Source organism: Equus asinus, chromosome 3 (genome assembly GCF_041296235.1).
Source record: "Equus asinus isolate D_3611 breed Donkey chromosome 3, EquAss-T2T_v2, whole genome shotgun sequence".
Taxonomy (NCBI): Eukaryota; Metazoa; Chordata; class Mammalia; order Perissodactyla; family Equidae; genus Equus; species Equus asinus.
The window spans coordinates 139,194,579-139,266,667 of NC_091792.1; positions in this window are offsets into that span (position 1 = coordinate 139,194,579).

The following is a 72,089-nucleotide window of genomic DNA, read 5'->3' on the forward strand; positions in this document are numbered from 1 at the left end:
GTGTTTTATTCGGGAATTAAACAGTAGGGTTAAAAGAGAGAGAGAGAGAGAGAAATAAAGATGAGATATCATAATTGATGAAGAATGGGAGAATTAACAGAGAATAAATATCAAGACTTCAGATAGAGTACAAAGAGCTCTTAGCTAGGAATAATAATCAACTATAACAATAAGAACAACTAAAAGTTTTCTTGCATTTATCAAGTGCCAATGTGTTTTCTATCCCAGAGAAAAGGTTCTATAATTGTTAGCGATAATTATAATTAGAACATGTTAAGAACTCTTAGGTTAGTCTGTCATCTTACAGGCATCAAACCCCTGATTCATAACTGAGAGTACTTTTCACCCTACTGAATCTCAACTCTTGGGGTGAACACCACCACATCCCCATTGTTACTCATAATGAGACTTGAGACTTGATTCTTAAAGGCCATGCAACTCACGACCAGGCCACCTTGCGCATCACATCTTGTACAGTGATTACAGACAATAGCAATGTGTGTGGAAAGTTTTCCAAGGGACCAAGTGTATATTTATGTAACCAAGCAAGATTTAGGTTCAAATTTAGGTAGGGTTTACTTAATATCTACTATGTGCTAGGCTTTGTGATAAGTTTTTTCACAAATATTACCTTTACACTCCTCAAACAACAAATAAATCTCCATTCACCTGTATTAAGTTTGTGGATACCTAACATTAAAACCAAACAGAGTAAACATTTCAGGCAAGTGGAATATTTTGCAGTTCTTCAGTAATTCCCATCCATCACTATAAATTTAAAATCAGAAAGCTTTGAAAAGCTAGAAAGTCGTATATAGAATTTCCTTTTGGTCTGTCTTATAATTTAGTTCGGGGTTGGCAAACTTTCTGTAAAAGACTAAATCATAAACATTTTCAGCTTTGCAACGCAGATGATTTCTGTTGCAATTACATTACTCAACTCAGAAATGAGTAAAGAAAAAGGCCCAGCCATGTTCCACTAAAACATTGTTTACAAAAACAGGCAAAGGACAGACAGGATTTGGCTGATGGGCTGTAAGTTTGCTGATCCCTGTGTAGGTTATTGGATCTGAAATTTTAAACATGACTTTTAAGAATAGCAGACAATGAGTATATTTTATGGGTAATTTAATTAGCTTTTCAAGGGAAATTTTTACTGTTATGGATATTTGCCTAGGTCATGACCTAAGATCCTAATGTTAGCGTAGGTCACAACTCCAATGTCTGTGGATTATTTAGAATCCTTTAAAGACAGTTAGGTTTTCCAAAAATGTTGTTTGAAGTAAATTGACCCTTGGGAGAGATGAAGTAGTATAAAAAAACACCAAGCTACCTAATGATTACATTCATAGAGCAAAGGTTTTGGGATGAGCAAACTAGCGGAACCACTAGTCTAAGCAAGCTGCCTTTCTTACAGATAGAGCAAACTACATGTACTCAGGCTTCTTCCTTACATGGGAAATTGCCATGCTTAAAAAGTTTTATTGTTTCAACTAAGAAACATGGTTTAGGATAAAGAAGCTCTGGGTGTTTTGGTTTTCTTTCTTTTGTTTTGTTTTTTCAAGGAAGGACTTGCTGTGAGCTAACATCTGCTGCCAATCTTCCTCTTTTTTTTTTCCCTTCTCTCCAAAGCCCCAGTGCATGGTTGTATATCCTAGTTGTAAATTCTTCTAGTTCTTCTATGTGAGCTACCACCACAACATGGCAACTGACAGACGGGTGGCGTGGTTCCATGACCTGGAAGTCAACCCTGGCTGCCGAAGTGGTGAGAGCTTGGAACATTATCCACAGACTATCAGGGCTGGCCCCAAGCTCTGGTATTTTGTTTGTTAATCCTTTGCAGAAATTCAACTGGGTAAAGCCTGTCTCCCTGTCTACTGCTTTGTTTCTCTGTTTTCTGTTTGTTTTGTTTTGCTTGTCACTCAGTAATGGGATTCGAGTGAGGATATGTGTGGTATCTGATCGACGTAATAAACAGCGAGGTAAAGTTTGTGACTTTTTCTATTGCTGTATGTAAAATTTATGCAAAGTACACATCCTCCTAAAGTCTATAATTGTTAAAGAGGAAAAAAGCCAATGTGTATAGAAACTTAAATATTCTGTAAAACAAAATAAAATGAAATTTGGACCAAAAAGTCTTACTTTAAGTAATGCAGAAAAAAAGTGTTCTCCATTGTTGATTTCTATGCCCAGAACGGTTAGCACAGGATTAAAACAATGATAATAATCCCAGTAATGATTATGCTATTCACGCTTCTGCTAATATGGTTTTTACATCGCAGATGCTTGCTTGAGAGATGACTACCCCTCAAATGCTTAATAGCAGAGAAAGGCAGAACCCAAAGCCCTGTTAGCTCTATCAGTGATACTTTCACAGTTAAAAACTGTTTACTAGCAGTTGGATACATATGAAATCGCAGCCTTTCTCATTTTAACAAGAAATAAATCATTTCCATTCAAGCATATTTTCGATGATTTCTTAGAAAAGTAATGCCGGGGTGAAGAATTGCTCCTGAGACTATTAGCATTCACACAGGTATTAGCCAAGACTGCAGATGCTGAAGTGTCTTACACCCCTCTCACCTTTGAGGAAAACAGTTTAAAATATCTGTATTGAGCAATTTACCTGGAAAATGATTAAAGCATGCTTTTCACAAATATAATAGAGTGCTAGATTTGAGGGAAAGGCTTCCAAATGCTATTTCTCTTGAACTAAAATTTTGGATTAGTTCAACATTCTAGATATAATTTCTGTATTCGTAGAGACACACGCATAATTTATGGTGTAACGTCTTGCTGGGCAAATACATATAGCCACTTTATGTTGTCTCTGTTAGAATAAAAATGTAAAGGTAGGCAATGGTATCTCAAGTTAGTTGAAATTGCAAATTCTGGTGAAAGAAATCGGTGCCTGACTTCTTGTTTGGGTATTAAAATTTGTGAGAGGATCCCCAGAAAGCCTGTTCTCGCACTTCATACCATATTCCCACTATGTGGGATTTTTATTGATTTTTAGGGTTTTTCTTGTCATTGTACTTTTTTTTTTAATTTATCTTATTGGAGTCATATTGGCTTACAACATTGTATAAATATCACGTGTGTATCACTGTATTTCAATTCCTGTATAGACTGCATCATGTTCACCAACAGTCCAGCTTTATCTGTCACCATACATATGTGCACCTTTAAAAATGTCACATCCCAAGTGCAGCATTAGGCAGAGAGTGGCTTCCAGAAATGACATTTCAAAAGAGCCAGTATGTTAGCATTTGGTTCTGATTTTTTTTTTTTCTTTTTAAAGGAGGGCATCCAAAACATAACATTCCACAAAATATAATTGCAAAGCAGAAGATAGGGTAAAAACTTAATAGGGAAATCACCTCCCTTCTGCCAAAAGGAAGTTCTCCTTTCCCGGATACTCAGATAAGTGGACGCTGATGCCAGGCCAATTCCGTACTCAGCGCATGAGAAAGGGAAGAATGGCATATGCAGAAAAATGCCCCTAATGTTTACATGTTACATGACCACTGAAAAACAGAACTTAAAACTTCACTCTGCCTCATTACATTTCACTAGGTGTTATTGTGAAATATAAAAGGTATGATCCATATTAGAATATTTTGCACATAATATCTGTCTAATGTTACAGAGATTGGAAAATCTTTATGGCTCTCCATGCTCACCTGAAATTGCCAATAAGCATGCCTCAAATCTTCCATAGGTTAACACTTTGAAACAGAATGACCTCAGGCCATTGAGAATTTGGAGGGGAAAATTTATATATTATGTTCTCTCCCCTGACAGAAAAGTTATAATGCCAACAATCATAAAACTCCCAGAACCACTGCACCATCACCAGTGAACCATCACAAATAAAATCTAATTCATTTGAGCAGATGTAGGACACATGATGTAACATTACCTATTGTGAAACATCAAAATTTCCCCCAACTCTTTTCAACCAGGTGTAGGAATCAAGGCAGTATATTTCCAGGAAGCATTATCTTTTAATTTTTCATTAACTAATTTAATTCAAGCTTCTCAGCCAGAACAACTAAATTAATAATAATAAAGGCCTTCAGGCTAAATATATGGAAGATCACAAGGAGTCAACATTCCTATCAAGTTACAGGCACCAACATCAGCCACTTAGTACATGGCAGGGCTAAAAATGTTAATAGAATGATAAATATTTAAATTTAATATTTAAATTTAGCTTGTTGATGAAACTGCTGAAAACCTAAAGCAAATAAAACTTCTCTTATTGGAAATAGTAAGAAAAATATGAGACAATAGGAGAAAGATGCTAAAAGAAGTCTTATAGCAACGCTTAAACTTCAGAATTTTATAGGTTTTGTAGTACATTTAGGATGAATAAATTTAAAGTGTGTAGGGAAGAGGGGCCAAGGATAGACTGGAGCAATAGAAAGGAATACAAACAAAGATGCTACAAAGAATATTTGTGAAGATTTTGCAGAGAATGCATTGCAACATAATGCCCCATAGATACATTTGCAAGTGTAAAAGTCGAACTAACTAAAAGAAAAAATACTAATGGCTAACATTAAGTAGCAGGTCATACTGAATTCCCATTAACTGCTGCAATTAATGTTTTCTAACCATTTCCAAGTCTGCAGGGCTTTAGGTCTGTCTTTATTGTATTAACCTCCAAAACACAAAGTAAAACAATAACGACAATAATAACAGAAGATGAAAAGTCAACTTAAGATGATTTTTTTAGAATAATGGCATTTTTGTGTGTGTTCTCAAAAGTGGTGCCTTCAATTCAGATTGTACTTATTACCACTATAAACAATTATTATTTCAGTGATCCTACCATGCATGGAGTGGGGCTATAAGAAAGAGCTATAATACTAACTTATTGTTAAAGTCTTTTGTTATTTGTCTAGTCTTATTATGTTGTTATTATGTGTTATTACATGTTAAAGAAAGCAAATGATTCCTTAATAAATGAAACTTACAAGTAACAAGGTCTTGTTTTTGGTTTTGCTTTTATTCTAAATCTGTAAGTAATAAGCAAGGTTGACTAGAGTTTTAATTTCTCTCCTTTCACCTACTGGAGAAAGTGTTTAAGCAGAAACAGAGAGAAAGCAAAGAAATCAATTGAAACAGAATATCTTGATAATCATGAGGAAAAATGACCATATTGATCAATCCAGGTTTTTTTTAGAAAACTCTCTTTAATCAAGCCAAAATTATACTTTTGAATTATTTTATGAAATGTCTTTTAAAATATTTTAATTCATTTCTAAATTGAGAATTTTATAGCACAGCTACTCATATTACATTTCTAATGAAAATCCCAGGATGCTGTTTGTATAACCATGACCTAAATTTCGGTATACTCTTTAAATTTTTAATGAAGAACATACTTTTAGTGTCTGTCAGAATAGTTTCTGATTTCATTTAATATCAACTCAGAACATCTTGTAAAACAACAGGCACCATTCAAGAGTTTATTATTTGTAAAGCTGAAATTCAAACTAAATAGTATAGATTCAGAGTGATGTGTGAATGGAACAAGGAAGAGTAAGGAGCTTGTTGACTCTAACTCCTGACTCTGATGTATTTGAAATGGAGGAAAATAAACATATTCCACTTCAGTGGGCTTCAGGGTTAGCTGTGTATCTACCAGGACAAACACATTTTCATTTTTGTTTAGGAGGTACATACTGATCACTGGCCTGGGAATATACTGAGTAATGATACAGAATAAAGGGGAGATTGCTGATTACAATCCAGGATTCCATGGGTGTCTTAGTCTCTTCATACTGCTATAAAAAAAATAACATAACCTGGGTGCCTTATAAACAACAAATGTTTATTTCTCACAATTCTGGAGACTGGAAAGCCCAAGATCAAGGGGCTGGCAGATTCGGTATCCGCCCATAGATGGTGCCTTCTCTGTGTCCTCACACATGGAAGGGCAAGGGATGCTTTGGGGCTCTTTGATAAGGGTATCAATCCTATTTATGAGGGCTCTGCTCTAATGAACTAACCACCTCCCAAAGGCCCCACCTCCTAATACTGCCACACTGGGCAAAGGTTTCAACAGAGGAATTTTAAGGGGACACAAATATTCAATCCATAGCAATGGGCACACTGGAACTGTTTAAGTAGGAGAGGTGGGGTGGGATTTGAGTCTTTGAGGAGACATGTAAGCAATTATAGAAATTATAGAGTTATGAGATCAGAGATAATACTTGGAGAAAGCTTATATTTACGGCAGTGATTGAGTTAAACAAAAATGTGAGAAATGGTGAGTTTAATCCCAGCAATATCTTGGCAACATTGAGCTTGAGAGCCGAGAGCTATGATACCAACACCCTCCTGCTTTAGTTGAGGGGCAGTTTGGCAGAAGACCTGCATCTGGCCTTATATGGTATTCTAGCCACATTCAGAGAGGAAAAGAAAGATAATTAGACACAAGAAATTCAGTAAACAATAGCCAAAAGAAAGAAATAAGCATGATAATTAGTAGATTCATTACCTAATGTGGCTAAACCTTTACTTTTCTTTCTTCATGAAATAACGTATATAGCCTGTAAATAACACTGTTTCTCCAAATACTTATTTTTACATGCTTAAGGATTTTGGAGTCAACACATATCACATCTGGCTATGCTGCTCTGACTCATTTTTGTGTTGAACCTGAAAGTGGACAATCCTGAGTGGAGTGCACAGCAAAAGAATGTATATAGGCTGGGCCAGTACCCGGAATCATTAACTCTTCCACTAAGCACTTATAAGTTATTTGTTTGCATGAAGCTCAAAGCATCTTCTGCAGTTTGTTACGTCAAACAGAGCAGCCTGAGAATTAGAGCAGACAACCCTATGGTTTCATTCTCTTTTTAAGAAATAGCTCTTGATTAACTAGTGGACCCTGATGGAAATGGGACATCTGACCGTGGGAACCAGGCTGCCATCAATGGCTGTTAGTTCTTCCACTGACCCATTAGTTGAGTGTAATCAACAAGATTCCATCTTCAAGTGAGAGTATATTTGAGGAATGGACCCAAGCAAGTATCAAAGTCAAGTTGTATGTATATATCACGATCAGAGACCTCGTACTGTCATCTGGCCTACTCCTGCCAAAGTGTGACTTTCCCTCAATCCACCTTCATGATCTCATGGAGAGTTCCTTATCACCATTCAAATAAAGATTAGAAAAATGGTACAAGTCTTGGTAATAAATGGCACCACATGCAGTGCAAACAATAGCTTACCATTTGGCTAATGCATTATAGTCACATTCAGAGATATCCTAGAAAGAAAATAGAAATGTTAAAACCTCTCTTTAACTGAACATCAAGGAGTACATCTTGTTCTATTTTACATCACCAGGTAGAAAATGGGCATGTTAGAATCTATAGCAATTTGTCTGGGGATGTTCACTTTTATAAAAATCGTCAAGGGTTTTGTAGGAACCAGAATAAATTATTAGGGGGCAACCCCAGTGGCGCAGCAGTTAAGTTCACACGTTCCACTTTGGTGATCCAGGGTTTGCCAGTTCAGATCCCAGGTGTGGACCTATGCACTGCTTGTCAAGCCATACTGTGGCAGGTGTCCCACATATAAAGTAGAGGAAGATGGGCATGGATGTTAGCTCAGGGCCACTATTCTTCAGCATAAAAAGGATTGAAGGCAGATGTTAGCTCAGAGCTAATCTTCCTTAAAAAAAAAAGAATAAAGTATTGGTATTAAGGAGTTTGGGGAAAGATTTTATAGAAGGTCCTTCAGAATAGGCACAGGATGTGAAAATATGTATAGTTTGTAAATGCTCGCCATTAGCTCTAACCACTACAGATGTTCTTGCTTATCAAATGCAGCAGGTTAAACTGCTCTGACGATGTGAGTCAGCAAACCGAAGGTTTTCTCAATGGAATTAATAGCAAAAAAGACCATGATGGGGGGAGAGGCACGTGGGCTATGGGTGGGTTCAACAATAATCCTTTCCTTAACAAGGCTGCACTGACTATCCCGCTGCTGAAGTACAAAATTGTTGCTAAGTGTCATCGCTAGCAAACCATTTCACTTTCCAAGATGATTCCAAGGCTGTCTAATGGAGATGAGAGCAGTCCCCACTGAATACGGTATGCGAGCAGTGCCTGGCACATGGCATAAATATTACCTACTATGATCATCCTGACTAGAGATGCATATGCATTATATCAGACCTCCTCAGACATGGAAGAGTAGTAATTTACCCCTGATGGAAGAGATACTTAAGTTCATTCTGCTTAGCATGCATCAGTGAGCACCACCATCCATGGACTTAGAAAAAAACTTCACATTATTAGAGTGAAATAGGGTCTAGGCTATAAATCACGGATGAGTACATTACTGAACCCACTTAGTACTTCCTGCTACCTCCATATTGAATGAGAAAAGCTAATGGATGACCTAAGCATGCATTCAGGCAGGACTTCAAAAGTCACATATGCCATGAGAATACAGATTTTGATTGTAAAGTACATTCAAGAACACCTCAACAACTGAAATGATAGCTGGAGCAAAAGGGAATGTGAAATGGATAGTAGAGTAGGGACACTTTAATGTTAGCGTTGGATTATTGACTCGTGTAGAATGAGGAATGTAGCCTCCAACTAATTTCCATTTTTAATTCCTTTCTTACCCAACATAAACTGTGAAAGATGTTGGTGGTGTTTGTTAACTTTTAAGATTTTGGTTAAAGGTTGCCACATATAGAGGAAGAGTTCCTGGACATGGGTGCAGATATTGATGGGAACCTTGTGTGTCCCTCTTTTGGGAGAAGGTAAGTCTAGGTCCCATTACCCCAGAGTTAGTTGGGCCAGAGCATATTTTTGGAAATATAAAAGGAAGGATGATGTATGTGAATACTTAGACCTCAAAAGAGTGAAGTGCAGCATTCATTTGTATTTGATTTTGTCTTACTAGAACCTCGACTACATTTCTATTTTTAAGAATTCCAAATTATGTGAATTTGGAGAAAGAGAAGGCCCTGCCTTCTACTCTAAAAGCTAAAAGGGGCCAGAACTTTCTCTCCTCAGCTACTGTGTCTGGTGCGCTGGACTGTGGCCTTCTCTCACTCAGCCAGAGGCTCCCAACTGGCTTTGGATCTACTGTCAGTGAGAGAAAGTCTTAGAATATTTCACAGAGATGATTTGCAGCAGGGAGTCAGTGTGCCCTGAATGATGGATCGCTTAACGGCACACACGCAATGACAGAATCCCCTTTAGACTGTTCCTGTGGCATAAAGATGGGTACAATTTTGCCTGCCTTGCCTTGGTTTCTTCCCATTTCTGACCCTGGTTCTCCAGGCTTCTCTGTTGATTCTTTGAGTTACTTAATATCATTGTCAAAGTTTGCTTTCTGCTTAAGTTAAACAAAACTGACTTTGCTTGTTACTAATCCTTATTAATAAAGATATGACATGGAATATAATCTATCAAGAGTCTGGCACCTTGACACCTGTGAGCACATCACTTACACTATAAATGATAGTTCTTATTCCATTTTTTTAAATTTCCTATTGATGCTATGGAAATAGTATATTTCTCTGTTAATAACAACACATTCAGTTAAGGTAACACAGCTACTTTAACAAAAAAAAAAGCACAAAAAATAGATAATGGCTGATATATGATATCGTATTTGTAACTCATGTATAACCCAAAAAGGGGGTTTTTGATCTACAGTTCTTCCCTAATCAGTGACTGAGGGACACTGAATTGTTCCATGTCGTGGTTCTGCTAACTTCAACACATAGTTTTAATGGCACTGAACTTGTCTACCTAAGCTGCTGGAATAAGGAAGAACATGGGAATTTTCCATGGACCAGACCTGGAAGTAATGCATGTCACTTCTCCTAACATCCCATTTGCTGGACCTCAGTGACATAATCACACCATAATTCAGGGGAAGCTGGTAAATGCTATCTATCTGTTTGCCTAAAAGGAAGAAAAATGCATTTGGCAAAGAGCTGACACGTCTCTGTTGAAAATAATAATCATCCTTTTTATACCTTCTAGGAATCAGTAATATACTAAGCACTTTATTTACATAATCTAATATTAAACCATCACAACAACAAGAAGTTGACATTATTTTGTCCACTTTGTACACAATGCAATTCAGTTTTGAAAATCTAATTTGTCTAAGATTGTGTAGCTTTGCATCAAAAGAACCGGAAAATGTTCGTAAATGGTTCTTCCTGAAAAACTGATTCTTGTTACACTATGATACACTATGGTTTTATTTTCATCAAAACTTTTACATTTATTACATCAAACAGATTTTTAAAAAATGGTTGAATCAACATTATTGCTGAACCAATAGTCACATAGACAAAAACTCAAGTAATATGTTTCTTACTAAGCTTTATAGAAAACAATGATTTGGACCAGAAATACATAAACTGTCAGAATGTTTTCATGGATATACACTTCCTATGTTATGTTATTTTCAATCTTTGAGTTATTCCATAGTAGAAATCACTCAACACATGCCCCTTAATAATTTTAAATTTAGTTTGGGGGCTAAAGAATGATTGTTGAATATTTCATATTTCATGTATGACAAATTGAGAAAAGAGCATCAGGAAAATCCTGATAATTGAAGTCATGACATTTCATAAGGTAAAAGTATAGATATAAAGATATAATATATACTCTTTTCTAATCTCTCCAAAAGACTATTAGAAAGCATGACACCATTTGCTTGTGAAAACTCCTTTTCTTAAGAAATTATGTAATGGTGTGATCAAGTCAATTTCTCATAGCAAATAAGGTTATTTTTATCCTTTATTGGACAATTGTAACTTTTAATTTTCCTGCTGTTTTGACAAGGAAAGTTGAGCACATCTTTCACATCCATGAGTGAAAAATATGGTAAAATGAACAAGGAGCCCAGAATTTGATTCTTTTTCATAAAATGAAAATTGCTCATTTTGTGAAAGAAAAGAAAGTCTGCAGGGGTGCAGCCCAGTAAGGACACCTTAAACGGGTTTTTATTCAGAAACAGGGGCTGTTGAAAGAACACATTTTCTGAATGGCAATTGAAACTTACATGGAATAAATATAAACTTCTTTCTCTGAAAGGAATATCTGATAAAGGAATAAGTCTTATTATCTTTGAAGCAGAAAGTATAATATAATCCCAAAGTCTTCAATTTTAAATAATAGATTTTCAGCAGACTTCTTCAAACAATAGGTCAGAAAGTAATATAGTCCTCTTAAATAAAGATTTTATAAAAATCTTTTTATGAAAAGAGAATATTTTTTGAGAAGCAAAGTTTTCCACTCAGTTTCTTTCTATTCTAGTTTACCTTGCAAATTCTGAGATCTTGCAAGTTGGAAGGAATTCATATGCAAATATCATCGATCTTTGCAGCCAGACCTTAAAAAATGTGAATTATAAGGTATTCTTTTTCATCCATCTCTTTCTTTCGGTATGTAATTAATAGAGAAAATTGTAGATTTTAATTTTATTTACTATCTTCAAATCACTGTCATGCTTCTACAAGTTTATTTGCAGTAGGGCTATCCATGGTCTTCAAAGAAGGAAATAGAGGCAGAAAAGAGAAACTAAACCGGTAGGATCTAACAATCCACATTTTTTTATTACAATTATTTTCTGCTATGAAATAGGTCAGTTATTTTTCTTCTAGAACCAAAATTCTCCCTCATTAAGTGGAATTTTCTGGTTAATTTGAAGATATTTGTGTGGTAAGTCTTTCATCTACTTTTTTCTTTTGCTTTAGAGAAGGATGACACACCAGAGATAGTGTTAGATGCTGTTTCCCTAACCTGAGGCTACTATCAACACACACACACACACATACAAGTGAGCACACACACGGCGTGCACACACACACAACCCATCTCAAATACAGGAGGAAATGACATTTCTCCAACTGTGATCTATGAAAAGGGCTGGTTCCCTCATCTGTAAATAATCTTGTTACTACTTTGATTTGCTTTCTGACTATGGATAAAAATGGAAATTGTGTCTTTATATCTGTAACTGTAGCCTGGAAAAAAAAGGTGGGGCAAGTACCTCAGCATTTTGGTGATTGCACTGTGAGTTCCAACTATCTGTAATAGCTTCAGTTCTTTCTAAGGTAACTATGGAACTTGAAAATGTAACTATTCAAATAGATACAAATTGCAGAGGTGGAGAATGAGTTTTCACAACTCTCTGCTTTATATGGGGGATGAGGCAACTGCTTGAACAATGTCAGCTTTGTACTGTCCAATTTAAAAGCAAGAGGTATTACTCAAGACTTTGTTTAAAGCATGAACCTTGTGATGAAAAATATTCACTGCATGAAGGCCACTTTGCATCTGGCACACTTTCTGTGGCCTTTATCTGACTAGATATTGACAGAATATTTGAATGAGAAATGATATCTAGGACTTCATTAGTCAGTAACAAACGAGCTTTTGCAAAATGCCAATATATCATTAACACCTTAACAAAAATTAGTTTATTGAATTTATCAAGTCACCCACTAATTTCCACTTACAAAAATCCCCAAAGTTCAATAATTAGGTCGTTCCTGCTTCTTAGAAAATATAATGCTCAAGGTCAAGAGGCTCCTGGTAGGTTAGTGGATGGTGTTCACTCTACGCCTGCAGAGTCAGCTCCAAAGCGTCCGGCTGCAGTGGTTCCACTACACACAGGACGATGGCTCGTCCTCGGTCTCCACAGTCCCAGAGAAATGAGTCCCAGGAGCCTGTGCAAAGAGAAACGGCCAGTGTGGTATCTGTACTCTAGAGCTCACCAAGCAGAAGTTCAAGATTTGTTTTATATAAAAATTTTAAGCTCCTTGTGCAGCACCATGTTCGTGACGCCTCAAGTGATAAACTCCCCATGCAGCCTCCTCCAGCAAGAGGCAGACCTGGCAGGGTATTTGGTCATACTTACCCTGATCATTTTGCACCTTGTAGTCCCTTTGGCTCTAATGTATCAGTGGCAGAAAGGGGGAAAGTTAGCTCCATCACTATCAAGATAAGCTTATGAGCTCACACTGAGCAGAGTATGATCTAACATTTCTTATATACTAGTGAGAGAAGTTCTTTGGTTTTATGCATGCAGTTAAAAATTCTTGTTATCTTCAGATCTGTCTATCTAGCTCATCATTCAGGATCCATTTATGTAATAATAATAAAAAAAAATCACTCCAGAGGAGGCAGTGGAGATGACATGACAGAGAACTGCTATCAATATTTGTGCAGAAGTCTTTAGATGTCTTTTCATTTCTCTTGGATAAATACCAGGAGTGGAATGGCTGAGTCATAGGGTAGGTGTCTAATCAAATAAACTGTTCAATTTAGGCATTATCCCTTTGAACATTTTCTTATATCATTAAGTAATCTTTTACAGCACAATTATCATTGGCTTTGGGTATTAAATCTTGTGGTTATTCCATAATTTACTAAACTATTCCTCAGGGACTGGATATTTAGCTTATTGCCATATTTTAACCTACTAAAATATATGGGTAAAGGATATTTTCATTCATAAATCTTTATCTCTCTGATTACTTCTTTAAAATATACTACTATAAGTAGAGTTATTGGACTTGTTGGATCAGTAGAGTTATATTTTTAAAGACTTTTTTAGAGCAGCTTTAATTATGCAACAAAATTGAGAGAAAGGTACAGAGAAGTTCCATATATCCTCTGTCCCGTACTTGCAAAACCTCCCCCGTTGTCAACATCAGTCATCAGAATGGTACATTTTTTACCACAGATGATCCCACATTGACACATTATAATCACCCAAAGTCCATAGTTTACCTTAGGAGTTATATTTTTTAAATCTTCCTTATACAGTGTTGAATTGATTTTCTGAAAGCTTGCAAAAATATGTACTTTCAAAAAATGAAAGAAATATCTGAATTGACCTTTTACCAAAAAAATGTTTTGTCTACATTCAATGGGATTTCAAAATTCAAAGGAACCATGGGCGTCCTCTAACCCAGTCCTTTACCTAGTCCTTACATATCCTCTGTCATCCCTAAGAAGTGCTTTTCTGGGCCCTGCTTAGATACGGCAGTGTACGGCTCTTGTCTATCATTGGACTACTACACTAATTATTGAAAAGTGTTTCCTTCCATTGAGCACTGATCTGCCTCATTTTAGCATCTCCCACATTTTAGCAAGTTTCAAATACTTGGAAACCACAGTTCAGCTGAAGTTTTGGGCTAAATCTATATGTACTTCATTCAGAGTAGAAATGAAGACATAGAGATTTCCTCTGCTCCCAAAAATGTTCAGCTCTATCCGGCCTTCACTACTTCTCTGGCTGCATATCAGTCTTTACTTGAGTAGCAAGAATAGTTTCCTAATTAATAGTGAATGTAAAAGAACTAGTTCATTGTTAGCTACATTTCAAACCCTGAACAAATATAGAATGTTATTTTTTATTGTGATCATATATTACTCGTATGTATAGAATATGTATTTATGGTTTCTGTATCTAATTTTGAAAAAAATAAATGAGATAAGTTTAGTTGCTAATTCTTCTCTCTCTCTTTTTCTTTTTTTTTTTTTTGTGCGTTATTTTAACTGGTAATTTGCTCTGAAGCAGTGAAAAAAAAAATAACATTCCTAATGTGATACTTCATTTTATGTGTCAACTTGATTGGGCCATTGGGTGCCCAGATAGTCGGTCAGATATTATTTGGGCTATTTTTGTAAGGGTGTTTTTGGATGAGATTAACATTTAAATTGGTAGTAGAAGGAGGTAAGCAGATTACCCTCCCTAATGTGGGTGGGCCTCATCCAATCCATTGAAAGCCTGAATAGAACAAAAAGGCTGAACCTTCCCAGGGTGAGAGAGACCTTTTTCTGCCTGTCTGTCTTTGAACAAAGACTTTGGCTCCTTCCTGTCTTTGGACTCAAACTGAAACATCAGCTTCTTCCTGGGTCTAAATACTTCTGGTCCTCAGACTGGAACTAAACCATTGGCTCTCCTGAGTCTCCAGCTTCTCCACTCACTTTGCAGATCTTGGGAACTGCCAGACTCCTTAAACTTGTGAGCCAAATCCTGAAAATAAATCTGTTTATTATATCTTGTATCTGGAGAAGTCTGATTAATACACCTAGTCTATAGAATTCGACAGAATGAACTAAGCGCTGTATTCGGAAGTGTGGAAAACACAGACTTCGTTGACAGTGCCCCAGTTTACTTAGAATTAGTCAAGTCAGAAAGCTAGAGATTAAGTTCTTTGCTTCTTAATCAGCAACTGAAATTGGAGGAAGGCTCCAAAATAATTTCACAAAAATTCTAAAAGCAATCTAGCAATCTACCTGAGAAAATAATGTGAATACACCTAAGAAGAGAACTCTAAGTTCTTATTCCCAACCTTAGAAGTCATCCAGTTCTCCTTCTTGTTCATTCTGACTGAGAGCCTTAATACTAGTCGTAAGTCAGAGTAAGTGTAACTAGCTGAAAAGGCCTCTAGGACTGATATGAAATCCATAGTTTGAAGAGTAAGAAAAATCACTAGCTAGTGAGAAAAGGACTCATTTCTCTGCAATTACGTGCCTGAGGAAACCAACTGGAAATCTGAAGGATAAAATAGAGCTTCAGTCAACCTTGGTGTCACCGCCCTCACCCACTTTCTCCAAAGAAAAGTTTAGCTAACTTTACAGAAGGAAAATTGACAATTTCTCCAGGCTGACCTTTATGTTTTAGACAAGTTTCCTCTTGGTGGTGGGGTATTCCTCCAGAGTCTCAAGAGGTTGTTTTCAAGGAGATAATAGTTTATTTTGGAGAGGCACAGAGCTTTACTTTCTAACTTGTGCTGGATTAAATGTATTCAAATACGTTATCTCCTTTGAAATGTGTTTTTTTGAAATGCTTTGCAACCATCCTGCATTCATCTGTCCTCAAGTAGAAATTAAGTACACACTCTTTCTGTGCATTCAGAATATCTGTATATATCCTTTTTGTAAGTTCTTTGTATCATTGTTATTTCAAAGAATATATCGTAGTGGCTTCACTGAGATATGTTAAAAATGATTATTCAGTTATGTTATTTAACTAGATGGTATTTTATTGGAACTTTATAATGGAGTTTTAAATGAATTTCATAGTACTTTAAAATACTTTCCCACATTTGAGATAATCCCTGTTTAAAATAGAAAGCAGAGAACAAAAAAGACCTTATTTCAATGTTCCATTTCTTGCAAATAAATATGGGCTTGCTTTGTGCAGTTCCTAGGAAGTTCTTGGAACTATTCATTCATCATTAATTCAATACATTTCTAAATAATGGCTTCTATGTACAGGGCATTGTGCTCTATCACTAGATTTTATATTATATTATGCCTCTGCCTTAGAATACAGGGCCTATCTGGGTAACATGGTGTTATATATTTTGTCAATTTTGTTGATCAGAAGTCGTTGAATTTTGGTGCTTTCCAGCTTTACTTATCCCAACTCCTTCAACTCCCAAATTTTCAGGAACTCTTTCTAAAATCAATAATTCCTTCACGTGACTGTAGTACTGAAACTAACAAATAAAGTGGTTTTCTGTTATATTCATGTTAAAGTCCAAATTCCTTACCCTGACTAAAATTCACCTGAGGATCTCATCATTTCAGCCTCATCTCCCAAAAATGTGTATTGGGGAATATATATATATATATATATATTTGGGAATATATACCCCTGTTATTTAGTTTTTCCTTGCTTATGTAACTACCCATCCTTTAAATATGAGTTGGATGTTACTTCTTTGTAAAAATTATATTTCGTTTGTTGGACAATAAACTTAGACACTTACTCCTCAAATCATTAAAAGAGGGCTCACTGCATTATTTGTACCTTTTTATTTATTTTTAAATGCTATGTTATTTTGTGTTGTCCATTAAGTTCTTGAATATAGATATTTTTTCTTGGGGATATTTGTAAACTGATCAGAGCTGAGCATATAGTACCATTCAATGAAGGAAGGAAGGAAGGAAAGATGAATGAAGGAATGATGAAACGAGTTAGAGAAACTGAGACCTTGAAAAATTAAGTGATTTACTCAAAGTCAGATAGCAGCCAAAGCAGAATTGGGATCCAAGATTTCACATTCCTTGTGCAGTGCTCATATTTTTGCTTCCTACTACCTAGGTAATGATGGGTCACATTTCCTAGATTTATACAGAGTAGAAAAACCATAATATTCCTACCTTTGGGCCAGTAGCTTAAAAAGAAAGATAAAGATAAGATGGATAGTCAAAAAGGAAACGATTTTTACTCCCAGCAGTAATGTGACTGAGAGCCACACACCTGCTTTCGAGGCGATTCATGTCCACACTGCAGACTCTCTGTAGTGGAGGAGAAGGTGGCCTTATCCAGGAGGAAGAACTCCTGGGGATGGTAGATGCGAATAAAGACCTTTTCCATTGCCTGTCCGAGAAGGCAGTACCACTTTATTGCAGCCTGTGCTGTGAATCAGAGATGGGCCCCACTTCCCTCAGGGTATGGCAGTGTGAGAAGGTGTGACACCAGTTACTAAGGAAAAATACCCCACTAGACTTTTGGTGACCTTTTCTTATCACTGCACAGGCAATTGTATGCCCGTAGTTCCCAAGGCTTCAGCTCAAAACTGAAGTTCGTCTAAGCAGAGAACCAGACAAGAAAAAAGAAAGATTTTCTTCACTTTATCTTTCTCTGGGCTTAACCTTGTAACATTTGGCGAGAAAGGGATGAATTTGAACACAAATAACCAAAACAGGATTAATTTTACAAACTTATCCTAAGAAATCACTGGTCTATGGTTAGGATTTGAGAATATACACCTTTGTTGAATGAAATAATCTTTGTTAGAGAGGAAAATTGTGAAAGATCAGAAGCCGATGAACAAAGGCATGAAAATGTGATACAGAGTAGATACAGTCTGGTTCTAATAATGTTACTCAATATTTAAATTTCAAAGGAATGATCTTTTAGATTTTGATTAAAATTTGATTTGAATTTTACTTTAATTAGCCAAAGCCTCAAAGTTGAGAATTAATGAGGAAATTTCATTCTGGTCTCCATGACATAATCTTTTTTTGGTAAACTCAGTAATTTTATTGAGCAGATCAAGTCACATGATATTTACCCAATTCTGGGGGAAAAAGTCCAACATTAAATCACTTACACACAAGAAATCTATTGAACTTTTTATTTGTCTTGGGGGTATTCCAAAAAATTTAGGAAAAATCTTCTGATGTTATTATAATTACAAATCTTAGAGACAATACCTGTTTGCAGCTAGCAAAAAAATTTCAGTCGATAGATTAAGAAAAAGTTACTTAGCAGTAATTGAACACTTAGTTGCAGGCGTTATTCAAAGAAATTTCACGTATTATCTAAAAGTTGAAACAGCCTACAAAATAGATAGTATTATTATTTTTAGTTTTGGGGCTTAAAAACTGAGACTTAACAGAAGTTTTCTCAGGGCCACAGTCAGGGTGTGGCTTCCTTGTTGTCAGGCAGTGGGATGCCGGAACCTGGGCTCATTTCAAGCCATTATACCATGGTCTCTTTCATCGAATGTGGTCATTGAGGACATTTTAGATGTGCTACACATTTCTATAGAGATTAGCATCTTTGAAACCTTACACCTATATAAATAGCTTTCAGATAATTAAAAATTCTTGAATTAAGCTTTGCTTCCAACAGAAAACTTTGAACAGAGACATTCAAAAACAGAATTGTCTGGGACCGCCCCAGTGGTGTAGTGGTTAAGTTCTGCTTCTGTAGTAGTATGCTCTGCTTTGGCAGCTGTGGGGTTTGTGGGTTCAGATCCCAGGCACAGACATACACACCACTTGTCAGCCATGCTGTGGTGGCATCCCAGATACAAAATAGAAGATTGGTGCAGAAGTTAGCTCAAGGTCAATCTTCCTCATCAAAGTAAATAAATAAATAAAAGCCAGAATTGTCAAATGTTATACCATTCAACTTCATGCCAACCAATATGGAAGGAAGAGCATTCCCATTGATGAAAGCAGTGGGTATATTGTAGGTGGAAATTGTGTAATATTCACCTTTAAATTGTTTTGGGTTTTTTTTTGTAATAAGCTGTAAAGAAAACCCTTCTGCCACTCATCAAATATTTCGCAGAGGGTTTCTATGCACACAGTCCAGTCTTCCTCATGCTTTGTATATGTCTAATAGGGCAAATAAGATGCAGAATAGAGTCAACATTCTCGGAAGGTGAGACCAAGAGTGAGAAGGAGAATTCCGTAGAAGCAGAATACTAGTTTATAAGCTACAAAATGATATAGATTTTCCTCTTCCCTTCTTAAAATAATCTCATGCTAGGTTTCTGGGTCTATGAGGGATTGCAGAGGGAAGGGAAGTGTTAGCCGCAGGCAAGTGGACAACTTTGGGATATCTTGATCTCAGCATCACGTCCATAAGGGTGATGCTGGAGACCATGAGTCTTCTATGGCTCCCTGTATGGAATGGGTACCCAAAAGATTCCACCCTTCTTTTTTTAACACGATGGGGGAAACAAAAATCTAGCTATGTATCTATCCTTTTTTGTTGTTGTTTTTGCTTTTGTTGATGTTGAATGCTGGCCAACGCTCGTAGAGAGAAAGATTTATTTTTCTCAGTGAACACCAAATGTTCAATTCCGTGATCAGGAAAGTGCCTAAGCTGTCATCATTCTATAACATGGATTTGCCAAAATTGTCCAGCATCTCCTACGATTTACTTCAAATCCTTAGGCAAGAAACAATGCTGAAGAGTAAGTCAGCTGCAAATCCCACTACACAGCGTTTCAAGAATCATGTCTTCACTCGCTGAAGCAGTTTGCTTGGGTTATCTGTCAGAGTTTGGACACGGTGTCTGGAGGCACAGGAAAAGGCTTATAACAATTATGTGGGTAATCTTTGTCTTTTCCTATGAATCTTAATTACAGAATTACAGAAATTAGCCCATTAAATTAATTACCTAAAATTAGAATGAATATGTTATGCTTCTAAGTTTTATATATGTAACAACAACAACAGACTATCAAATGAGAAAAAGTCCTCACATATAAAGGAGTCTGTAGAGAAAAGAGTACCAAGCAAAGAGATAAAGGATCTGAAAATGCTGACCCTATGCAACTACGGGTCTGAGGGAAGGAAAACCTTTGACATAGCTACTGTTAGTTGGATATAAATTAAGAGAATTTTCTGGTGTATGATTCAAAGAAAACGCTGGAGAATTGTTTGCCTTCTGGCTGCAGCTGACATTGAAGAAAGGATGGACAAAGATTGATTTCACTGTGGTCAGGAGGTTTGCCCGCCTGGATGTATTACTACATGTAAGATTTACATCTTATTCTTTAAAAAAAAAAAAGAATGAGTGAGGAGATTTTCAAAGAAATCTATTCCAAACACTTCATTAGCATACAAAATGATTTGGTATCATCAAAGTCAAGATGAAAATTATGTAGGCATTAATTTCCATCCACACATGGCTATCAAGTGGGAAAATGAACTTTTATAAAGGTGACACATATATAAGCTTTCAGAGGCAATTGTGTAGGTAAATTTAAATTAACTTCAGTTTTATAATTTCAAATTTATTCATTGTGGTTTCTTCAGTTAAATAATAACTATAATAACAACATATATATTTACCATAAGGATTACAAAGGATTTTAGTAATTTTATTAACTATATTAAAACATGTTTTATGAGTTTTATCTGATAGCCAAATAAATTCTCTCTCTTAAAAAATATGTTCAGCCTAAAGACTGACAAGGTTTATAGCAAGGTCTTAATCACCTAGACTATTAGAGAAGTGTAAATAATTCTGTTAATCAGATATGTGCTTGGATAATTCTTTATATAGAGACAAAGACACGTTGAAACACATACACACAATTTATTTGATTTTTTTTTTTTTTGAGGAAGATTAGCCCTGAGCTAACTACTGCCAATACTCTTCTTTTTGCTGAGGAAGGCTGGCCCTGAACTAACATCCGTGCCCATCTTCCTCTACTTTATATGTGGGACGCCTACCACAGCACAGCGTGCCAAGCTGTGCCATTTCCCCTCCCGGGATCTGAACCAGTGAACCCCAGGTCGCCGAAGCAGAATGTGCACACTTAAATGCTGCACCACCCAGCCGGCCCCAATTTATTTGATTTTATACAGTTTTATGCAATCTAAAATGTTCCAAGTGAATATTGAGGTGGTTTCTGGAGGTGAAAAAATTCAGATTTTTCTGGGATACCTATATTTTTGGCCTAAAATGCATGTAAGGCTTTTGGCTCCATAATGTTATATATATTTTCAATAAAACATAATTTAAACCATGATATGTAACTGTTCAAATGAGATGAGTTAATAGTAAGTTATTCCTGTGTAACTTAAGCTTTTCACTTTGTGATATAGACCTGTCCATTTTGTGTGAAGCATTACAAAGTACTACCTGCAAGATGCCAGGGAGTCAAGGTAAGCTTTGAATATAAGAATTTTTGACAATGTGTTTGAAAGAATTAAGATTCAAAATAACACCAAACAAGCAGAGCTCAAGTGTTCTTATAATATGATGTTGTCTCACAGACACCATAGAAGCATTCCCACTCTTATCTCTGTCTTTATTTCACTAGGTTTTACCAGTAGGTTTATTGCCGTGACCACATTTACAAACAACATCATTGAATGTTCTAGAAAATGGACGTTCTGAATTGGAACTATTTCAAAGAAATATCATAACCTTTAACTTTTCACTCAAAGCTACTTATAACCTGCTCTGTGTATCATGGCGTTAACTCTCAGCTCAGCATCCCATTTAATAGACAAAATCGTAGTAGGTTAAGTCTTAGTTGAAGCGGAAATAGATTACATATTTCTGAGTAATCTAAATAAACTGCTTTTATGTTTTAAATGTATCTTTCCATTTTTCTTTTATTAAAAAATATTTTTTGAAAGCCAAGTAGGAGCTATAAAATTTGCTAGGTCTGGTGTTTTAAAGATGAATAAGACATGCTTCCAGCCCTCATGTTGCGGAAATGACGCCCACTAAACCCACACTCTAAGACAATACATGTAGGAATCTCACAGGGGTTTGCTACTTATATCTCTGAGAAGCACAGACCAAAACGCATTCTCTAATGTCTCACTTAACATGTATGTTCCTTGCAAAGTTGCTTTTGGCTACATTTAATTTCTGATAATGGAATAGTATAAACTCTTCCAAAACTGTGAAGTCTGTTTAAATTTATTATTTTTTTAAATGTATATGTCTTTGAAGAAGCTAGTGAAATCACATAAGCATTAAAAATTGGAGCATTAAAGCATAACAAAAACTATTCTCTTAGAACTCTAACAAGAAATTTGTGTTTCTCACAAGCTCTGGAGAAGTAATAATTAACACCTCCCTTAGGGCTCACAAAAATGTTTCTACAAGGAAAAAAATGTATTTTGAAAACACTAGAATTTTTTTTATTGCATTAAATTTATTTAGCATGAGTATCATGCAATACTTCTCACTTACTCTTACTTTTAAAACTTTGATAATATTCAGGTTAAAAATGTTGCTGGTTTGTCCTGCTTCTGTTACTCAGAGAAAGAGTTTTCTTTGTGTTCTATTTTGTTCAGCCAAATTTACTTTAATTTGATAATCCTTGTGATCTATAATTTCTTCCCAGATCTATGTTTTACAAACTTGTCTTCCAGTTTATTGGAGCACATTTCCATGAACATTAGGGAGCCATAATGTTCCCTATGACTAAATAAATTAATAGAATTTCTAAAACTACATATTTCATTCCAAGAGAATTCCAAAAGGTTATAAATTGATCCTTGGTTCTTCGGAGAAGAATCCATATGGATAGCACCATTGTGTTTTTGAGAGAGTAAAATACTAGTCTTATTGGAATTGGGTAATTACATAATTTTAAATTCACTAAGAAGAATGATGATATGAGATACTAGCAGTGATAGTAAGATCATTCTGGGCTATGGCAGCCAGGAATCTTCTAATTGTGCTTTACCCAACCACACCTCTTTCCTGAAAAGACCTTCAGGGACATGTCTCTGCAAAGCAGCACAAGGAATAGATAAAGGAAGTGGTGCTCTATTAAAAGGTTCACAGCTCTTGTTAACTAGACAGGAACAAACTGAGAGTGTTCTGATTAGACTAAAGGTTCTAACTCTAAGGAGCAATTACAAGCCATACATTGCAGTACAGGAAAAGTATTAGCCAGAGAGAGTGGAAGAGGTTGCATACATGCTTATTTCAATGAACCCACATGGCCAGATATCACCTTCACTTCCTCTGCCCCAGGTCTACCTAGGTTGGGGTTAAGGAAGATGGAGAGTCAGAAGAGGAAGACAAAGATGGTTGATTTGACTCCTCAGAATCAGGAGCTACTTCATCTCTTCTCTCTCCAACTTCATGGAAGGGACAGAAGATGAGATACAAAGCCACATGCATTGTGTGATTGTTAGGAAGGTTCTAGGCAACAACAAACACTCAAAGAAGCCACTTAATACAAAAAGGCCCCCATATTAAGCAAGTGATACCCGGGCAAGAATAACAAAAGATGTAATAAAACCTACCATCTGTCAAATCCAGTACAAATTGACCACATACATTTAAACTTGAAATTAAGGAAATGTGAATAAAGAGAATTAGTTGTGGAATCTTTTGTCTCTAACTTCCTATGAATTTTACCTTGAGTCAAGTTTAAACCATCAGTTAATTGCTTATGTCCTGATTCCTACGTTTCACTCTAGAGATTCTCATCTTCAGGGGTAGAAAATATTTGATAGCCTAGTTATATAAGGAGAGTTTATTCAATTAAATTAACATCTATTGTGCCTGGTGCAATGAAGAAGACAATACTATTAATATTGTTTGCAAGGAGTTCATATTACATGCTAGGAAATAGCCCATGAATAGATATATAGTAATGTAAGTACATAATTAAAATTAAGGTAAAAATGAAAGAGTTGTCAAATTTGAGATTTCTCTCTTTATTTTTTCTCTTTCTTTCTTCTGTCTGACCTACCTTCCCAGGGGAGGACCTGGAATGTTGGAGACAGTGAGGCACTGCTCAGGAACCTAGGTAAAAAGCAGTGGGAATGGGAGCCTGAGTCCCGGGCAAACGTTCTTGCAGGCAGCAAGGAAAACAAAGGCTTGTCCTGTGATCCCAATTAAGAATATCTGGGATCCAAGAGAAACTGAAATATCAAGGAGACTTCCTATTTTTTCTATTACTCTTTTTTCAGTTTGCAGGTCCTTGTATAGATCCAGGAAACTTTCCAGCCTGTATTTCGCCTGGTCTTTTGATCTTTTGTGCAATATGTTGCTAGTAAAAATCCCCGATACTTGGTATAAATATACTAAGTTTGACCCCATTTTGCTTGGATCCACCATACATACTGCTTCATTTTGGGGATGGTCTCTTTTTGTAAAACATTAACTATCAATCTGGAACTTGTAACTACTGCCCATACTGAGAATAAACGTTTAAACCTGACTTCAGAGCCTACCCTCCTAACTATATGACCTGTTCTATTGGCTCCTACATCTTCCTGGGACATTTACCAGTGATTAAATTTGGCTTTGTATCTAAACTGATCAATATGCAAATTGTTTGTTCCTTATATAAGTGGACTGGACTCTAACTTAAAATCGTCAGGACAGACCAACTCCTGACCAAATTCTGTGTCATCTTTTTTTATTTGTATCTACTTAGTCAGAGTCAAGTTTCTAAACCCTGAATATCTTGATATATTTTTTAAACACTCTCAATGATTTGTTTCTATAAATAATTCAAAAGATGACTCTCCTTTTAACTCTTCAATGTTTCTTTCCAAGTTTATAGATGTTTCAGACAATTTTTAATTTTTGTGTTTCTCCTAATACTTCTTCTCCGAGCATCATACATGTATCATATTCATTACTTTATTTTGAGTAAAGCATTAACACATGTTCACTGTTATATTTCACTTTTCCCATCCCAATCACTCTTCCTGACATCGGCCCCCTCATGCCCTATGTCTAAAATGGGTTATTTGTCAACCAACATTTATTAACCTTTTCCATAGTACAGGTTTATTACTCAAAGACAAGCTTTCCAGACATGCAGTATATTTCTGAGAACCTACTCCATTTTGGCTTGGCCATGTGACTAGCTTCTGCCAATAGAATGCACATAAGTGTCCCAGTTCTGGTACAAGGCTTTGAAACAAGAATCTGCTTCCTCCATGCTGTCTTATTTTTTCCACTAGCTGTGTGCAGATAATGATAAGGAAGTAGGGCATGATGGAACTGGAGTCCCCCAAATGGAAGAAACCTAGGCCACTGAATCACTACAAGGAAGAAAGATACCCTCCAACCAAGAATGACAGGCCAGAATTGTATTGAAAATCATAAATAAGATTATTTTTGAGATATTATATTTTTTGGATCTTTTTATTATCACCATACACTTGCCTTAATAAAACAACTCTAATCCTTTTAACCCAAATAACTTTGATGTTTTCCTTTTGGAAAGTCTTTGGTGGACGCTCTTAGACTAGGTTAGGTGTTCCTGTTACATCCTGCCCCAGTCCCTCTTATATCATGGATCACATCCATCGTTAAGCCATACTTCATTGTTTTAGTTCTACTTCCTCAAGTAGATTGTATTTGTATCTGCTCACAGAAGGTGAGTAGTTTCTGCCTTGTTCAGGATAACATCCCCAGCACCTGGCTTTGTGACTTGGATTGTATGAAATGCTAAATAAATATGTACTCAAGTGAAAAGCCACATTGATTCAAGATCAAAAGACTCCAATGACATCTCAGGAAGTCAATAAATACACTAATTTGAAAACAGCATTTTCCCCTTGTTTATTCCTTTAATTTCTCTTAAAATAAGGCCTTACAACTTCATCAAAAATATTTCCATACGAAAGTTTATGTAAGCTTATTTTATTAAATGTTAGATTTGTGGAATTCAAATATAGCCAACAATGTTCGCAATACCATGTGAGAGTTTAAAACAACAACAAAAAGGATCTAATGAATGGCTGTGATAATTTTTCTTATTTTCTGAAAAACGGTAGTCAGTATTTGTGTCATGCCCATCAATATGACTCATATACTTATTTAGCATTGAATATATGTTAAATATAAATCAATATTAAAAGTGTTAGTGGCTGTGCATATCTGCATTCAGTATGATTAATTTTCAAAAGAAAAAATTATCAGCAGCCAAAACACTTCAAAAATGTAGTTCAGAAATGCAAAGAAGCTTTTACTAGATTAACCAACCATGTGAAAATAGCATCTTTGAACTATAGATATTTTTGCTTAATATGACAGCTAACTAAGCTTTCTCTAAGTCCAATTTTTCTCCAGAAACTGAAAAGCTTTTCCAACTCATTTATAGATTGGACATTTTTATATATTTAAAGGGAGATGATGCTTGCCTCCTTACCTCTTCAATTTTAGTTGCTTGTACTCTGGAATAAAATGGTTTTTATTCAGGTTAATCGCCTTTAGCCACAATTTGAACTGTTTCTTGTTAAGTTCTTTTGCTGTAAGGCTTAAACTACTTCTTAGATGTCCCTTTAATAATTAAGATAAAATCCTCAATTAAAATCCTCTCTGAAAGAGTTTTGCTTTATTGTTAGCATACCAAGACTATAGAATGTAACCTAATTCACTGTTAGATCTCTGGACTTTATACTGTAGCTGAAAATGTCAAATAATTCATGCTCATCTGAGTACACTTACCAGTTACAAGTTGAACATTTCTTTGATGTTTAATAAGTGTGGTTTTTCTTTCAAAATTCTTATTTCACAATTGCAATTCACTTTCTAGTTCTCCGAGCCCATCAATTCTAAAATCATCAGCAATTCTTTATGAATTCTTTTCAGGCTTTCACTTTTGAATTATACTTAAGAAGGAAGGGACATTCAGTATGTTATATTTGGTATCTAAGCCTTGTCTGAAAATTCTGATTAGCGTTTGGAACAAATTATAATGCTTTTGATTCTTTCTGTTCCATGAACATGAACAAGGAACTCTAAATATCCCTTCTGTAACCGAATGTTTATTGGTTTCTCTCATGCTTGTACATGTGTATCTGAATTTAGCTTATTACCGAGGAAAATGTTCTTCATTTATAGAAAGTTGATTGTTAAGCTTTGAAAGCAGGGCATTGGAACCTAAACCATTAGGCATGATTCAGAGAGACTGAAACAAATGAATTTTTTTGAAAACTGAATTATAGCCTGGCCTTTATGATTTTGTCTGTTAGTACTCTGGAATACCTAAAAGTTTTAGAAAAGGACACAAAGTTTCAATACTACAAAGGCAATGAGGAATCCAGCCAATACATAATCCCAAGAGTAAGAATAAATTAAGATGAAATAAAAGATAATTTCTAACCTAACTTCGCACTTCTGTTTATCAGCAACAAGTAAACTGACTTTGTAAAAGCTGTTGGTGTCAATTATCTTACTTTTCTTTATTTCCTACGTTAATAGAAAATTTTTTTAATGTTTTAGTTTTGTCCTTTTTGAAGCATTTTGTTGCATCTGCAATAGGCATGCATGAAGTGATTAAAACTACTTTGAACAAAAGGAATAAACATACAAGTCTGCATGTAGTGTTAAAACATTATTCACTCTGTGTAATCCAATTTAGATGGCTTTTCACCATCTTCCCTCTTCTTTTTCTTCCTTGCTTAACTATTTTTGATCTTTGCCGATATCTTGAAGACTAACTTGGCATTTTTCATTATTTTACTCTTCCAATATAGTGAACTTGTTCTTTCTCTGAGGATCCGTGTAGTTCTGTGCATGAAGATAAAATAGATTCCATATAATTTGGTCTAATAAGTAAATCACTTATACAAAAGCAATTCAGGAAATATCATGTAATAAAATATGGTGAAAAGAAGGTCATTGTCATAGATTGGATTTCCTAGGAAACAGACTTGAAACTGGAGATAAGTATAATGGAGTTTGTCAGGGCGTGCTCTCAGGTTCAATGTCTCCCATCACGGGGATAAATTGGTTTATTATACAGTCACAATAAGACCTTTAGCTGATCCCATGCAGCACACAGAAGCTGAGATGATCCTTCGGGGTTTTCTCAAGTTGAGGCAAGGAGGACATGTTTTTATATCCCAGCATGTACCTGTCATTGGATGTGACCTTCCCAGGGACCAGAGTTTGTCCTTGGGTGAAGTGGTCATCTTCGGTCAAGACAATTCCGGAATTGAGCTCACAGCTAAGAATTGTCGGCCAACAACCTTCCCAAGAGCTGAGAGAATAAATCCTTTAGAATTGAAGGCGGTATATGGCAGCACAGCATCCACAACAGGCAGGATGCGTAAAATGATTATCTTGATATAAAATTAAAAGGAAGTTCTTTCAACTTGATATATAATGGAAATCGTGGAAAATTCGAAGTTGATAGTTATTCGTATTATAAAGTTCATAATGTATAGAAAGTTATGTTAAAGGTTATTTAAAGGTTATATATTCTAGATTATAAGTACCCTTAGTGGCAATTAAAAACTTGCAAGGAAGTTAATTGGGCTCCTGGTCATCGCTATATTAAGCTTCTGTGCATTCTAGGACAAATAAAATAAGTAAATTAAGTAGGAAGAGGGAAACATTTACTGATCTTATCTTTCCCTCTAGAGGTATTCTACTAAGAACACGAGAAATAGAGCCTATCTTTGGTCATGTCAACAGGACTGGGTATTTTAACAATGACTCTCGTAATCTTACAACAGTGGTTTGCGTCGGGACTATGTCAGTGAAGTCTCGTAATACCTCTGAGCTTCAGTGTCCCCCAGCTGAAAAATGAGATGCTTGCTCTATGAACTCTGAAGTCTCCCCAAACGCTCACATTCTCTAAATCTCTGCATACCCCTTGCTCATTTCTATGCATATCATTTCTCATATATCTTTCTTTCTTTATACATGATTTTCGTTTCCCAGTTTATCATAGAGTAGATTTGGCAACCTTATGCATTCCTCTGGGTACTGTTTCTCATATGTGAAGCACGTTTGTGGCTAAAACATCAGAATCATACTTTTGAGAACAGCTATATATTTAGCTTCTAAAATATTAATATATTTGATTATGAAATGCTGAGTCAAGTCCTGAGAATGATGTCACGTAAGGTGTATGTATTGCATTAGTTTCCTATAATCAAAACACAAAACTAAAATATTCCGAATTCCAAAACACTTCTGGCTCTAAGAAATTCACATAAGTATTCTGAGCTTAAATATATATCTTACAAAATAGATAAAGAGATTGCTGTTCTTATGACATAGATGTGGACTTTTAATTAGCATGGCTTTTATAGCTTTTCACAGATTTGCCAGTATATGACTTTCAATAAACAAGAAATTGTATTGCTTCTTTGGCTAAATCATTGTTTTTATAATCTCCAGTTACTTATTGTCTTAATGCTTTGCTAGTTAATCAGAGACCCCCAACTCACTGCTCTTCCACTGTATAACGCGAAAACAAGCACTTAACTTCCTCTTGCCCAATACATTACACATTTAATGCTTGATTTAAAAGTAAACACTAGGATAAAATGAGTTTGCAAAGATTTTCTAATAGATTAAGTTAATTCTGGCTTTCAGACTTTGGATCTTTTTCCTCGTTGCTGTGATCCTGCAGAATTTTTCTACTGCTCCTTCCAATGAGATTCCCAGGTTGAGCGCTAGCATTAATCTCTGGAGCCAGATCCCACTGAGTACAGAAAGGCCATTTATTGTTACAGAGCAGCAAAGCTTTGTACCAGAGAAATGTTCCCCAATCCCACATGCTTGCTACAGACTTTCATCTTCTGGAGTGCACTTTTTGACATAAATAGTTGTGCTGAAATTATGAAGAGCTTCTGAAGAAATCTACTGTATATTTTTAAAGAATAACTCTCCTAAAGTAGCCCACGAGGAGAAATACAGCTAACAAACAAGACACTCACTGGAAAGTATGGTCTGAAATGTAATTGGAAATTGTTGTTTCACTGCAGAGAATTTCACAATTAATTCTCCAGATTATTACTATGATTATTCAAGTTTTAACATATTGCAGCAAAAGCTCTTCCAGTACAATTATAAGAGATCTTAAAATAAGTGGCTATTGTATTTTTTAAAACTCCAAAGCTTTGCTGTATTTTGCTGTATAAAATCACATAAATGATATTAACACTATCGCATAGGCTCCCTTTGTTTTCCAAAAGTTTAAATACTTTCAAATCTTCCAACTCATTAGAAGTCTCCTGTCTTTCTGTGCTTTTTGTATAAGGAATGAAGGAAAAGAAAAAGAATATGGAATCTAATATTGTCTTACTACAGACTGATTCCTCTGAATCATAGTTTTTTGTGTCTCTGTATGAGTTTGTATGTTACAGAAGGTATCTGAGCTTTGGAGTCAGGTTGATTTGGTTTTAAATCTCAATTCCTAGCTGTGTAACTTCAGAAAAAGTGCCAATTTCCCCATGTGTACAAAGGGGAATAATGGCACCTGCCTCATGGTGTCACTAGGACCAATAAATGAATTCACGCCCAGGAAACACACATTCTGTTCACACACCCTAGTAAATATTGATTTTCTTTCTGTTAAGTGGAAGAAGCAGCCCTGTCTGAGCTATGTGACCTAAACTTTGAATTTTGTGAAAAAAGTTTTTCCTCTTTTACCAAATAGTTCAAATATAAGTTTTAAAGTTCTTTAATTAATAATAATAGTAAAAAGCATACATAGAATACTTACTCTTTTCCAGGCATTACAGAATCAGAGAAGAATATAAAATCCTTTTTCTCAACTATCTTATAGGGAAAATATTAAGTATATATATATAGATCTCCAGTAAAATGTGTGTTATATTAGAGGTAAATTCTCATTAAAGTAAATTTTACTTTCTAGGCTCCCAGGCTCATACTAAATTCATTAGTTCTGATAGGCATCTTAGAAACCTTGACTCTGAAAGATATCAGACACCTCTTCCTGGTGATTAATGATTTTCCGTCTTCGCTCAGAGTGTTCATAGATGACTTGAGATTCATGATATGCAGGCCATGTGCCCATCACAGGTGCGGCGGGAAGATTATATTGATAACACTAATTTCCTTGTTATTGCAATTTTCTTTCCCTTGCAAGTTGAATTCTATTTTTGTCAAAGAAAAATCTACAAATGTTTGAAATATTTTCTACCTGATATCTTCCAGCTCATCCTAATCTCACTTCTGGACAACAATATTCATTTCTTTTAGTTATTTTTTTTACTGCTTATTTTCAAATAGCATATTTATGCTTTCACTTCTTGATTTGCTAATTTTAAATATATCTATTTATTTTGTCACCTATTTCCTATTAGAGTATAATTTAGTTATCTTATATTGTCGCTCCTTTCTTCTGTCATTTCTCCCAATATTGACAAATCACAATTTAAATTAAATATGCATTGATTCTTACCATGTTGTAAATATATATATATATATATATATAATTTGGATAATATATATATAATTATATATATATATATATAATTTGGATCATTGCAAGTTCAAGTATCTTCGATGATTATTTTTCCACTATGTAATATTTTTTATGTTAATAGAATTAAAATTAGCCTTTTTAAAATCACTTGCTTGAGTTCAAAGGGATTATCCTTTATTAATTTCAGTAAACCAATTTCTATCTCAATTGCCCATCAATATTTAATGTCTAATTCTCAAAGATAACAGATAATCTATCGCTTTATTTATTTTTTTGTTTACTTATTTATTTTTGTTTTCTTTTTCTGGTGGATTCTTTCTCATCATTTTCTGTCCTCTTGCTTCAATCTGAACTGTTTGCTTTCTGGACTTACCGCAAATTTTACACCCTGAACTTTTCTTTCTTGTTTTCTAATGTAGGAAATCTTGGTGCCTATGTCCTATTTCTTTATCTTTCTTGGTTTACTAAGATAGGTGCATGTAGATAATTTTTGAGCCATTGCATATTCAAAATGCTTTTTTTTCCTGAATTCTTGATTGAGCGTTTGACTAGGTATAGAAGGCTAGAGTGAAGAAGTTTCCTCCTTACTAAGAAGGCATCGCTCCATCCCCAACTAGATCCACTGTTGCTGTTCAGTAGCTTAACCTTCTGCTCTACAAGGCTTGTATATAAACCGTTTATTCTCACCAGAAGAAGTGTTTGTCTTCTATTATCAATTGTCTTCTGAAATTTCACAATCAGACAATAGACTCATGTTTTGATTCTCTGTCAATGTGTCTAGTTCCATGAAGGATAAAGTCATATTAGTTGATTAGCAGTAGACTTCAACAATTAGATGATAAGCAGTTGTCATCCTTGTTAACAGGGCTACAACAAAAGTCAGGAGAAGAGCCTTAAGCAGACAACAATGTCTCGTAAATTTTAAGAATTAAATTTCGATTACTCATTTTTAATGTTTTCTTTTGTTGAGTGATACTGGCTTTCCTTTTACGGTAGTAACATCAAGTTTCCTTTTTAGATATATTTACATCAGTCAGAAAGGTGGTGCTTAAAAAATATTCAGGAAGAAAAAACGTAGTAACCACATATGGCCAAAATGACAAGATGGCACATAGGTTTAGCAAAACATACAAAAGAAATTTGAGGGTGACTGAAGGTGGTGCTGGAAGGTACCATTCCATTCCGTGGCCTCTGTCCTTTTGTGCATAGGCCTAATATTTACAGCTCTTAGGAGCTCTAGGATATCCCAAAACTGCTTTCCTGTTTTATATAATAGATGCACCGTGATTCAGTGTCAATATTTTTGTTTGAGTTCTTACAGTTTCACACTGCAGAGATGTAGGATACAATTGGCTCAGCATCATTTGGTAGCAATGATAGTGTGACTTTGAGAATAGCTTCTAGTTACTTCTCTGTTTGTTTTCTATCACCTTCCTAAATGGGCCCAAAGAGATGGCCTTTATTTTACATCATCTAACCAAATATTTATAAAATAGTGACCTAAATGTTGCTCTTTTATGTCTGAATATAATGTTCTCAGGGTATGGGTTTCGATCACCATGATTTAGTCAAAGCCTTTCTGGTGGTGGAATAGAGATGATTATGACATGGGCAAGTGGCTCATGACTTACCATCTGCTCTTTTGTGGGGCTCTCAATTGTTGCTCTTTATGTGAATTTGGACCCAAGATTGATTTTATCTGAGCATCAGTCACCCACCAGAGATTTCTCATGCCTGAGTATTTTAAAAAGGAAAATTGAAATCATCTGTTTCTCAAATTCTAAGATTTCTTTGGTTTGACTAGTTGGAGTTGTGCCATATCCCAAATTCCACTTGCAGGAATCACAGGCTACTTTTTCCATTGTACGCTTTTTCTGTTTTTTTTTTTTTTCCTTTGGTGAGGAAGATTAGCCCCTGAGCTAACCTCTGCTACTAATCTTCTTTTTTTTTCCTCTTTCTTCTTCTCTCCAAACCCCTCAGTACATAGTTGTATATTCTTGCTGTAGGTCCTTCTGGTTGTGCTATGTGGGGTGCTGCCTCAGCATGGCTTGATGAGCGGTGCCATGTCCGTGCCCAGGATCTGAACAGGTGAAAACCTGGGCTGCTGAAGTGGAGTATGCAAACTTCACCACTGGCCACCTGGCCAGCCCCTCCATTGTATACGTACCAAAGTTTTAGACTGCTAATTAGACCATTTAGTTTTATCATATAAGCTACCATCTTTTGAAACTTAGCTCCTGATCTGCTATTTTCTTCTACATAGTGTCTCCTGTATACTTTAATAATGGCTGAAATTGCTTCAGCTCCAACGGGATTAAAAAACAGAGTGTGTGTGTACATGGGACTGTCTGCACGTATACATGAATGAGACAAATAGTATGGAAGTAGCAAGAATTAGAAAAGAAAATCCTTGTGAGTAAACCTCAGTAATCTATATTATTTTAAAGAGGAAAATTTCTAGAACTAGAATAAATCACAGAGGCTTTGCATTTGAAAAAAAATTGCAATAGTGCAATAGCAAAAATGCAATTGACATTTTTGGTTCAGACACTACATTAGCCATTACTGGAGTATCACATTTTGATGCCCATGCAATTTAACAACCGTCACTGCTTCTCCACAGATCTGCGAGCACATGTGTTTTAAAGCACTCCACGTAAACTTTTGATCTGGGCTGTATCTTGTTTTTAATAATGATTTTCATCTATGAAATAGTGGGAAAGTACATCTTCTTAAATTGCTCTACAATTAACTTAAATTATATAAGTGAAATAAAACTTTTTTTCCCGATCAAATATCTTTTGACTTGCTTTTAAAAACAGAACATCTAGGAATGAGCCTATCATATAATTAATCATAATAGTTTTTGATCTTTTTGAGCTAATTTTTGGATGTTATTTGTTCTATATCTAAAAAGAACTGCAGCCTCTAATCAGCATCTTCCAGATAGTGAATGCTTCCTCTGTCTGTCATTTTGCTAATCTCTGGCTTTAAGAATAATAGGCTTTAACTGGAGATCAGAGGCAACAATTAACCTTGAGAAGAAGTACATAGCTCTCTAGTTAATGAAAATATTTTTCACATTTTATTCACATGAATAAGATGACCTTAAAACAAATCCTGGTTACCATTGCACAATAATAAAAGTTCTGTTGAATGACTTTAGGCAACTAAGAAAATCAATGAAAATGATCAAAACCTTGTTAGTGGAGAAATTCCTACTACTAGGCCACGCACAGATCTTTGTCACAATGATATATATGGCTTAGTGTAAGTTGAAAGACAGTAGTGATTTCTTTTCAATACAGAGTTTAATCCCCTGTAGGCCATGGGATGGCATTATTAGAAGACCCGAAATGCGTAGTATTAAACACTTAGCATTCTAAAACCTGAAGTTTTTTGATAAAAAATACTGCTCTTTCTTTTCTTACTCATTTTATTTCATTTTTACATGCTCTGATTTGTTTGCTTGTTTTTGTTTTGTCTTGACTTTTTTTCCACTGGGGTAATATCAAATTTAAAGAACTTGGAAGGTAGATATACATGCTGCTTTTGAAAATATTCTTTATTCTGACCTTGAGAGTAACACGTTCCCCCTTCATTATAATGTAGAAGTAGGATGGAACAATGTCACACCTAAATCATTGCCGGTCAAACTGGTTATTCTCAAACTTTAGTGTACCTAAGAATCACCTGGAAGGCTCATTAAAATAAAAAGTCCTGGGCCCACCCCCAGAGTTTCTGATTCAGTAGGTCTTAGGAATTTGTATTCCTACCAACTTCCCAAGTGAAGCTGGTGCTACTAGTCTGGGGGTCGCACTTTGGGAACTAGTGACTTACACACTTTCCTATTCGAACTGCTCTATTCTACCTCTGCCTGAAACACCCATCTGTCTCCCCTTTATCCTCTTAACTGGCATCTACCCAATATCCAAAATTCAGCTGAGAAAGTACCTCTTATGGGAAAACTTCCCATAAGCCCCCACCTTACATGTGATTCTTGTATCTGTCAGGTCTATTCGGAAGACAGAAACCACACAGTAATTTGCAAACAGAAAGTTTAATATAAAGTTATTAATTATAACAGGGGACTGGAGTAATAAGAACTTGGTAATGAGAATTAAAGAGAACTCTAAAGAAGGGAGGAGGGGCCGGCCCAGTGGCATAGTGGTTAAGTTGGCACATTCTGCTTTGGTAGCCCAGGATTCATGGGTTCAGATCCTGGTTACGGACATACACAACACTCATCAAGCCATGCTGTGGTACCATCCCACATACAATATGGAGGAAGTTTGGCACAGATCTTAGCTCAGCAAAGGGAAAAAAAAAGAGGAAGATTGGCAACAGATGTTAGCTCATGGCCAAACTTCCTCACCAAAAAAAAGAGAGAGAGAGAGAGAAGGGAGGAAGAGTGGATATAAAGAACAACCACTGCCTCAAGCACTGTGATCTGGACCTCACTAGAGAGGAAGTAAGCGTGGCTCACTAAATGGCAGAGAAGTCCTTCTAGAGCTGCATCAATGGAACTTGCTGGAAATCTGCTCTCTAAGGTACCAGGGGAAGCAGTCCACGGGGAGGATGTGCATCTATGTGCATCACAGAATCTAGGTGATGCAGAAGCTGCACATCCTATGAGAACCTGTGGCTGAAGAAGTCGCCCCTGCTGCAGTAGCTGGGCACTGTGTGCATTGAAGGAGTCTGCTAAGAGAAGCATAGCGGAATATAAAAGGAAAGCCCCTTCATCTTGCAATAGGTCTCCAGCACCGCTACTGACAAAGCTTAAAACCATGCCATCTGGGAAAGAAAATATTTAAAGGATGCATGGTGATTTTCCTGGAGCAGGTAATGAAACATGCATCTGGACTGAGAGCCAATAAATTGATAATTGGCATAGTGCCCTCCTATTTGATCTGAGGCATATACTATCTACTCAAAAAGTGTATGTTGAACTGAACTCCATGATAACTGTGCATACTTTATTTATATGTTTAATGGTTCACTGATGAGATATTGAATATATAATATCACTTCACGTGTTACATTATTATTTTAACCCCAGTACTCACTAAGCACCTGGAACATTTTAGGAGCTCAGCAAATATTTATGGAACGCATGCCTATCACATAACATCAGTAAAATGCCAAGTCAAATATTTTGAAATGACTTTAGATGTTTACATTCTAACTCTCTCAGAGAGAGGTAGTAAATAAAAGTGTAAAGGTAAAAAACTTAAAGAAGTAGCTATGAGTGTTAGAACTTCTGTGTTGTAAAATTTAGAAAACCTAACTTAAAGTTGTCGAAACAACACAGAAAATACAACATACTCACTTAGTCTGGTTCTTATATGCTGACCTCACTGCAAAGACTTTTTAAATTTAGTCTCTCTCCTCTTCCTACCATGGTTACTGCCACAGTCTCTTCATGCTCTTAACTTGCTCCAGTCTAACACTCCTAGGTGCAGAATGATCTTCCATCATTAAAATATACAAAGATTCTTTGATATTTCAGTGAAATTTATAATCCTTAATAAGTCATACAAAACCCTGAGAACAGTTGAGTCTCCTCTTGCGCTATTCCTCCTCAGTATCCTTTACTCTGAACTGTGAAACCACCTGCAATTCTGCAAAGATGCTCTGCCATTTCTCCTTGATGCCAGGCCACTCACCATTCAATTTACCGACTTTTTATTTTTTCTTTCTGGCTAATTCTTACAAATTCATTCAGGATCAGCTAATTTTGGAAGCTAGTCTTCAGTCTTGGCAAACCTAAGATACAGACCTATTCTTTCTACTCCCATATTCCTTTATATTTATATCCATTAATGTGCATCCAGATAGGCATAAATATTGTGAAAGTTGTGTGTTAAAACCAATGTATTAAAACAACATATTTTTTTCAAATTTGCTTTCATCTTGATCTTAAAATTAATCCGTATTAAAGTATTGAAAAATTTTTAAATTATGGAAAATATGAGAAAGAAAATATTTTATATCATCAACACAATGAAGCAATGACTGTTTCCATTATGTTATATCAATTCCCTGTACTTACTTATGATAAATGTTACACAATTATTCAAAAGTACCTTATTTGAAGTGTGTTAAAATTACCTAAGGAATATATTGTGTCCACATTACTGTCTAGATTTTGGTTTTTTAATTAATATTAATGACAGTAAAATAATTTTTTTGCTGAGCATTTTCTTTATGGATGGAACATACAGAAATGTTACGTGAATAATCTCATTTAAGTCCCACAATAATTCTGTGAAGCTGGTACTATTCTTTCACACATTTTCTGAAGAAGAATTTAGTCTCTGAGAGATTAAACAGCTCATGCAAGCTCATGGGCCGACAAGACCAAGGGGGTGTCCGGATTGGAAGGTTCTTGATTCCAGAGGAGATGTGTCTTTTTCACATGAAGACCACGCAGGCTTTTGCTTCTTTGGCCCCAATATTCTCTGCAAAATGCTGATTTTCTGCTTTACTTTTTAGTCTCAGGAATATTTTGGTTTGTCTGCTTAGCCCTGCGGCTTTTCCTGACCTGCATGCCCTGTCCCTCCCTTTTTTCTCTCTTGTGTCTAGAATCCTTTCTCACACTGCAGTGATGAAAAACATGATGCATTTGACTCCTCCCACAGAAAAGAGATACTTGTAGATTATTTTTTAAAGGGAAAACACAAATAAACACAGTAAAGTAAAAGTAATCATACTTTGTGAAGTTATATGACACTTCTTGAGAGTTCCTTGGCTGAAGAAATACTAGGGAGATAGTCAACCATTTATGAGCCAATTACTTATAAACTGCACATTAATATAATTTTAACTTTCTTCTTGCCCTACTATACTATTGCCTTTTGGAGTCATTACTATATTTTCAGGATTGACAAAATGTCAAGCATATAGAAATGCAAGAAATACATAAGCAAGAAATGCTTATGTAAGTCAACTAATAAATGAACAGATGGGTAAGTCATATTCCACAAGAAAGCATACTACATAGCTACTGGAAATTATTAGTTTTTCATGGTCAAATAAAGGCAGTGCACAGAGACATCCCATGCTGTGCAAAGTCTCCAACGTTCAAAACTCAGGATAAATATTTCTTTTCTCAATCGTACTCTATAAAAGCTAAGCTTTCCTGAATCAACTGACTACAATAACTGATTACTCCACATGTCAAGTCTTGTCTTTAGAAGGAGTGGTTAAGATTTCCTACAAAATATGCCCTAATAACCTAATCCATCTAATCACTAACTCACAAAGCCATTACAAGGGTCCAGCCTATAAATTAGGCTTACATAAAACACATGATAATCTTTAAAATGCAGATGTACTTAGCTTACAGGAATATATGAAATATACCTGCTTAGGTCCACCTGAATAGATAGCATTAACAGAATAAACTATTAGCATTAGCGGTCCCTACTGATTTCTCTAAAGCAGGGCTTCTCAGTCTCGGTAATACTGATATTTTTGGCTGGATAGATATCAGTTGTTGAGGCTGTCCTGTCTGTTGTAGGATGATTAGCAGCATCGCTGGCCTCTATGCACTAAAAGCCAGGGGCAACCCTACTCCAGTTGAGACAAACAAGAACGTTTCTGGACATTGCCAAATGTCCTTGGAGAGGCGAAACATCGAGCTTTATGTCATCAGAATCCCGCAAGTACTGGTGAAAATGCAGACTGCCAGGCCCCCTTCCAAGAGGTTCTGATCCACTAGATCTGGGGTGGAGCCCAATCTTTGCATTTCTAAGAACTTCCTATTTGATCTGGGTTCTGAAGATGCTGGTCCAAGGACCTCGCTTTGATAGCCATCAGTCTAAAGAATAATGCATTGTTGCAAAATAATTTTTAAACCCAAAGAAAGATTTGGGAATTTGTGTTTGTTTTGGTTGGTTTGGTTTGTAAGAAATAGAAATAATATTAAAACCAAACCTCATTGCTAGTCTTTAAAATTAAGCTATTGATAGTCACATGTTTCATTTGCTAATGCTGCCTTTCTTACACATAATACTACAAAGTGAATAAATGTGAAAGAAATTGCACTAAACTGTGCCCTTTTCTAAAGCCAAAGTCAAATAAAATTGTGATTCTGCTACAGCCATTCAACAGTTATATCTTTAGGTCTGAATTTAAGCTGAATACAGACAAATGTATATTGTGGCTACCAACTGAGCATTGAGAAATTATACATATGGATATTTCCCCACACAAGCTTATTCTGAGCGTATATTAAACCATAACTTACATTGTTTGAATAACTGAAATCTAATGCCTCCCAAGTATAATTATTCTACAACACGTGAAAAGTATTAGGGAAGCAAGCATCTGAATAATTTAGGCTAATTGAAACTATAGAGAATGTTTCTGGAAGATTTCAGCTATCCATATAAACTCTTCTTATATTACTTGCTCTCTGTATGTATGTTACTAAACCAATCAAACTAATAAATAACATATGGAACGGCTTCGCAAAGTCAGCAAACTGAAAGAAGGTCTTTGTGATGGGAACCCAGAGATCAAACAGTAGAGGGAAGCACTTGACACTCAAGAGGTCAAGGAAAGGCTGAGCTATGCAAGATTTGTCTACAAAGATGGTGATTTTGAATCCTAAGAACTTTTGGAGGCCATGGAAATATTTTAGCAAGGCAGACGTCATGAGGACGTTTGGTTCTGAAGAGAACTCTTGTTGCAGTGCCCGGGAGGAATGAATGGGAGGATGCTAGAGTGTTTGCGGGGAGACCCGTTGGAGGTCTGTCCTCCTGGAGTTGAGTGTTGACCATGGGGATGGGAAAAAATAACACTAGTTGAGGGATAAAACTAACACTACACACTGTGTGATAGAATATGGGCACTGAGGAAGAGGGAAGTTTCAAGGACACTTTAGCCTTTCGGTACCTGTACAGTGTTTTTCTTGCCTATAACATTATTTCAGAGAGGATAAATAATTTGTGTGTTCAAGTAGATCTGTGTTATAATTTTCCGGTAACTAAAGTTCTTAATACTTTTTAGCAACCAAAGTCTAGGACATTGCAAGGTGAAGGATACTCGACTCAGAGGAGCTACATGCCAAAGTGACCGTCGTGGGACTGAAAGAGTCAACTGTAGTGGCGGAAGCTCCTGGGGTTAAAATGCGCGAAGTTAAGCAATGTTGCACCAAGGACAAACCTACACCCTATATTCGGGAATCTTTTAGTCTGTTTAGCCTATGCTGGCTTCCCATTGGCAGCCTCACTCTGCCCCATAAGTGAAAAGGTATTTTCTGAACAATGAAGATGAGTTTATGGTAACCGGAGTTAAACTAATGGAAAGCATTGAATTGATCAGCAGGAAACTCGAGAAAGGTTAAAATAGCCTCCATTTTTATGTTGCTGTACAGTAGTGAGTAATGTTAATTGAATTCCCCTTGTGAGATTCTAAGAGATTTTTCCACAGGATCCTGGGCTGTATAAAAAGGAAACAATGGCTTGTGGTAAAGTTAATTCAAGCTGAGATACATTAACTGCACCACATTATCGGTTGTTAAGAGTGCTATTAACACACATCACCCACTGTGCATATTTGTGAATTAGGAGGTTTCCTTGCTAATGGAAATGAAACACTTTCCTTGAAAATACCAAGCACCGTGGATGTTGAGATCATGTTTAAGAAGCACAAAAAAGGGAAGAACATCTCTATTTCATATGTGATGTGGCTCCTCTCCTTTTTGACCCAGCACTATTTCACTTCTAGTTTGTTTCTCTTTGGACTGTTTACTATTGTTGTTTTCTTGTTTATTTGTTTCTTTTCCACTTTATTGTGGTAGTGGTGGGGGATCATTTTGAATAGATTCACACCATGAAAATGCTTGCATTCAAGTGTACTAATCTACTTTGAATTTTCTAAAAGAATGGGTGAATTTACAAAACAGAAATATACCAGCTAAGGAATCAGGAAATTCAAGTTCGGATCCTGGCTCTGCCCATAGGTGTGATTGTGGTAATGCGAAAGGGGAGGGAAGCAATATTTATGGAAAGCTTATAATTGCCAGGAAGTGGGCTTAGTTTTATTATGTTCTTCCCTTTAAGTTAATTCTTTTTTAAAATTGTGACCTATACACTCTTTTTCTCCTTTCTTTATGACTGAGGAATCTGTGACTCAGAAAAAGGCTAATTAAATCAGAATGTTACAGACTAGGTGAATTGCGTGATGTCTCCAACACAGAACCTTCATAAAAACATATGAGTATATGTCATACAGACATATACTCACCCCTCTACACACACAAAAACACAGACGTTTTCAGTCAAAGCATTAAAGAAAACAATCATTATTGGATAACTTCATATTTTTTATCATTCTCTATTGCAAAGATCTTCTATGAAAGAAATATTTCAGTATTTTTGTTTGTTTAATTAATCCCCTACTTATAAACTCAGGCTGTTCATCAATGTTATTCGAGCAGATATTCCTTACACTTGAGCAAACACCAAAAAGTGTAGCACTTAAAAGCAATAATTCAAAACTATGCTACTAACATTTTCATACTACATTTGCCTTATTCCAAAAGTGGACTCTGGGTATGAATAGAAATGTAACTCCTCACCAATTACATGGAAACAAATGACAGTACAATTACATGATTAAAAATGAATTTTATTTATGCTTTTCCATGTGTGAAATCTACATGCTTCCTGCCTGGTTTGTAAATAGGCTCTAAAGTATTCTTCTGAATGTATAATAACTTTCATTGGTGAATTTCTCATAAAATTGTAATTATTTATGGAAAAAAATAGCTTCTAGAACTCTAAGCTAGAAATGGAGGGAAAGTAACATGAAAGAAATTTGGAAAATGTTTTCTCAACTGGCCAAACTCTGTAAATGGCTGTGTCAACTACATAGATTTATGAAGCCACTGGTACAATAGGAATATCTATTTAGTTCATTCTTGATTTTCAAAAAAGTAGGATGAAGTGGATCCTGGTTCATGAATATACCACTGAGAATACTTTGCATTATTATAAATTAAACATTTAGAACATATTTAAATATAAAAACTTCTTCTCTGTTATATGTACAAATAATTTTACCTAAAGGGAGCACTTTTTTTGTAGGTAAAGAGAAACAAAAATTTCTCTGAGAGATTTTATCTGGGAGAAATAAAAATAACGAGTTAACCAAATAAGAAACAATACTTTATAGGATGTAGATAAAATCATCTAAACCAAGATTAAAAGCAGACTGTAGAAAATTCTCAGCATTCCGTTGCATTCTACTCCACTTCTTGTGCATATTATTTGTGCCAGAAACAGCTAGTTGCTCACCACAACCTATTTTCTTTTCTTCCTGGGCACAGAGTAAACCCTATTTTTCAATTTCTCTTGGTCTTAGATTTGGCCACTTTATCATTGATAAGATGTGATTAGAACAGTGTGTGCCCTTTCCAGGCTTGGTTCTTAATCACCCACCATTTCTCCCCAGCTCCACTTCCTCTTCTGTGAATGATCCTGTTGCCTCTTTCAATTTTTTCCTTTTTGCTGGCTGAGCATCAAAACTTGGGTGGGATTAGAAATGATATGTTGAAAAAGGCAGAACCTCTACAAGCTGGGCTTCTAAATAATAAAGTGGATGAGAGCCACACATCAGCCAATCTAGAACTATCCTGGATAGCCAATGTGAGAAATACCTTTCTTTTGTGATTATAAGTAATCTGGGGTTCTAATTCCAAGTAGTTGCCTATGCTAACTAGTAATTAGTATATTTCGCTGTTTCTTGCTGGGATCTAGAGAGTACAAATAGAAAACATATCCGTCATTAGAACATCTTAAGAAAACAATGAATAAATAACCAGATGTGTGAATGCACAATGAATAAATGAATGAATTTCATCAATATAATTATAATATAAGGCATTATCTGGACAGTACGTATTTCCCAGAATTTCTACCAGATGACCAGCAGGTCATCAGACTATTCAAACTGTACAGAATGAGTGGCTGTTCCTAAATTATGTAGTCAGAAGACTAATTGAAAAAGCAATACTACAGTCATCCGGTTTTTCCTTATTTACAAAGATGGAAGAGCAAATGATCCTAAAGCAACCCAAACTGAGAGGGCATGGCTTAAAACCTAGGTGTTTGGCTTACTTTGCATGATTCAGGAGAAAAATAATAGAGCAAGCAATGTTTTTTTCTTTGTGCTTTAGACCATGTTTTGTCTCTTTCACTGCTTATTAGCACTTCTACCAAAATTGGTTAAGGAGGGGAATCTGAAATTCAGTACTCACTGGTATTGATCTATGAAACTGGTATTAGTTCCCTCACCTCTACTACCTTGCCTGTATGGCCACTCGATGTCAGTCATGTTTCGACTACACCACTCTAGGGGATGGATTCTAATTTGAAAATTGGAACAAACATTGGCAGTAGCAGACACTAGACTGCATTTACTGAATGCTGGCAACAGAAAGAAGCCTGAAGATGGCGTTTTCAAGGCAACGTTCAATCCATTTCATGCTATAAAGAAAACATCTCCGGTATTAAGAATTCTGTATTGCAGAAAGCTGAAAAACATTCATTAACTAAAATCGATGCTTTCCTTTTCTTCCAAACAACATTGTTTGCTTTTGGAAAGTACTGAAATATTCTGCTGTTCACCAAAATGTATCTTCATCCTTTGCCAAATACAAACATTTTGTGAAAGGTCTTGCTTTAGTTTATCGCTTTAATTGTTGTTTCCTAAGAGATTCACAGATCTCAGACAAGAATATTTGTTAAAATTTCATTATAACTAATCATTTTGACAGACCAGTATTAGAATACACTATTTTTTATAAATCAAAATGTTATAGTATTGCTGTGTAGCCTTTTTGCTATAGTTATATTCCTAGCATAATTGTCTCTATACGTCATTTGTTTAACATTTTTGTTCAACACATATTATATGCAAGATACTGTGTTAGAAGCTGAAGATGTAAAGATAACAACACAAATTGATTCCTTATGTGAAAATGAATGACATAAATATAAATGGCTGAGGCGCAACAGTGTTGCTCATGGAAAGGTCTTGTACATGACAGCTGGTCTCAGGTTTAAAAAGAGGGTCTCCACTCTACTACTTGTGATATGTTCAATTTATGTCCTAGAGGTCTGCTTAGACACCGTCTTCTCTGACTCTAGAAAGGAAATACTTAAGAAGATGGAAGATGAGTAATATTAAGACAATATTTTCAAGTGTTTTATTTAAAATTTTAGGCAGTCATAAAATATTTTCATTTTAATTTGTTAGACTGACTAACAAATTAAAAATTAGAAGTTAATTAAATGTCGTTGGTTTCTACTATATTTGCATATTTGTTTGTTTGTTTATTTATGATTGGTAATCTAAGGCCAAGACATTCTTTCACTGTCCTAAATAAGCAAAAATAAATCCGTTTGACACAGATTAAAGGTGAGTCTGAAAATTTGTTTTTCAGGTTTCTAAGCTTTGTTCAAAGATATTAGTAATATCATTTGTAAGTTAGACATTTGAAAATATCTAAACCTTTCTAAAAGTTAATATTCTTTTTATTATTTACATATAACACAAAATATTAAATAAAAATCAACAAAATATTTTATAAGTGGAAAACTCTTAGATAATTAAAGTAATATGCTTGTTTAAGGGATAAGAAAATCTATAGGATCTAGAGCAGGCCTGGATTCTATTCCTCGGTTCTGATCCCAGCTGTGTGACTATCACTGTGCAGTCATTTTAGGCAAGTTAGTACGGCATATAAAAATGTCCACAGTGGTCAGTAAGGGAGTTAGACTTGATTCTTTAGCTATTTCCAGTGATAAAATTCTGTGATTCAAAAATGCCTTACCCAAGGGCCTCTTAGATATTTAGTGCCAGTTTGAACTTGAGGCTACTTTCTTACATCCAGCATACAAGATACAGCTTTCCTTTTGCAAACACAACTCCAGGGCATGGAATTGAAGATATGACGAGGACTCTACATCCTCAGAAACTGAAGTAAGATTCTTGTTCTCTTTGTACGTTAAAGTCTGCCTGCCTATTTTTATAGGCAGACATTATTTTCAGGACTTCTTTGAGAGTACCAGGAGGCACGTAAGAACTGCCCTTCTTTGGATTCTAAACTGTCAGTTAATTGTGGAATCACATCCTTTCTTTAGATGCCACATAAATTTTTATGTTAACAGTATCCTGGAGACAGTCCCATGGTTATATTTTAGATCTGAGAAGGAAACTAGAGCTATTTGGCTTCCTTACTGAAGAAACATGAGTATTGAAAAGAGCGTTGGTTTGGAATAAGACAGATCCAGGTTCACGTATTATTTTTGCTGCTTAATGGCTGTTTAAAGGATCTGAGGTCTGATAATTGGAAGTGAGTTCCATACAGTTATTGTAAGAATTAATAAGGCAAAATTGCAAAGTGTCTGATATGTAAATGTTACTCCCTTCATCCTTATTGTTTATTAATCTTCTTTTCTTTCTCTTGCTTTTTCACTCTACCTATTTTCAGAAAAAAAGAAAAAAACCTGTGTGCTATTAAATATAATCTCTAAATGTTATTAGGTGTTAGAGAGTAGGGTTATGATAATCCATTCTCTCCTCACCCCACCCTTCTGAAGTTTACGTCTAAAGAAGCACACACCCTGGGAACAGCAGCCAATTAAGTGAAAAGATATTCTAATTAATTAAAGATGGGGCAGTTTTTAGTACCCTACAACGCAAGGATTGGTTAGTAAATATACTGTAGACCTCTGACTAGTCCGGGAAGTTAAACAAGTTTTCTATTTAATCTTCTCCCAACCTCTGATTGCCTGATACATCTAACTTTTTACCTTTTTCCAAATTTGCGGTGGGGGTAGAACGGGCTGCAATGGACCTTCTGCAGAAAAGATCAGATAGTTTTTGTTTTAACTGTTCAACCATCTAAGGAAATATACCCAGACTGTGCCATTCTCTGCCCCTTTACATTAAAAACATGAGCCTTGGGGAGAAGTTAGGGAGAAAAAGAGTTGTTTCTCCATCACTTCCAAAGCAACAATTTGGAGAAAGAGAAAAATAATCCACTCTTTGTTCACCTTTTAAAATAGTCTAACACTGATAGTTGTACCTTGTATTCCCGGAGGAAAGAAAGTATAAGTACACTTCTGTTACAGCAAATTTTTATCGCAAAGGGATTCTGTTAAGAGGATCTATTGAGAAAAGTTTAATTTTTATCATTTGAGAAGCTAAAATGAAACAGGACTGATATGTTAAATTTTGTAATGCATAATCAATTGGAAAGAAACATGCTGAATCCCACTGGGAAAGAGAAAGAAAACACTCTCCCAAACCTACATCCTCTGCACTTCCACAGGATGGTCACATGCCGTATTGATTTCTTTTAATTGTAATAGTCACTACATTTATTTATGCAATTAAGCAATTAATAAGTTTCATATAGGATTTTAGTGTATTTACTGAAAACAGTTAAATAGCAAAATTCACGGAAAACAAATAGCAGAAACTTCTTGGTTCAGTATTTTATAATTTCAACTTATTGTTAATGTGGATGAGAATCAGAGAGAGACCTGGAGCCCCAAGTCATCTATTGTGTAACACTTGCTATGGCTAAATTGACAACGTAAAGTTCTCAGTGGTTCGTCTATGGCACATGGAAATAGCTTTGACATATTGAACTCTTTCTTCAATTCGTTTTTTTTGCAATGAGGCAAAATTATTTAGTAGTGAAGAGTCAGGCTCTGAAACCAGAATATCCCATAAATTATATACTGACTTCGTGACAATGCTTTCACGACTTCACCTTTCATTGTCTCATGTTTCTCACCATTAAATGTGATAATAAGAGTATAAATGTGATACTCTTGTGAGGATTAAATGAATTAATATATGTAAAGTGCTAGGAATAATGCCTGGGAATAGAAGGCACACTGTATAAGTATAGTAATTCTATTATTAACCAAATTGCTTTGAAATTCACTCTTAATGAATCCCACTGATACATTTCCTTTTCCAGTAGAAAATAAGTGTTAAAAGGGCAATAATTTGCCTGTGCTGTGATATCACCGGAGTTTAGAAGTCCTTGACACGAGTTAAAAAAATATGCTAAATAAGGTAAATGGATAAGTGAATTCATTTTTTAAAAAGTACTTTCAAAGCCTGAGGGAGTTATTGCTTATATAATAATAATTTAATAATTATAACGATTGTTTCTTGGTCAATTATTATGAGCCACTCTTTGACTACATTGCTTAAGAGAAACCCCACAGGACCCTTAGAGGTGGTTATCATTATTATCTTCATTTTAGACACGAGGAATCTGATGCTCAGCAAGATGAAGCATACACCTTTCAAGATTGCTCACTAAATGTTGGAGCCAAGATTTGTGCCCATGTATGACTTATAGACAAGATGTGATTTTGCTCTGATTGACAGGGAATATATTCATTTTCAGATTTCTATAGAAATCTTTATGTTATAAAATAGAATAATTGAGTAGAATTTAGAAATTAAAAGTTGTCCTTTCAAAGTATAAAGTTTAAAATGTTTTCAGAAATGAATCTTTCAGTTATATCTCAACACACAACAGCAAAAGGGACTCAAGATGACATCACAGGAAGAAGCAATCCCTTAAACTTTAAGACAGAGAGTTTCATTGATTTTCATCCTGGCTGAAGGCCATTTTGAAATAAGTTGGTATGTAGCTTATAAAATATACAATAAAAAGCAACCAAACAAACAGAAGGCCAAGTTGAAATTATCCAGCAGTCAAAACTTTCGAGAAAAAAATGCACAGTCTGTCATCAAGGGTAAGAATTGATTATTTTGTGCCTCATGAGGAAAAAAATTAAGTGATATCCATCTATTTATAGGTGTAATTGATGCTTATGTATCAAAGAGAGACATTTTTCTGATTTTTACAGGAATGAAAATTTAAACCAAAATAAAACATGTGAGATTCTGGAACTAAATTTATAATAATATGCTTATCAAAAGTTTGTACTTATTTCATCCCACAGAAAAAGACTTTATAAAATGATGCCAATTAGCTAGTCACCTTCAAGGGTTAAACATTAAATGAAAAATAGCCATGGTCAGTTATTCCTGCCTAACCGGATTGCTGCCTGATGCATTGCATCAAACTCCCTTAAGTGGAACTTTAGATTAACAAGCATTATTACTTTTGAAGGAAACTTTAGCAATTATGTAGTAGAGGGATGTTAAAGAATTTTGAATCAATTACATAATGACAAAGAGGTCAAGTTTGGCACACTCCACTTTGGCAGCCCAGGTTTGTGGGTTCAGATCCCAGGCGTGGACCTACACTACTCATCAGTCATGCTGTGGCAGCATCCCACATATAAAGTGGAGGAAGATTGGCACAGATGTTAGCTCAGAGATAATCTTCCTCAGCAAAAAAACAAAAAAAAAGGAAAAGAAAAGAAATATCACTCTAGAACCAATGTGGAGAGTGGTGCGCAAGGGAGAAGAAACTAGAGCCAGAGAACCCAGTAGCAAACCTATTATAATGATTCAAGAGAAAATTTATGGAGGCATGATATAAAGCAGTGGCAGTGGGGAATAAATGGAGGGGGCAGAATAAAATGATCTTTAGAAGTTGGGCATGAAAGTACATTTTTGTCAAAATAGATATGGGGGCTAAATGAAAAGGAAGAATCTATATGAGTGACTCTAAACCTTCCTCTTCCACAATAAACACAAATATTTAGGCATATACAAATTTTACATAGAATTTCAGGTAGTTTTCTCAGGTACCCTGAAACTCAAACCCAATGTACAAGCCAGGGTTCAACCAGAGAAGCAAAATCAGTAGAAGATATATCTATCTATATCTATATCATCTATATCGTCTCTCTATGTATCTACACCCATCTATTGCAAGGAATTGGCTTACACAATTCCATACGACAGGCTGTTAGGAAGCACTGATTGAAACTCTCAGGGATGGCTAAACCTGTGGATTATGATAATCTCTCTTACTTGAAGTCATCTGATTATTGATTTTAATCACATTTACAAAATATCTTTACAACAACACTAGATTAATGTTGGATTAAATAACCGGGGACTTTAGCCTATCCAAGTTGTCAAAAAGATCATCACACTCATTGATAGATGTCAACTCAAAAAATTTCTGGTTTCATAATATTCCTAGATTTCTTGCCTAGAAAATTGGGAAGCTTGCCTCATAATTCATTGAAACAAGAGAGAGAAAAGGAAAATAAGAAGATCTTGGGTGAAGATAAAAAGCTATAATTTGGATTGTTGATTTTGAAGTCATCATTGCAAGATTAACAGTTTAACGTATGTTTAATAGTTTAAACGAAAATAAAATGCTTTTACGACATACTAATATATGAGAAAAAAAGTTAGCATGCTTTCCTTAAAGTAGCGTTGTATGGAGAATGCAGGCAAGTGATGATGGGAAACCTCGGTTTTAGTCCTCAATGTGTCACTAGGGAAGAATGCATTTGGGAAAGATATGTAACCTCTTTGGATTTCACTGTCTTTAACTGTGAAACAAGGGGGATATGCTAGATTGTTATGTCTTCTATTGCATTAGACGATGAACGCATTAAAATATTTCCCAAGTGTAATGATAATCAAAATAATTCCCTTAAAATTTGGGGGTAGGTTTGTCATTAGCCAACTCTTCACAAAAGGTTTATAGTCAGTAGTAGATATCTAGATAAAGTATAGATAAAAGTAGATAAAAGGATGGATATGACAGAAACCATGGGGGTGGGGAGAAAAATGCTTTCTCTGGCTGCGTTTAATTATTCACCTAGTCTGTTACTCTCTTCTTTTAAATTCTACATTCATTGAACAAGATGGCACTCAAGAGAATCAACATTTTGAAGCCATATGCTTCTAGGTACTCCCTCTTTGTCTCAAATATGCCTTGTTTCCCAAATTGGATTTAAATATTTTTTTTAAAAAAAGAGGAAAAGGAGGATAAAAAAGATGGAGACAAGAAGAAAGAGGAGAGAGAATGAGGACAAGGAAAATGTGAAAGTGAAAGAGAAGAGTCAATCAATATGAAAAAAATCATTTTAAATCACTGTGATAATAAAATATTACATCTCATTTAAATCATCTCTGTGTAAAATTCTTAGGCCAAAGGACTATTTTTTGACTGAATGTATGTTGTGTCGGAGCTGCTCAATTTATACTCTATTCTACAATCTCACCCCAAAAAAGGTGATTTGGTACAACTTCTGGTTGTGTTTATGCAAGAAATATACTACTCTTAATTCCATCGGTCTCTAAGTATTAAACTGCCAACGCATCTGCTGAGACCTGTCCCTGTCGGGTACACCACAGTAGGTAAATGGAGCGTGTGAATTAAATAAGCTAAGGGGCTGTTACTGAGCAAGTATGTTTTCTCTGTTTCTAAACAGTTTATCTCATTTCTCACTGTGATTCTTCATCATGCCTAGTGCTACTTACAGACATTTACAGTAATATTTAACATGAAAAAAGAAAATTTTCATCATAGGGTAAAGAACAAAATTGAATTAAATTCTCTAGGTTCAGTTTTGTTCGGGAATAAAGACGCTCATTAGACTCTAATTATCTTCAAAGTATATATTAATGATGTTTAATGAGCTGTTCTTTTCCAAGTGGCCCAAGTTACCCCCTTATATTTTGTTTGACAATAACCAAAATACTTTCAGCAAATAATACTTCACATAGCTGATCTTTTATAGACATTCTCTTGCTTTTCCCAAACATAGTAATGATGCACTCAATGGCAGTATGGGTAGCATGATAAAGTAGAAAATTATGTTTGGAATTTTATTAAAATATTTACTTGTTTACAGTGGTTTTTCATCTAGGCTTACACTTTTCAGAATTTAAAAATATGGCCTCTTCCTATGAATTGGCATGATTTTTCGTTTACTACCAACTTCAGATTCTTTGCCTAAGAAAGTAAAGCAAAGATTAGAATGGTCCAAAGTGACGTACACTGTAAAAATAGTATTGATTTCATTATGAAATGTATTTGTTTTTATATATCACCACCATTTCTTTAAACGTATGGGCATTCATTCACAACCTTTAAAATAATGAAGCTTCTTGTTCCTCCATCTCCCATTAGCTCTAGGATGTCGTTCAGATTAATTGTAAACAGAATTGATGATGATATTATCAAAGATTTTACTTGCTCTTGGGAAATAATAATTCCTCTGTGGTCATCTTTTTTGAGGCTATTCAATGCTAAAGCACTTAATCACATTGGCACCTTAATCTTACATAGGCATTGTAAGATTTAAAATAACTAACATCTTAGAGATGAACTTGAGAGCTGATTCATTTTCTGAAATAATATTAAACTGGACCACATCCTTTATGTGTTGTCTATTTGTTTTACCACTTTTCATGTTCGCACCTTAAATAGTAATTTTCACACAGTTAATATTCGCCTGATTCTTTGCGTAATCAAGCCTTAAATCAAATTACAAAAATACAGAACAAAACAAGAACAAGAACAAATTTAAAAACTAGCTATTTAAAATGATACCAGCATAGTCACATCAATACAGAACACAAGCTGTCCCAAAGCCACCACAGAAAGTGAGTGAGGTGTGACTGAAATATGGGATGGAAAAGGAACTTTTCCATCTCATGATTGGAAAATTGCAGCGGAGAGGGCCACTTATTGAAAATTTCTCTGCTACCAACAAGTCAAGATATCTAAAATTTTTCCATAATTTATTTCTTTTAGTTAAGACATTATGCCATCTATAGTCCACTCTATACTTTATGGCTTCTGGAAGATAACAACTATTAATGTGGCAGCCTCAATTAGTTTACTTAATGGTTTACATAAGTATTTAAGAACTTTGTTTGATAATCATTGTTTATCCAGTTGGATTTCCTAATTCTCCTGCACCCTATATCACATGTTCTGTTTCATAACAGATACAAACTAAAAGAAATATCCACAAATATAATTACTTTTTTAGAAACAGAGTTTCTGACATAAAGACCTCCTTTTTTCTCCACTAGAAAATGGTGGAGAGGTCTATACTATAAAAAGGACACTTTGAGCTCCTTTTAATCTCTTTTTCTTTTTCTCTCTTTCTCTCCTTTTCTGTAGCTTGGAGGGCCATTGCCTGGCCCATGGATCATATGGAGTCTACTTGGCCCCCAGGGAGTGACTCAATATAATTAGCTACAAACATGCGATATTATAAAATAAAGTGAATTAAAATGACTGTCTCATAGACTCCATCACAAGAGGAGAAATGTGCTAGTCGAGTTGATATTTTGGGGGTGGTGATGGAGCAGTGGTCTGCATGTCCTCAAGTAGTTGAACTTGAACTCTAGGAAATAAAAGAATGAACCTATGGCACATGAACGTTTATTGAGGATATAGCTTATATATCTCTCCTCCTCTACTTCTATTTTTCTTTCTATACCTTTATCTCTCTATTTATTCATCTATCTATCTATCTATTATCAGGAAAATTACGTAATCAGAGGCACTCATAACTAGAATATACAACTATGTACTGAGGGGCTTTGGGGGAGAAGAAGAAGAAAAAGAAGATTGGCAACAGTTGTTAGCTCAGGTGCCAATCTTAAAAAAAAAAAAAATAGAAAGAAAGAAAATCAATCAGAACATCCTGAGCAATAAGCTATTATTTTAAATATCTATCTGTTCGTCCAACCATCCATCCCTCTATCTATCCATCTACCTATCTACCTAGGTACTTATCTCCTATCTATCTAAAATGAATTGAGACGTGCTTTGCCAGGATACAACATTCACAGTGTGACTCTCACTATGTTATCCCAGTGTAGATTGGCTGTGTTTTTCCATGATCATTCCAGCCAAGGGATACACAACATTCAGTAATCACATACTCAAAGGTCAGAGACCAGAAGCCTCCACAAATTCTCTAGGTCAGGGCTTCTCAAAGATTTTTGCATTGTGCCACACATAGAAAATAAAGTTTACTTGTCACAATGGGAGTAGACTAGATGTGGGAATATTTATTTATAAGGGTTTGGAGGAAAGATTAATTTTATTTTCTAATAAAACAAATCCAGTTTCAAGAGATATATGAAATATTTAGTTTGTTGCAAGTTTTTAAGTAGAATACTCAAAATTTTAATGAGAAAAACTGTGCTTAATCAGTGACTATGACCTTTTCTACACTTGAAGTAGTTATTCACAATACCTGATTATGATTCTTAATAACAATCTCTTGAAAATTTTCAGATACTATTAACAACTACAACAAAACAGAAAACAAAAAAATGCTTACAAAATTGATGATATTTTTAAAACATCTTTGAAACATTTAAAAGCTTACAATTTTGAATTTTCATTTAAATAATCTATTAATAATTCCTTTGGTTTCATTGACAGGTGTAAAGCTAAAATTTCTGGTGATTACAAGAATTGACTAAAAACAGATTTGGCATCTCAAAGGGAAGGTGAAGCTCTAAGTCTAGAATAAGCACTTGTTAGAGCTGTCACCAAGCCCACTAAACCGTTAGCTTGGATGCCACTAGAAGAGCCTTAGAGACAAAAGCACCTAATGAGTGTGAATTCAACCACTCAGGTGAGCTAGCCGGAGCTTTGTCTGCCATGAGTTCCAGCATAGCCTCTCTGCCTTCCACTTCAGTTGGCTGATCTTCATCTTGCACAGCATATCCCTCCAGCACTTGGACCAAGGAAACATCCAGCAGCTCCACGGGGACTTGTCCACCGGAGAGTAGAGGCACAAAATGAGGTTGGCTGTTGAAGTAACAGATCTCCTTCTTGGGAATGTTCAGCATATCATAGTGAAATAGATGTTGCTCATCATTCTCCCTGCCTGCTGAGACAGGAGGGAGCGTTCTCAGACCTCTATCAGCTGTGGTCACAATGAGGAGTACCCAAGAAGTCAATATCTGGGATTACGCTTGCCATCCACTCACGTAAACTTGAGGGCAATGTTTCACTGAATGGGAAACTCTATCTTATCAATATACTCCCATGGGAAAATATACTCTGAAAAGAAATGTAACCAGAGCATCCTTAGTATAAGGTATTATTTTAAAATGCCAGACATGAGACATCTCTGAAAGAACTTTCTACTTTGGAGGAATTGGGTGCAAATTCTACAATTGGTCTGGGGGTGGGAGTGGTCAGTCAAATTTCAGCTGAATCCAGAAACTGTTTAGTCCAAGACAGTTCCTAAAAAATGGAGGAATGCTTTTGTAGATTAGCAGCCAGAGTTTTGGCAATTTGCATTTTATGAAGTGGTGTGGGGAGGAAGATTTAGGAGGTAGAGTCATGTACAAGAAGGGATGGAGGGAAACACATGTGGGCAGAAAGAGCATGTGAGGGTCATAGTGGAAAATTCTCAGTCCTTCTTGGTTTCTTACAATATCACTGTAAATATCTGAATATCCGTATCAAGGCCTTCACTTTTCTAGATCTCTTAAATTTGTAACTCCAGAAATCAGTTTGGGTATACTTTAACCTGGCAAAAGAGAAGAAAAAAAAGAATAAAGAAGGGAGAAAAATGGAAAGACTGGGTTGCATGTTTCTGTTCTCAAATGTAAGGGACACTGATTTATTTTCTTTTTATCAATTATTGCTATGATATAATATTATTTTCTATCTTTCATTTTAGTCTTTTATTCTCCCTCCCTCCTGAACATAGCCTAATCTTATCTGAGAATTGTCCCAATGAAATCAGAATTGAATGAAATGGCTTTAGAGTTAGGGAAAATAATTCAGCCTTTTGAGTCAGCTGAGACTAGTTTTAATTGTCTCTATGAATTTTTAAAACAAATTATTGGACAAGTTAGGCCTCAGGGTTCTCATTTTGAAAACTGTTCTTGGGGGCCACTCTACAGATTAAAAGAATAATGTGCCTAAAACAGACAAGCATGGTGCCAGTTTATAACAGTCATCCCCAAATATAGATGTAGTCCTCTCTCTTTTCTTTTCCCCTCTCCTTTTATTCTTCTGCTTGGGTGAGATCTTTCCAGGTACTAAGAAAAGTACTGATTTCAGATAATGCAGAAAAGCACAAAGCATATGCCCTCAAAACGTACTCAAATCTTTACCTTTAAACTTTTCATCCTTTCTTGCCCTTGACCTTGTGGTAAAATTCCACTGTTTTTTTAATAAAAGGTACAGATTTGTTTTTTATTGATAGAAAAATAAACTGTTATGAGAATTAGTTGGGAAGGAAGGATGCATTCATCTGTTCAACAGTTATGTATTAATCACCTGCTACATTCCAGGCAGTGTCCTACGTCGGGACTAATCAGTGAAACCAACCCTGTACTTATGAAATTTGCCTTCTGGAAGAGATATACCATAAGCACATAAGTGCATAACACAATGACATATAGTGATACGTGGTATGGAGGAAAATGAATTAGAACAAAAGGTAGAGAGTGACAGATTTGGAGAAGGCAGGGACTTATTTTAGAGAAAGTAGACCAGAAAGCGGTCTTTGGATGGCATTTGATCCCAGACGTGATGAAGTGAGGGGTGAAACAGATGGGATAAGGGCAGATGGGAGGCAGCAGTGAATGAAAACATTCTTTTTCCCCTCTATGAGTCTTAGATTCCTTGGCTAGGGCCTGTGAATCAAACTGACAAGAGACAAATTAACAAGAGAAAAAAAACGACAGTGCTAATTACATACCTAGGCATTGGAATTCACAAAGAAAAATGTGGCTCAAGAGGGTGATGAGATAATTAAGGCTTATGTCATCTTAAGCTAAACAAAGGAAGAGGGATTTGGGGATTCTGTGCAGGTGAGCCAAGTTATGGGTGTGACCAGGAAAAATAAGGTAAGCAGGAGATGTTTAGTAAGGTTTGTTGTGCAGATTTCCGTCAGTGCCTTCCCATTAATAGGAGTTGTTAAGAGTTTTCTTCATGGTAGGGAAAGGAAGATACCTTCACAAATAGAAATTTCCTTTATAAATGCACATTTCCTTTGCATAAGAAAACCTTTTGCCCTAAATTTAGAGATTTTGCTGGTCTGCTAGTTCTCAGTAGCCTTTAGCTCAAAATAATCAATGTGCCAAAGAGGTATATTTGGGGGTGACGTATTCTAGTACCCTTTCTTATAATATTACATTGCAAAGAATCCCATTCAAGATTTGTTTGTATTTTGGTGAATACACATTACCTGGAGAATTCAGTGTCATGGATGCTAACCAATACATGAATAGACCAAATTCTATTATTTTCAAATAGGGTTTCTCCAAAATTATAAGCCAGTGTTATAAATTTTACTTTATTAAGCTTTATTAAATATAAAATAAGCCAGAATAAGAAAACAAAAACTTAAAATAATTGCTGAAATATGAGAAATCTTGAGAATGACTGGGAAAAAAAAAGGACAAGAGATTAGTCAGTAAAGAGCAAAAATGCCTTGCTATGAGATAATATGAAATATTTTAGGATGGAGCAGCTGACCATTTTTCCTACTTCTCACTTTATCTATCCAATCAGCTAGTACTAAAATGCCCTGAATATGTGAAAGCATCAATTCCTGCCAGATCTCTTTCCATTGTGTGGCTCAGTAGGTATCTTTTTAAAGGTAAAATGTTCATAGTTGTCATTAACAATAGTAGAGATCTGTGACCCTGGTGAGTGCTTCCTTTGTTCCCTCTGGAACTTTCTCTGACAGCTTTTCAATTCTCACTAGTAAAATTGAAATCTATCTTTTCCAACTGTTCATCATTGGGTAATTGCATTCCTATTTGGGTAATTATCTCCTTAATGAGAAAATTACAATTCTTCTCAACTTCTACCATATTTCTGAGAACCAATTTATTTAGTTCAGTAATAGTAAAGGTCAACTCTCTAGAAATATTTACGCTTTTTAAATCTTGATCAGGTTCAGACTAATTCACCTAATTTTTAACTAAAGTAAATCTCCTCCTTCTAGGAACACTTGATGCAATCTTCTCTGATCAGATGCTTGTTATCTTTATTTTCAAATTCTGGGGAAATATTATTCTTTGGATGGTTATCAAACAATTTGTTTCCTTTGCTTCTAGATTTTAAAGGATAATTTCTATTTTGACTCAGAAATTAAGCATTCCTATTTAGTAACTTAGTAACATTGCAACTAGAAATTAGACACAGAGTTATTGCACCCCTTCATTGCTTTATTTGCAATTGCCGTTGAGGATCTAATCATTTTTCAAACAGGCCAGTGGTGAGAAACATAAGACAGAATTTTATATGCTTCTAGAATTTCAAAAATTTTTATATAATTCTTGACCACATGAAATGTATTTGTTAATAGTAAAAATGTTTATTATATACTATAGTGATAAATTTCTAACGACCAGGAGTGCCTCTTCATCAGAATAATTCATTAAAACCATTCAATTTCTTTTGAGATATGATTTAAAAATTTTCATATATGTAAAAAATATCTTTAAACATTTTTAAAGATGGCACAACACTAAAATACAAGTTTCAACTTTAAAATACTATCCAGGATAAATATTGATCTCTACTTATAAAGTATATGCAGTCTTAATTTTTTTGAAACATGAAATCATAAAAATTAACTTGATATGTTACTTAAAGGACCATATATAATGTATATTAGAGTCATAAAGAGATCTGTCTGAGTCTAATTCCTACCAATCTCTAACTTTGTGATCATATAACTTCTCTCAGCTTTTGTTTTTGCATTTGTAAAACAGAGGTTATAATATCTTCCTAATAGGATCATGGTAAGGACAAAATATAAGTATATGCAGGTTGAGCATATTGCCTGAGAACCAGGGAACAAGCAATAAATTATATTTTGTTCATCCATTTGTTCAATGTATATTTATTGAGCATTTGTACCTCTTACTAGATTTAGGGGGAAAATAGTGAAAATATGCCTGACAGTGACAAGCTAATGTAAGAGATGAGAATGGGGAGGGCTATTTTAGGGTTAGAAACTCAACTTTAAATATGACATCATAGAAGTGTAACCACAAGCCCACTAGAGCCAGTTCAAACAGACCCCATCTCTTATCAACAGAGTGGCTAAGAATGTTCTTTCAGAAAATTTGCAAAGTCACATAGCCAGAGCATACACAGAAGAAGAAATCTTGACCTGAAATGATTGTGGAACAAAAGATTGTCCTCCCCACAGAACCAAAGGACCAGGACATGACTGGTACTTGAAAATCAGACTCCCATCAGAAGCAAGGGGTTCATCATCCAGGAAGATTTGGTGTTAAAATCCCTTCCTCACCTTACCACAAATGTTTAAAGCTTTACCGTAAAGGCTTAAAGCCCACCGATCAAAACATGTCCTACCAGTGTTTCCGCGTACCAGCCTGTTCTCCCTAACCTCTCAAATTTTGCTCCAAATCCTGAATAAGGGAGACATAAATGAGGGCATATGCTCCCTGTCTCCTTGCAGATCAATATAGCAATAAAGCTATTTTCTTTTCCTAAAAGCTCATGCCATAATAATTTGCTTTTTTTTAATGTGTCAGGTAAGAAAACCCCATCTTTGTGTGGCAACAGAAGTGTCACTAATAAGATGGAATTTGAACAAAGACCAAAATGACGTGAGGATAGAAGTCATGAGACTATATAGGAGCTGCGAAACCCAAGCAAAGGAAAAAGAAAACAAGTGCAAGAGCTTTGAGGTGAGAATGTACTCAACATATTTCAGGAGCAATAAGAAGGTCACTGGGTAGCAGGGACTAAATGAAAAAAGGAAAGCAGTACAAACAAATGTTTGCTGAATGCTGACAGTGTTTCAGAAATATTCTAAATTGCTTTATATTTAACGCATTTTATCCTTAAAAAAACCCCAATAATGTAAGTATTATTATCCCCATTATACAGAAGAGGGCACTAAGGAGTACAGAGGTTAAATAACACCTGGTAAATGATGGAGCCACCATTTGAAACTAGAAATTCAGGCTCCTGAGCCCATGATCTGAACCATGGGCATGGTAGGAGATGGAATGAAAATGGTGAGGGGAGGAGAGGCCATTGTATGCACTTAAGACTTTAAATCGAGATGAAAAGCTATATTAAGATTTTGAGTAGAGGAGTGTCATGATTTGCCCTCAGTTTTAGCAGGATCATTGTGCCTATCTTGTTAAGAATGACTGTGAGGGGAAGAGCAAAAGCAGAGAAAACAGTTAGGAAGCACTTGTAATAAAAGTGAGCAATGGTTGTAGCTTAGAGCGATGCTGATGGAAAAATTTTAAAAATGGTGAAAAAATACTTAGAATCTGCATATTGTGTGAAATTAAAGCCAACAGTATTTGCTGAAAGACTGAATGTAGAGTATGATGTAATGTATTCAAAGATAACCCTGATTTCTGGCTCAACAACTGGGAGAATGGAGCTGCCATTAATTGAGATAGAAGGACAAGATGTAGAGGTGAAGGTAAAGAGGCTAGTTTTAAACAAGCTACACTTCAGATTCCTATTAGATATTGTGAGGACCTGAAATTGGCCACCTCAAGATATGTCTCTTTGGCATCAGGATTATTTGAGGTCGATTGCTTTTGATAAACTGGGACAGGGAAGGAGGAATGGAACTTGCCCTTTGTTAGGACACGTTTACATTTGTAAAGTAAATCTCTATCTGTAAAAGGTGCCTCCCTCTCTGTACCAGGAACAAGAAAGGCGATGACCTTCTCTCTAGAAACTCTTAATCAATACCAAAGGCAAGGACTTAAATCTGCATTTTATTGTGCTAGTCTGGTAACCTCCTGTAACTGACTTCCCTCCCCCTCCCAACGTTGGCATCTCCTTAAAGATTAAGCATCTTTCTTTAGGCTGGGAACCGATTGCGGCGCTCGTCTGTGACCCCCCCACCCCCAGCCCGAGGCAACACACCTGCCACCCCGCAGCATTCACTGGGACAGCAGACCTATCTGTCGTTTCCTTCAAGCGCCGTGCTGACAGAGCAGCCTCGTGACTATTGTAAAAGGGACATTTCAATCACATGTGAAACACCCTGTTTGGGGTATATAACCACTCTGTGTACCCCACTTCTTCGGTGCCCTTTCTTCCTTCGGGAAGAAAGGCCCCGGGCCATGGTTCCTCATAAAGCTTTGTTTAATTTTCTCTTGCTATTCTGTCTCTTGTGAATTTAATTCGTTCTCCGGCCAGACGAACCCCCATTTGGGGAGAGGAAATGTCTTCCTCCCCTACAGTATCCAGTGGGGAATTGTTGAGTGTATTGTAGGATATACAAGTCTGGATTCTTTAGCATATAGATAATATTTAAAGCCATGAAACTGAATGAGATTACTATAAGAGTGAGTGTGGATCAAAAAACCCAAGAGGTCTAAGGGTATTTCCAACCTTTAGCAGCAGAGAAATAAGGAGGAAGTAAGAATCAGAATGTGAAAGACTAGCTAGTGAAGTAGAAGGAAAACAAAGAGCATATGATATCATGAATGTCTAATGTAGTGTACCTGGGTAGAGTGATTGTGTTAAATGCTGCTAAAAGTCACACAAAATGATCACTGAAAATTAGCCATTAGATTGAGCAAGATGGATGTCATTTGTAATCCTGAGAATAGTAGCTTTGGTGGAATGTTGGAGGCAAATTATCCATCTATCTATCTATCTATCTATCTATTGGGAGAGAAAGGGAAATAAAGACATTTATTGACCTCTATTTCGAGAACTTTACAATAATCAGAAACAGAAATAGTGCAACTAAAGCCATATATAAAATCAAGAGGGGTTTCTTTATTTTAAAGATGGTATATGTAAATATATATCATGTATGTATGAAATATATACCATAAGTATATTTTTATAGTGATGTGGATGATCCAATCAAAAGAGGTGAATTGATCATGCAGAAGAGAAAGGAAAAATTCCTAGAGAGGTAACCTTAGGTGAGTGCAAGCAGATGATATCTAAAGTACTCATGAATGAGTTTCACTTATAATCACCAAGAAGTTATATACAGTAAGAAATGGGAAGAAGCAATATATAGAGGCTAATGTAGGGAGATGAGTAGATACGGTGGTGTGATGTGTAGAATTGATGTTCTGATTGCTTCTATTTACTCAGTGACATAAGAGAAAAGGAAAAGTTATAGACGCAGATAAAATGAGTAGAGAAAGGAAAAATATAAGAAAAACATTATAATTGCCAAACAGAATTAAGAGACCACTTGAGGTCAGTAGTCCTGAATTTGACATAAGAGTTGTCAGCATGGTTGTATGTTTCTATCTACCTTTGTACAGATGCAAGGGCTATTAACCTTTTCACCAAAATTTCTCTCATTGAAATCAAGTTAAGTTGTACACATGTCCATCCAGGTAGAGATTTTTTATTTCACAGTTTCTCTTTTACTTATTGTAGAAATGTGATGAAATCTTACCTGGGAATGTGAGCAGAAGTGATATGGGAACTGCCTCACTTGTTTAGAAGATCATTATTAACCCACATGTCTTCTCTTTCCAGATTAAATGAATTGAGTCATGGACAGGCACATTACCCAGCTCTAAGGAGGAAGATGAGGATAATGCTCTAGCAGTGGGAAAGGAAAAAGGAAACCTAAGTCATTGGATGTTCGCATGGAGTTGAGGCTCCCTGCTAAACTGGACTACTCATCTTAATATCTTTAGTTGAGAAAAAAATAAACTTCTATCTTGTTTAAGTCTTTATATTTTGGAGGTCTCTTTGTTCAAACAGTATATCTTCTGCCCTAATAGTCAAGTGAGGATGCAAGTTAAAATAAGAATTTAGTTTTAATCAGATTTGGACTTTTGCTACGATATTATAACAAAGGGAGGGGTGGTGGGAGGGCTAAGGATGTATGCATGGGAAGAGTTACAATGATTAAGCATGAAATTTAAGCTGTATAAAGAGGGAAGTAAGGACATCAGTGGGGGATAGCGAAGGGTAGTACAATCAAGTGATAGAGTCAAAGCATTAAGGAGTTAGGTTTCAGAGACAGTTTCAGAGATAGAGAGAGAGTTGATGGTGGTGGAGAATGGAATACTTGAAATTGAAGTTATGGAAAAGTGCAATAATTTGTAACAATATGGTTTAGATCATAGCCATGGTGTTACTTAAGGTGAGGTAGAGTGAATGATAAGAGAAAGAACCTGAGAGACAAGAGTATTAGAATGAGCATTAACCTAGATATTGAAAACAGCTAGAATTATGACAGAGGCAGTGCCAGAAACAGTAACACTAAGCCAGGAGATAAATTTTCAAAGAATAAGAAAGAGTGACCCAGGGGTTGCTAAATGATTTCAACAAGAGGGAGTAATTATTACTGTACCATGTGTTTAAGCTTCACCACAGTTAACTTATCCATTTCAAACTTCACAACCATGGTGTCCCTGATAACACATCTTATCTTTGACTTCATTCCAGAAGCTAAGCATTAGAGATATTCCATAACAGAGAGAGAGGCTACACTTGCTCATATTGTTACAACCGTGGGGTAATGACAAATGCTGAATTTTGGAGATGTTGCAATTTGTTGAAATAACAAATATTTTTCTAGCTGGTGTTCTGAGGGTTTTTTTTAGCCCAAAGCAAATGCCACTGCCAGCAAGCAAAAGGGAATCATTTGTCTCACAGCAGACGACAGTGAAGATAACAAAAGAACAGTGTAAGCCAGCTACAACGTCCTTTCCTCTGATCTCTCTCTTTCATAACTAGAGCTCAGTAATTAAAGAGAGCCTGGCTTATTTATTGGATACCTTGAAAAAGCAACTCAAGAAAGAAAATTTTGTAGCTTAAGGAAAAAAATGGATTTTTTTTTCTTACCTAAAATATTAGGTACTTGAAAAACGTTGTAATTGAATAATTTTAGAGAGCTACGCAGCATCCATTTTTATGACAGCTTTGTGGTAACTGTTTTCCAGAAAAATGTGAGTATCTTCTTCTTTGAAAAATGCTTACATTATCTTTTACTTTCATTTGAAATACCTAAAGCAGTAATGTGTCTTATTTTCCTCTTGAGACCTGGAGACAATCTCATAATACGTCCCAAGAGGGAAGACTTGAAATGTGAGTGTGGACTTGGTTTGAAGGTAAATCTGGAAATTTACAAGTCTTAGATAAATTTAAATAGACATGATTGGGGTGCAGATAGTGTAGATGCTTCTTCCATTCCTTTTGTCTCTATGGAATGCTTGTGCTTCACATTCCTTTCTCAAATTATCTTATTATGAAACTCCTGGCCTTCCAAGCATCTCTTCCTCTGAAGTTTAAAAAGGCACTCTCAGTTTAGGCTACTACACATTTAAGAACAAGACTAGAAATTTTAGATACTGTACAAAGCAAACAGATAATTTGAAGAGGGAAACGAGGAATTTATGTATGTCTTGACAAATAAGTGTAAATATGGGCAGAGAGGAAGAAGCAGATAATGAAAACGCATCTTCAGGAAAAGTGGACCTAATGAAGCTATATACCAAAGGGAGTCCACAATACTTGAGCTAAAATTATGGAAATAGAAAATCATTGAGACTGCTCACAGTAAGGGGCGGAGACAGGATACGGTTGTATAAGAGAGCGATGAATAAGAGGTTTGTTTGTTCATAAGTGCAATCAGCTGTCAAATAAAAACCTATGAGCAAACATTGAGACGATTCATAATGTATAGCAAATGAAAGCCCTTTATAATCTAAAAAGCTTCCCCATCCCCCCATCTCTAGGTTAAACAGAGTTAACAGTTTGGTGTATATTCTTTTAAAATTGTACTTTAAAAATAGAATTTTAATTTTAGGAGCCGACCCGGTGGCACAGCAGTTAAGTTCACACGTTCTGCTTTGGCGCCCCAGGGTTTGCCAGTTCGGATCACAGGTGCAGACATGGCTCTGTTTGGCAAGCCATAATGTGGCAGGCGTCCCACATATAAAGTAGAGGAAGATGGGCATGGATGTTAGCTCAGGGCCAGTCTTCCTCAGCAAAAAGAGGAGGGTTGGCAGCAGATGTTAGCTCAGGGCTAACGTTCCTCAAAAATAAAAAATATATATAGAATTTTAATTTTAAATTAGTTGATACATATGAAATGTGTAACGTATATGAAGCGTAATAACATTAACACATATATACTCACAAATCAAAGGAACAATTGTAATTTTATATAAACTTGTCAAATTCCCTGTCTATCCTCTAACGGCCTTAACTATTCTCCAAAGATAACATTGAATACTGATTTAAGCTCATTTTTTAAATTATCCTCTTGCTTTTCTTACACTTCCAGATATTTATGTATCCATAAACAATATATTTTTTAGTTCTTTTTTGTTTTCCTGTGGCTTAGTTTTTTTTAACATCATTATTCTAATAGTCGCCTATGTTGAGGTGTGTAGCTGGTATTCCTTCATTCTAAATACTGCATAATTTTCAACTTTTTGAATGTACTCCAGTGTATTTACCCATTCTCTTGTTGGACATTTGAGTTAGACTGTTATTTGTTTGTTTTTTTGTTTTGCTCTTACAAACATGCTACCCCTATCATTCTTGTATTTGTCTTCTAGTCTACATGTGTAAGAGTTTCTATCCTTCTATGAAGTAGATTGATGGGTAATATGATCTTGAATGTAGAACTTTACAAAAGATACTGAGTAAGTTTGCAAATTGGTTTTAATAATTTTACTCCTACCAGCATTAATATTGTGGTTCCCATTATATCACACCATTTGAAAACATGTTGTATTGTCAGACATTTGAAATTTTTCTCAATCCATGGAATTTAAGATTAATTTTGCTTTTCATTTCCCTGATTACTATTGAAGTTTAAACTTTTTTTCATATATTTTTCATCAAGGTTTCCCCTTCTCTGTAGTGGCTATTGTTATTGAAACCAGCTCAACACAAGGTTGACATAAGGGAAGCCATATTGTAGAAAAGAGATCATGTTGTAACTTTGAATGACCTCTGACTAACTAACCCAGCTGTGTTTGCACTCTCCAGCAGATCCACCTGTTCTGTAGATTTTATGACCCCTGCTAGTACATATACCTCCCAGCTGCAATAAGACAATAAATTCGTTGTTTTGAATTCCTTAGGAATGTGATGATCCCCCCAAACAGAGAGTCTATGCTGATAGCCATCATCAGTGAAAACTGAAAGGTCTGGTGTGGCAACCCCCAGTCTGTATCACCAGAGAGGCAACATTCTTAACTCCCTCTCATATAACCCACTGGCCTACATAACTGCTTCAAGATTCTATGCCCCCTTAAGATGGTTATTTTGGACATTAGTCAGCCATCTTCCCTCTAGTTAGCAAGCTGTAATAAAATGCCCTTTCTCTGCCACCATCTTGCCTCTTGACGATTGGCTTTTGTCTCATGGCCAGCAGATTGTGCCCATTGTGCAGTAATGTTATTGCCATTTTTTTATTGGCTTGATTATCATCTTTTTTTTTATGAATTACAGGAGCTATTTCTCGATTCTAATCCTTTACAAAATGCACAGAAAATATTTTTTTCTAATGTGTGATTTGTTTTAATTTGGACTCACAAATACATAGAATATTGATGTCTATGTTTAAAGAAATAAAAATGGCTATTAAAATTTTACTAGTAATAGGAGAACACAAAAATGATCAGGATAATATTAATAAAAAAACAAAAATGAACTCAAATCTTAGAAAAGAAAGCAAATAATTTTAAGTAAATTACTCCTTTGAATGTTAAACCACAGTGTAAACCCAAATAAAAAGAAATTGGTGAACCAGTTGTTCAATCTAAAGAAAGTACATAGAATATAGTAAAGTGACAGGGTATGATAATGAGAATAAGAGACACGGAGAATAGCTAAAAAGTTTCAACCTAAAAGTAATTAGAGTTTTAGAAGAAAGAAAATAGCATGGTGAGGAGATAATATTCAAAGGGATAGTGCCTGAGATTTTTCCAAAATTAAAAGAATGAATCTTTAAAATCGTGAATCTTTTGTTAGAAATGGTCTACCCTGAGACCTGAGAGTTCTTGGTAACATTCTAAAGTGCTAAAAAAGCATGAAGCAACCACATCTGGGAGCATAGAAGTTATAGAGTTCCAAACCCTACTCCATTAGTGACTGTCAGAGATATTGAGGCATATGACCAGGTCCTCTCAATTCAGGCATTTAGAATGATGACTGCACAACTTCAGGAGTTCCCATGTGCGTTGACTTTAGTGTGGATTGCATCCCTCAGAGCTAGTCAATGCATTGGCTTATTCATCAGTCACAAGGAATGCTCTAGTTCATACCCTCAAGGATTTAAAAGCATAGCCAGAGATATAATTTATCTAATTCTCTTAAAACAAAATTATCTTCTTATTAATGGCTATAAATATTAAACAAACATAGTTGTTAAAAGACTATATGGATTAAAATATTATAATTGGTGTGACACAAAATAATTTCAAAGGAAAGAATCATGATTTGTCTCCATCCTTCTTACTCTTACCTTTGCTGATTGAAGCCTTGTTTGAGACAGACTTTGCACCACAGATTTATTAAGACTCTAGGTGCTAGGGGCCAAAAATCAAGCTTGTATGTGGAAAAACCATCACTGCTATTGATTGGGTCATCTAGCCCCAGAGAATTACTAAATGTGTTATTTCTCAGCTCTGTCTCCAGGACTTGTCCCACGGAGGTGTCTCCTTTCCTTTTGAAAAGGAAGAAATTCTCCCCGACTTTCAGCAGACATGATATTTTGTTGTCTTTTCAATAACCGAGAAATCAAAGAGACAAATTACTAACAACAAAAAAAGAGAGCAATTTAATTTCTAAACTGGTGGCAGAGGTTAGAAAGGCACGGAGAAATGAACATTTTTCTTCTGACTTTGTCTGATATATCTCCACGATTGCTTTGTATAAGGTTTTGGATCTCTACTTTGCTATAGATCTTGTTCACAAGATAAAAAGATAAATCATTTTTTGTTTCCATTGTAGGTCTCTGTCATGCCTAAGTCTCTCAAAGCTTCTTAAACCTGATTTTTCTTCTCTAGATGTACCATAGACAATCATATAAAAGGAGACATCAATTTTATGATTTAAAAGCTCAGCTGTAGCCACTAAATACCAGTGTTTTTGTTCACTTTTGCATGTTATTGATGGGAGAGGGGGAGGGGATCTTACCTTTGTTCTTATGCTACTTACCTGTTTTAAATTCCTTAGGCAACTAGAATAACCTTAGTATTTTATAAAGTCCTTAGGACATACTTCTTTGTCACCCAACTGCTATGTTGAAGTTCAAATTAAAACTAGTTAAATAAGAAGGGAGAGCAGAGTTCCTTTATCCTTTGTACTCTGACTTTGAACTTGAAGCCAAATGCAGTAGCCTGGTGTCTGCTTGCTGTGAGGTAACCTCAAAGGCAAAGTCGTTCAAATGACTGGTTTTCCAGGTTACTTCTTAATGGTACTGCCTAACCTCTTATACCCATGCTGTACGGCCTTTGTACAATTGGTTTAATGAGTGTATCCTCTAATTGCCCCCCAAAGTGACTTTTCATCTAGAACATTAAGGATTTTAAGAGGCTAGTCAACCTTTTGAACTAAGACCTGTCCTTGAATTAAGCACATGTGTATTCTACTCTATGTATTATTTATTCACTTCTAATGGACAATTCCCAATGGAAACTTTTGAAAAACTGTTTTCATTATTGAAGAGCAAAACCTATTTTTTCTACCTTGTAAGTGCTCTCTCTTCATTTCTTTCTGTCATTTTGGCTTTATGGTTCTCACCTCCTGGCTCTATACAACAAACAAGAAGGCAGGCAGAAACTTAGTGGAAAATATTTATTCAATACCCACCAAGGGCCTGGCACTGTTTTACTGGAGAGTCAGACAATAATTACATAAATTGATAATAAGAATATTTAAAACAGTGAGATGGCAACAAAGAAAATAAATAGAATAATAACACAGTGATGGGACAGTGGGGGCACTACTTTAGGTAGGGAATTCTTTGAAGGCTTTTCTGAAAAAAATGATATTTAAACAAAGTCCTAACTGATGAGAAGGAGGCAATCATATGAAATCTAAGACAAAAAGAAAGAATAAAGAAGAATCAGAGAAGTTCAGATCATGCCCTATCTTGGAGACTATGGTGACGAATCTGGCATTTCATTTCATTCTATTTCATTGGGTAATAATAAAAGCCTTTAACAAAGAGGTGAGTCATATCTTAGAAAGTATGATTACTCTCTAAAGAAAGCTGACTGTTGCCAAAGAGAAGCAAAGTAGGACACCGATTAAAGCAGTAAGAACAGATTTGACTCAGTAACTACTGCAGTTGGAGAAAGAGACTTCAGCAGTACAAGAACTGAGCTCAACTCCAAATACAGCAAAGACAACCGGGGAGTTATAGCCAAAAAGCCAAGTGAGAGAGTCAGTGGATGGAAAGTTACTAAGAGGAGACATCAAGAGTAGGGAGATTCTCGTTGAACTGGCTGAAGGGGATTCTTGCTAAAGACAGGCCAATGACTTAGACATCAAAGGTGGGGATGAGGAACTTGTACAGATATGAAGAGTGATCAGATATCAAGGATGGGAGAGTGTCATCAAGTTGATTCAGCAGGATTCTTTGCTAAAACTAACTTCAGCAGGCCAAGGACAAGGCCCAAGGATAAGACCTAGTCCAAAAGAGGGCTCAAAGGAGATTGTCTATAGTTTGGTCAAGGAAAGAGTCTGTCACTACCTCTGTGTGACACTTAGAATTGTACACTAAGGGGTCTAAAGAGTTAAGACAGGGACACGTATTAGGAGAGTCTATTATGTTAATCTAGATGTGACATAATAGTAGCTTTAGAAGAGAAAATGGGAAGAAATGGCTATTTGGGGATATAATTTTTAAGGTAAATCTGACTGAACTTGCCATCAGAAAGAGACTCCAAAAAGATCATGGAGGCAGTCTTCTCAGCTTTTAGGCTGAGCAACTGAGTGGAAATAGTGTCAATTAACAGAGATGGATAGGCTTGCAGAGGAAGGGCAGGTATAGGGTGTGTGGGGGGAATCAATAGTCCTTTTTGGATAAGTTATGTCTGAGATACTTTCCAATAACTCAGTTAGATGTTAAATGGATAGTTAAGTTTGGAGCTGAAAGGTTAGAACAGAGCCAGGGGTATAGAGAGAGGAGCCTTCAACAGAAATAGGGTTTAAAGCCAAGGGACTAGATGGAAACAACTGAGTAACAAATAGAAAGTGATGTGGTTTTCTCTGCCTTTTGCTCATAAAGGATCAAGAAAGTTGTTAGAAGCCCTCATAGTAAATATTTTGACATAATTATTGATGGGGATTTTTAGGCTGCTTAATTTTAAAACAGTTTTATGATGAGGATTTTTAGGCTGGTTACTTTTAAAACTACAGATAAGAAGCAGGCTCCAAGGAGTGGAATTTGTTTGCCCTTTGATCAGAGGCAATTGCATTTGTAAAGGAAATCTTCATGCCTCCCTCTCTGGAATTTGTTTGCCCCTTGTTGGGAAAACATTTACATTTCTCAGGGAAACCTCTATCTGTGAAGATGCCTCCCTCTCTGAGCCAGGAGGAAGGGGGGATGACCTTATCTTTGAAGACTGTTTGGCAACCTCTTGTAACTGACCCGCCACCCCAAAATCCTCCTTTGTCTTTAGCCGAGGATAATATTTGAGCGGTGACTTCTGCCATTTACTCAATCCGGTTTGATTCTTATCTAAAAGTTGTGGGACCACCAAATGGCCAGACCAAACGGGCACTAATAAAGAGATAACTCACACACCTATGCCTTAAATATTGGCCCCAACCCTCAGTTCGGGGCAGCGGCAGCAGCAGAAGCTCCGACTGCCCATGGGTCCTGTCCCCATGCTATTCCACACTATTCTCTAAATAAAAGAGCACTACTGCCAGATCTTGAGAGTCTAAGAAATCTTTCTTTCGACTCCTCGGCTCACCGATCCCGCATCAATTATCATTTAGGAAATGTATATATAATGATGTAATAGACTGGTACTCTCTATGACTATCCAGTGGTAAGTGTCCACTTAATATTCTACAAGAGGAAAAAAGGAGAAGGGAACTAATACATTGAATATTTACCCTGCCATGACCTGGGATACATTTTTCTCAAAATTGTTTCATTTAATCAACTCCATGAAGTAGATATAATTTTCATTTTAGAGAGGAGCGCACCAAGCCTTAAAAGGAGATATGACAACTTTCTGATGTTAATACTGCAGGGCCAGGATTCGAACCCACATTTGTCTGGCTAAAAAGCTTGTGCATAGCTCATTAAGAAAAGTCGCTTGAATCCTACACAGATGGGAATAAATTAATACTATCCTCAGTATGTAAAATTAAGATTCTCTCAGTAATTTGTCCCCTTGATTATAAATAGCCAAAACTAAGATCCACAAAGTGGCTACTGAAGTTGGGAGCATCGAATGGAAGGTTATGATGAAAAATGGAAAGTTTCATTATAGTTTAAGACCCCATCCTGGATACACATATGTTCTTCCAAATTGATGGTGAATTTGGTTATTCAAAATAAAATCCCTGATTTCACTGTTTTATGGCTCATGTTGTGCATTAAGGAGCTACGTATGGGTATTTGTTTTATCAGAGTTTATGAGACCATGGCCAGCCAACGTGCTATTCTGCATTTCAGCACCCTTTTCTCAGAGGTATATAGGAGAACTGACATTTACTTTGGATTAGTAATCAATTGATAATTTATATAATTGACTTCTATTCCTCAGAACTGCCTTTCCTATTGAAAGTGTCCAACCTTGCTGTGTCTTTGTACTATGAGCCAATAAACATTTCTTCAAATAACAGCTTGAGAAATGTGTGTGTGTGAAAGAATGGGAAGCTAACTAAATAACACATCTAAATTTTTGTCTTCAACTCAATTCGTCAGTTGCTTTGATATTGTGTTAGCATTGAATGAGATTTTCGTTTTGCACTTGTATTCTTAAACATTCCATTATTTTTCTTTCTCTTCCTTCCTTCCTTCATTTCTTGCTTCCTTCCTTTTAATGAGAACATTTAAGTTCTACTCTCTGATGAAATTTCAAATATATAATACAACATTATGAACTACAGTCACCATGTTTTACCTTAGATCCTCAGACCTTATTCATCTTATAGCTGAAAGTGTGTCCCCTTTTACCAGTCTCTCCCTGTTCCCTCCCCCGGCAACCAGTTTCTACTCTCTGTTTCTAAGAGTTTGACTTTCTTTTATTTCAGCTTCCACATATAAGTGATACATGCAGCATTTGTTTTTTCAGTATTCTTAACATGTCACCAAACAGATAACAACTTGTCTTAAATAAGATAATTCATTTAAAGTGTTTAGAAGAGTACCTGGTATGAACTCAACAAAGGTGAAGACAAAAGAAATTGTGGGAATGGGCCACATGGAAAATTGGGTACAGAGCTGAAGGCAAGAGAACAGTGAATGCAAAGGCCAAAGGTGGAATCACTCTTAACATCTTAAAGCAACAGCAAAAGTGATAGTGTGGCTGGGCCAGACCTGGAGATAGGAGAGTAGCAGATATATCGGAGTGGTAACCCCGGCCCAGATGACACGCAGACTTTTAGTCCATGGTAAATACTTGGGGTTTTGTTCTAAGTTTGATAAGAAGCGACTGGAGGGTTTTGATCAGGAGAATGACATGATTTGTCTTATGGCTT